The sequence below is a fragment of the Callospermophilus lateralis genome, chromosome 2 (genome assembly GCF_048772815.1).
Source record: "Callospermophilus lateralis isolate mCalLat2 chromosome 2, mCalLat2.hap1, whole genome shotgun sequence".
In the NCBI taxonomy this organism is placed as follows: domain Eukaryota; kingdom Metazoa; phylum Chordata; class Mammalia; order Rodentia; family Sciuridae; genus Callospermophilus; species Callospermophilus lateralis.
In genome coordinates, this window is record NC_135306.1 from 188,724,108 (window position 1) to 188,796,196 (window position 72,089).

Sequence of the window (72,089 nt, forward strand, 5' to 3'; positions counted from 1 at the left end):
TTTTCTACTTATGTTAGCCTTCTTATTCTTTTTTCCTTTCTTTTTCTCTTTTTTTTTTCTTAAATACAACCAAACTTCATTAATCATTACTCTGGGCCAGGCACTAACAAAAAAATAGAGAGTCAGACTAAGGAGTTAGCTCACCATCTAATGAAACCACAAGGATAATAGATCAAAGAGCTAGGAAATCAACATGAGATCCCAAGGCAAACATTATTGGAAGTGTCCATATCTGTTTTTTTTTTAAATTATTTCATTACTTATTTTTTAAAATTTTTTTTAGTTGTCAATGGACCTTTAGTTTTATTTATTTACTTAATTAGTTAGATGTGGTGCTGAGGATCGAACCCAGGGCCTCACACATGCCAGGTAAGTGCTCAACCACAGAACCACAACCCCAGTCCTCATTACTTATTGTATTAATTTGGTTGGATAAATTCAAGAATAGAACATGATGGTTTGATGAGCATATAAAGAAAGACATAGCTACACTAGTCAAGCAAAGTAATGTACCCATCATCCCCCTAACCCTATTAATTAATAATAGTTTCCTATTATTGTGTGTTGGCAAGAACAGCCAAAATCTACTTTTCCAGCAAAAATTCCAAATACAATATTATTAACTATAGTTATAATGTTATACGCTCAATTTCTAGACTTGTTCACCATATATATTTTGTACTTTGTATCCTTTAACCTAGAAATAACCATCAACAGACACATAAATAAAGAAATCATGTTATATACACACAATGGAATATTGTTTGGCCTGGGGGAAAAAAAGAGAATCCGACTTTTTCACAGCACGATGTAAAGTGTGTATCTTTATATTAAGATAAAAAAAGAAAAAAGCCAGACACACAAAAAAAATGCCACGTGGTCTCACTTATATGTGGAAAATGTAAAACAGGGGGCTGGGAGGCTTCCATATCCTAAAGCCAAACTTTCTCCAAGACCTTCCTGATAATTGAAGTATATTTTCAAGTTACCAGAGGGCTCCAGACTGAGAAGGAATCGGTGTTCTTGATATCCACTCCTCACTGCTGGACATTTATTATTTCTTTCCAGAGCAGTCTCTTTATCACAGACTGCCCAACATAGCTACAATGAGATTGGGAGGGTAGAGGCACAAGAAGGGAAGAATGTGGAATGAAAAACTTGGGAACAAGAAAAACATTTATCCCTTCCATTCCAACCCATCAGTGATCCAAGCATTGCTCTTCTGGCCAAGGATTGTCTGCTCTCTGAAACTATATCATGAACGTCCTTCAGTTGCTATAAAGAGTACATTTATCTGATTGGCCCATAGATGCCACTTCTCCCTGGAAGAAGATGGTATCAGAATCCTAGATAACCACTGTTGGCCAACTGCCAGACATCCTTGTTTGAAAAATAGTTGTGTACAGGCCTCTTCCGTCCTCAGATTGTGAGAAAAGAGACCACCAGGATGAAGCTGCTCTCCTTTGGACACAACAGCAGTATCATCATGATTTCTTTCCAATTGAGTCCTTGCTGGCAGTGCAATGTCTGAGGCTGGTTGTCACTGGGCTTCCAAAAGAGGAAACCAAGGTCTTGACACCATGTGGTCACTAATGAGCTCACGGCACTGGTAATCAGCTGAGAGGATTACTTAGTGACCTGATGTCAGAGGGGTATTACTATTCTGTTTGGCCAAGAGATTATTCATGCCATGGCAATAGCATAAATTATGGGTGGTTTTTCACTCCAGACTAGTTCAAAGTGGAAGGCAAAGAAAGTTGAAACACTCGCCAAATGAGAGATGGTGTTAAGAATCACTAGTATGGATTACAGTCTAGATAACAAGAAAGAAAAAAAGTGGATTGGACCAATTGGAATAATTTTAGAAGGGGTCAGTAGAAATACCTGGGTAAGTATATTACTATGTATTGACAAGTTCTTAGAAAATGGTGTCATTTCCTGAAATGAGAAAGTGAATCAAAGAGGTAAGAATCCATAGTCCTGTTTGGACCTTGCCCCACCAATTTAGGTACTTATTAGAATCCAAGTGGAAACATCAGAGCAGTTGCTAGACATATAAATCTGAAATCTGCATACACACTCACACAAAGTATTTGGGCTTTAAGGCTAATCCATATACCGATGGAATTTAGTGGCATAAGTCAGGGGAAAGGTGTCAATAAGGGCGAGAAGAGATTCTGCCATGTTCAGACACCTGGTTGAAAGGGACGAGTCAATAGAATAATCCGAAACGGAGAGGCCACCAGGTGAGAGGACAATCAGATGAATCTTGTATTACAGTCACCTGAAAAAGACAGTATCTGATCAGAGAAGGAGTGACAGTGTGTCAGAGGTTGCTATGAAATCCTGGAAGATGAGGACAGAGGGCATCATCAACTTAGTCAAGGGATGGGTCAGTGGAGACCTTGACAAGAAACATCACCACGGAGTGAACACAGAAGTTCTCTAGAAAGACCTGGGAGACCATGGGGAGGGGAAGAGTGGTGGACATCATTTTTGGATAACTCTTTCAAGAACTTTTTCCATAAAGGGGAGCAGTTCTGAGAGAAATGAGGGGTCAAGAGGACAATTTTTAAACCCAGGCAAGACATGTTTGAATGCCAATGGAAATGGCCCTAGAGAGTGGTAACTTCATGTTGTAAGACAGAATGGAGATCATTGCAGATCCAAAACCCTTAACAATGTCAGAGGAGAGTGAGTCTAAGCACAAATAGAGGGACTGTCCTTGGACCAAAGCAGAGGCATTACTTTTATTTCATTGGGAAGAAAGGCAAAATGTGTGACTATAGATGCAGGAGGATTAATGGGGTTAGTGTTGGGGAGATGAGGTGATTTTTATTTATATCTTTTTTTTTCCTTTACAAAGTCTGAAGTGAAGGTATCAGTGAAGGAGGAGAGAGGGCCAGAGAAGTAAAGACAGAAGTTACAAACTATGCCTACTAACTGGAACAAAAATTTAGGAAAGCACATTAGAATTAATTGGTTGTACTGGATACCCACTTAAGATATGTGGTCATAAATTTAAAGTGAATGCATAAAGCATTATGTGTAATTTTTAAAATCATTTTGCTTGATGCAGAATTTGGGAAGAAATAAAAAAATTACTTTCAGACCCAAGAAGTTTTAACCTCTTTATATTGTCTCTAAATTCTGTTTGAAAATTGAACAGTGTCTACAATTTCTTCTTCAGCTCATCTGGAGCTCCATACACCTTGCAACAGGCAGCAAGGATGAGCCAGCTGATACTTTCCATGTTCTGTGTGGGTATCTACTTACTAAGCCCTCAATCCATTAGATACTAATTAGTCTTCCTTCTCTGTGATAATGGTAACAGTTTGACCAACAGTTCTGCCAATATATGTATCAGTCTCCTTTACTCCAGCTCCAATAGCAACTTCCCACCATTCTCCCAGGCTCCACTTAATCTAACCAAGGACCTCTGGCCCCTGCCACTATGCATTTCCAAAGCCAGAGGTGCGTGTCTTGCACCTTTTGTTATAGCAGCAACCCACTTTTAGGTAACAATTTGTATTTCAATCATCGATTCCCATACAACAAACTATCCCAAAATGTAGTGACTTAAAATGACAACTACCTTACTATATTTCACAAATAATAATTTTTAAAAATCTCAGACAAGGCACAACAGGGCACATTTATCTCTATCTACATGATATATGCCAGAGCTGAATATTCTAGGTGGCCTCTTTACTCACCCATCTAATTCCCCAGCTAAGATGGTTCAAATATCTGGGGATTGGTTGGAATAAATAGCTTGACCAGAATTGTTTACAGTAATTACACCTTATCCATTGTTTTGCTTTGCACTGTTTTAGTTATCTATGGTCAACTAGAGCCCAAAGATATTAAATGGAAATTTCCAGAAATAAAGAATTCACAACTTTAAAATTGTGTGCTATCCTGAGTAACATGATAAAATCTCACATCATTGTGTTCCATCCTGTATGTGACACGAATCATACAAATTTAGCCAGCATATGGGTATATAGGAAAAACAATCTACATGGGATTAAGCACTATCTGCAGTGTCAGGCATCTCTAGGGTCTTGGAATGGATCTTCCAGCGGTGGACAGGGTCATCCAGATTCAAGGGGAGGGGTCTACATAGATGCATGAATGAGAGACATGGTTCACAGTTTACCCTACATAGCCATGATGCTCACAAAGTTATTGGAGCCCATTTCAATTTGTAGCAGCTCTCTTAACTTCAATAATTTCATCTTCTTCAGCAATAAAGAGACCACCTGAATCAAGTAGCTGTACCGTTAGCCTGTTATTGCTGTGACCAAAATACTTGTCATAAGCAACTTAAAGGGGAAAGAGGTATTTTGGCTCACAGTTTCAGAGGTATCAGTCTATGATTGTCAGGATCAACTGCTCTAGGCCTGAAGTGAGGCAGATCTTGATGGCTTAGGGTATGGTGAAGGAAAGCCACTCACCTAGTGGCAACCAGGAAGCAAGGGGTAAGGGGTGGCTGGGGACAGAAATACCCTTCCAGGGGTTGCCCCAGTGACTTAACTTCTTTTTAATTCCTTCAACCAGATCCCACCTCCTACCAGTTGTGAATTCTTTATTTCTGGAAATTTCCATTTAATACCTTTGAACTCTAGTTGACCATAGATAACTAAAACAGTGCAAAGCAAAACCATGGATGAGGGGTGATTACTGTATACAATTCTGGTCAAGCTATTCATTCCAACCAATCCCCAGATATTTGCCCCTCCTCCCAGGAGTTCACTGATGAGGTCAGAGCCTTCAAGATGCCACCACTTCCCAAAACCTCCACTTCTGAATATCGGGGCATTGCAGACCAAGACCTCAACCTATGAGTCTTTGGGAGACACTTCACATCCAAACCATGATACCATGTTGGCTTTGTTTTTCTTTAAATTTCTTCATTATTTGGTTAAGCAACCCTCCTGTACCATTCCTCTGCCTCTCTGCATGATAATGTATGATACTTGTGTGTTTGTCTTATCCCATTAACTAAATGACAAGGTTCTCCAGAATTAAAGTCCCATATTGAACCTCTTAGTCTTCTACTTCTTCTCTCCATAAGTAGCACTGTCTCCATCATGTTCCTAGAACTGGTCTCTAGGGAGCTTGAAGCCTGTAAATACCATAAAGTCTGCTGAAGATAACAAAGATGATGGTCACTAGAGAGTTTCCGCTTTTGAACTTGTTAAACCATCAAACCATCAGCTACTGTTTATGGAATACTCTCCCCTGGCAAAGCACAATGAGTGAACTATTACGAATCCTTGACTAATTCCAAAAATTCTGTAAGATTAAGAGAAAGATATTTCATAGATAAAGAAATTGAGGTTCAGAGAGGTTATATGACTTGTGCTGGTCACAACATTATTAAATGGCTGGTATCTATGTTTGTAAACCAGGCTTGTCCCATGGTAAAGCCCATATTCTTTTTTTTTTTTTTTTAACCTCTCCACTCTTAATACATCTATTCTAAGTTGCCAGACAAAGCAACTCTGCTCAAGGTTCATATAAGGGCCAGTGCCTGGTCCAGTGACTCACTGTCCACTGCTTTGAAATTTTTAATCATCTGTGAACAGAAGGTCCTGCCTTTTTATTTGGATCCCACGAGTTCTGTAGCTAGACCTTCCTCTGCTCATATGTGAAACCTCCTGGAAAGTCACACTTATCCTCTTGTGTGACTAAGTTTTCTGTTTTAAACATGGGAGTTTCATGGAACTGGAACATGGTATGAGTTTTTCTACTTCAAAAATCTATCCCCGCCCCCCAAAAAAATACTTTGCCCCTAAAATACTACTCAAGATGTTCATTACTTTATGTTAATTTAAAAAGAAAAAAATTTTACCAAACAAAAGATTTATCCATCCTAAGATCTCTCATTACGCACCTTGAATACTCTATTTCTCTGGCCCTAGCTGTAGAGTTTCCGATTCCAATTCCATTGTTTTAATTATCCTTAATACTGCTCCAAGGACAACCTTTAGTAAAACCCCTAAATCTATACTAGCAAAGGGGTAAATTATTGGGTGATGACTCACAATGCAGTATTGCTCACCATGGGCTCCTCTCAAAGTCCACCCACAGCTTATAGCCTGCTCTGTGTATGGAATGACAGACATTACCCACTGGAGAGGTCACAGTGCAGGCAACAAACTGGAGGACTGGCGACTTTAAAACTGAAGACAGACAGGGATGAGGCGTAATTCACTGGGGTCACTCGACAGGGGCGAGACTGAGGAATCTGGGGAGGAAAGAATCACTTGGGCTGTATGACTTGCAATGCGATCTTACAGGTGGATCTAGGGCCCGACCGATGGAGAATGCAAAAATTTAAAATAGGTGTAGAAAAAAAGAGTTTGAATATTTAGTGAGATAATTTCGTGATCTGAAGCTTTACTGGCTAAACAAAGGACTCTCCAACCTGAGGAAACTACCTTATGAACAATCAAACCCCATGATTCTCCACCTGACCATCTCCAGTAGTGTGGCCCTGCCCAGTCAGGATGCAGCACCTGCTAGAGGTGGACCGTGGGAGAAGCTACAGACCCTAATGCATTGACTTTGTCTTCCTGGTCCTCTGGGTGGCTCTTGGATTCTGTCCCCGAGTCAAGAGTCATGAGACAACTTGGTCCAGGGTCATTGACTTTGAATGACACGTGAATAGGTATAGTTCTCCCACCAAGGTTGTGACATAGAACATATGGTCAGGGACACTGCACTGGGGACATGATATCATATAGAAGGCAAACTGGGATTCTCCCCTTCCAAGACATTAAAGTAAAACAGAACAGAGTTACTATCTACATAGTATAAATTCTATTAAAAAAAATATCCTTATTTGGCTGTAGGTTTCCTATTGCTCTTAGGATAAAATCCATCCCCCTCACCATGCCCTGTCTCTCCTGGCTCAGCCTCTCCAGCCTCATTCCTTCCTACTCATCCCCTCCACCTACCCACACCACTCTAGCTACATTGATCTTGCCTTTTCTTGAGCAGATCAAGCCTATACCCATTATGTGACATTTGTGCTTTCTGCTCCAGCTAAGGGTCCCTTCATACCGCCAATGTTTGCATGACTATTACCCACGGAGCTTTACAGATATTGTTTACTTATTTTTACATTTGGTTATTGTTTGTCTTTTCCCCTTTAAAATCTAAGATCCAGGAGAAGACAAACTTTATTGTCTTGTTCAATGCTACATCTCCATTTCCAAAGACAGTGCCCTGGCCCATAGGAGCAAGTAATAAATATCTGTTTAAGGAATAAATACCTGAGTATTTATTGTAATCTGTAGTGTAGGTACTAGAAATTGGTGAGCAAAGCAGGGACATGGCATTATTAAAGCCAAGCTGGGATGAAATTGAATGGAACAGAAAGAAAGATGCAGAGAAAGAGAAGTATACTCCTTTCAAGGACAGGATGGGAGAATTCTCAATAACCCAGGGCACCGTAAGGAGAGGTTCATTCCCAGGAGTCTCAGTAGCATTTGGGAGGTAGATACTGTGGAGACCCAGGAAGTAGTCAGAAAAAGCCGACTAGATGTACGAAGCTGATTAGATGGATCTTATGACACAGTACTGGAAAAGGGGATCAGAAACAGGATGACATCTCATAAAATGCATTTATGTAAGTTAATTACAAACATCTTTAAAAAAAAAAAAAACCTTCACAAGACAACATCCATAAGTGCACACATTAAAAACATTAGAAGTGCTGTCTGGGGAAAAGAAACGAAATGGGAGCGGGAAAGGAATAAAGAAAACAAGTTCAATAAAAATGAGAGAAGGCTTGTGCAGACCAATGACAAAGATACTCCATGTGAAATGGTGACAAGCTTTGCTCAACCCTCTGCAATAGAAATACAAAAGGATAAAGGAATGTCACCTGCTGAGCCAGGTCACTTTATGCACAGCACTGGACTTCATGCAGAGGAGTCATTGTCCAAGTACATACGTGTCTCTGAACTTTTCCTAAGGTACTTCATTTTTTTTTCCCAGTCTAAACTTAAAAATATGCTAAACAGTAAATCTACAGACCTGGAGAATGGGATAAAGGGGAACCAAAGGCATTCAGCAGCTGAAAGGGTCACGTCCTCTCCCCACAGAGAATCCGAGGAAGCCACGGGAAAAAGAAAGGAGAAAATAGGGGAGCTGAAAATCAGGGAGGCCACCGGGTGTGGTGGTGCACACCCATAATCCCAGCAGCTTGGGAGGAGGAGACAGGAGGCTCCCAAGTTCAAAGCCTGCCTAAGCAATGGAGAGGTGCCAAGCAACTCAGTGAGACCCTATCTCTAAATAAAATACAGAATAGGGCTGAGGATGTGGCTCAGTAATCAAACGCCTCTGAATTCAATCCCCATACCAAAGGGAAAAAAAAATTTTTTTTTGGTGGGGGGCATCTTCATCATCAAAATAGAGCCATTTCACACATGACTGAAAAATATGGTGAAAGAATAACATTTCTGCAAAACCAGTTTACTTTCAAGGCTCAAGCCTGATATTAGATTTACCATTTTTATTCATTCATTCATTGAACCAATATTTATTTAACACATATTAAGTATCTGACTTTCTTTTCAAGTCGCTGGAGATCCAGAAATGAACAAAATGGGCTGCTTCCTTTTCGTGGTTTATATGAAGGGAGAACAGAAAATATTGCTGCAAAGAATTTAAACTGGGTCATGTGAGACAGAACCCGGATGGCTTTTGATATTTGGGCAGCTAGAGAAGCACAAGATTAATGACTAGTTTCTAGTAACTTGCTCAGAGCATACCCCAGCTCTGTCCCATTCAAGGCCTTGGTTTCCTCATATGTATAATAGGAATGATAATTTAAACCAACTCAGAGAATGCATGTGAAGATAATTGAGTTATTACACATAGGATGCTGAAGAATTTTTCTAGGCACATGGGAAGCACTTAATAAGTGTTAACAACAATGATAACAAAGACAGTAACGGTGGTGACAGTAATGATGGTGACAATGACAGAGGTGGTGATGGTTTCTTAAGCTGAAACCTTTTTGACAAAACTCTGGGGAGGAGCACTCCATGTGGAGAGAACGGCAGGTACAAAGCCCTTGACGATCCGGAAGAAGTCTGGCATGTTGGAGGAAGAAGGAAAAGGCTAAGGTTATTCAGATCAAGATGGGCAAGGGAAGAATGGTGGATGACAATGTCAGAGAGGTAAGCGGGAGCCAGATCTCAGAGAAATACATAGTCCAGGATGAGAAGTTGGGATTTTATTCAAAGGTCAGTGAAAAACCACCAGAGGATTATAAATAAGAAAGTGAAGCTGGACACACGGTGGCACATGCCTGTAATCCCAGCTGTTTGGGAGGCTGAGGCAGGAAGACTGAGTTCTAAGCCAGCCTCAGCAATTTAGTGAGGCCCTAAGCAATTTAGCAAGACCCTTCCTCTAAATAAAATATAAAATAGGGCTGAGAATGAGGCTCAGTGGTTAAGCATCCCTGGGTTCAATTCCCACCCCACCCCCTAATTAAAAGGAAGGAAGGGAGGAAGGGAAAAAATACGGAGTAATCCTGGGGCGGCTGGGGTGTAGCTCAGCAGTAGAGCGCTTGCCTCCCACATGTGAGGCACTGGGTTTGATCCTCAGCACCACATAAAAGTAAATAAACAAAATAAAGATATTGCATCCATATAGAACTAAAGATATTTTTTAAAAAATAGATAAAATAAAATCCTTCCTGGAAAGGCAGCACTGTCTCCATGAGTGAGAAAACAGAGGCTCAGCATGGTTCAGTAAATAACCAATGCCTTATGGGTATTACCTGGTAGAGCCAAAATTCAAACTCAAGTGAATAAAGCTTCAGTCTTCCACCCTGCCAAGAGTTTTATTTTACACCAACAGGATTCCCCACTAGTTCCCTCCCTACTGCAACTAGTTCCCATTATTAGAAACCACACTCTACAAACATTTGGCTAAAATCAGCATGGTGGGCACTTAGCTTTCTGTGCTTTGCTCTCCTTGAGTGTCTACAAAGGAAACCAGACTCAGCAGGCCAGGCGTTCATGCATATGAATTGGATACGACATCAAACTGGCCTTCTCGGAGGATGCCAGGCTCCCAGCAACATTCCATGTTCCTTGATACAACCCGTGCTTACAAATTGCCACCCGGCTCCTGGGGCCTGGCAGTGTTTCCTTCCTAATTGGCATGTTTGATTACTTGGGGAAGAATTCCTCCATTTCTGTTTTCTTCAGCCAGCCTTCAAACAGTGGAAAAGGAGAATAAAAAACAGAGAGGAAGGTAGAAAATATTACCATGGTGATAAAATGAGCCTATTCTTCGTTCCCAGACTACACGGGCCATTCCAAAGAGTACACTCTTCTGTTTGATGTTGTTTTGTTTCATTTGTTTTGTGTTGTGCTGTTTGCTTTGCCCCCGTGAATTACTCCTATCAGAAACGCTAGCACGAAGACTCAGAACTGGTACAGCTCTTGGAGATTTGCAATCTTATTATGCAGCAGTATTTTTTTTTCTTTACCCTTTCCATTCTTCAGTAGATCTGTAAATTCATTTCAACTTTCTAGCAATAAATGACTACAGTTAAATTCATAAAACATTTATCAATAATATAGCGAGCGTTTTGATGTGCCAAGCAAGCTATGAGCTTATTGCATGCATTATTTTACTTGAATCCGTACCCTATAAGGTGCCAGGAAATGGAAAGTGCTGAGGGATGTGGGTGGGGTCCTGAACTTGCTGCCCAGTAGGACTTCAAGACCATGTTCTGAACCACTCATGGCATTGAGAAATTCTGCTTTCCTCTTTGTGCTGGGTACTGTGGGGTGTTCACAAATGAATTTGAGTCTTTCCTTTCCAGGAATCTCAGTCATAGAGTCATGGATATTAAAGCTGAAAGAGATCCAACTCACCTAAGGGAAAACGAAGTGCTATATAGATGGTCAATGTACGTTCCTCCTCTGTACCCGTCTAAGCAGACATGGAATCTCATGCCTATCCTTGGCATGGGTACCCTTCTCAATGCAGCCTCCCAGTCAAGTGTGACCACTGGATTCCTTCCGTATCACATATTTATTGAGAATTTTCTGTGACTTTCCTCACACCCTCACTTGTAGTGCCTGTAGTGCTCCATCTCACATGACAAGTATTTTTTCACCCAGAAACTGTCTCTTTTTGCTCTGGAGTAGTCAATGATTGGGTCCACATTACACAGAGAAGCCATGATCTGATTGGGCATTTTATTGTCATTTATCCAGAAAGTTCAGTTTGGACTGGGAACCTATGGTAGATTAGATCATCATTCCTAATTCTTGACCTCTTCCCAAATTGTAATTATATGTCCACATCCTTTCTCCAGGTCACCCTGAATGTCTCCAAGTGTCTCCGTTTTATGGATGGTCTGATCAGTCACGTGACCTGATTAGGTGAATGGCACTTTAGCAGACATGACACCAGCAGCCACTTTACCTGGTTTTCTTGTTTTGCCTTACTGCTATGATTTGCCATGAGAAAAATCTGCCACAGAGGGTTGCTAGTTCCAGGAGAATGAGGAAATTTGCTGACTGATCTCAGCCCGTGTCCCAGGGTAGCACCAACAGCCATTTTCAAAGTCACAGTTGACCTGCAGACCTGCAAACAAGAAAATAAATGTTTATTATTGCGAGGCACTGTGATTTGGATATTGCTTGTCCAACAGCCAAAACTGAGCAATACCGAATTCTCATTTTCTTACAACTCTTTGCATGCTTTTCATTTCCATCCTATTCCAGAGCTATAGCTTCTTTCTTCCTCACCCAACAATGAAACTGCTTTCCTTTGTCAACGTTTTTAATATAGGTTTAAAAGTGTGAATGCAAGACCATCATCAGGACACAGCAAAGCTCACAAAAGAGGTGGACTGGCCTGTCCATTAAGCACACTTACCAACTGGTAATATACTGTTGGGTTTGTATATGAAGTGTCCCCCAAAGACTTAGATGAAGACTTAGTCCCCCATGCAGCAATGCTCAGAGGTGGACAATTTGGGGATGTTATTGGATCATGAGGGCTCTGACCTCATCAGTGGAATCATCTATTGAGGAATTCATAGCTGAACAGACTATTGAGAGGTGGTGGAAACTGTGAGGAATGGAACCTAATTAAAGGGAGAGGTTGATGGGGTATGGCAACAGGAATAATATCTTGTCCCAGTCTCTTCACATGCACTCTCTCCCCCTCCTGCCCTGGGGTGAGCAGCTTCCTCTGCCACACCTGTCTCCTATGATGTTCTACATCACCTTGGCTCAAAGCAATGGAACTTGCCAGTCATGGACTGAAGCCTCAGAAACTATAAACCAAAATAGATCTTTCCTTTTTAGAGTTGCTTTTCTCAGGTATGGTATCACAGTGATAAACCCTAACACATATGTACACCTTCCAATATGAATAATACAAATCAGAAAATTAAAAAATATTACATTCCATAAACTTTCTGGTCAGGTTGTCAACAGTCAACTTATTTCATTGCTCAGAGTTCAGTTAGGCAAAGCATAACTACTGTTGGTATTTGGAGTAGGAAGAGTGTACTACAGGAAAAGAGAGTCAGACATCACCACTGGTAAGCTGTAGGGGCAAAAGGCAGGAAGACTGTGCTCAGGAAATCTAGAGGCACTGCCATCACAGGCGTTATGGTTTGGATGTGGGGTGTCCCCCAAAAGCTCATGTGTGAGACAATGCAAGGAGGTTTAGAGGAGGAATGATTGGGTTATAAGAGTCTTAACCCAATCAGTGAATTAATCCCCTGATGAGGATTAACTGAGTGGTAAATGAAGGCTGGTAGGGTGTGGCTAGAAGAGGTGATTCATTGGGGGTGTGTCTTTGGGGTATATACCGGGTGAGCTGAGCTCCGGCTCTCTCTGCTTCCTAATCATCATATGAGCTGCTTCCCTCCACCACACTCTTCTGTCATGATGTTGAGCTTCACCTCAAATCCTGAGAATCAAGCCAGCTGTCTATGGACTGAGACCTCTGAAACCAGGAGCCCCCATATAAACTTTTCCTCCTCTACAACTGTGCTGGTGAGGGCTTATAGTCACAGAAGCAAAAAAAAAAAAGCTACCTAAAATAATAGGGAAACCTCTGCCCATAGTCTCCATTACCCACAGCACCTCAAAAGCATGCTCAAAAGTCAAGGGCAAAACATCACCATGGCCACATCCAGTGTTCACACATCTGCTCACAGACATCAACAGGGGAACAGTAGATTCTCCTGTCTTCCACCTTCCCAATTTCACATAGAGGCCTCTCACTGATGGAATCTAGGAGAATCTTTCAGATAACGGAGTCCAGTCTCCAGGTTTACACTCTGTCTTATAGGAAAATTCGGAAGGGCTAAGATAAGCTCCAAATCCCAATACCTTCCTCTAGACTCAGGGATAAACAGAGAGATACAGGCTTTACCTTCACAGAACACACAGCTCAGGAGCAATTTCCCTCAAAAACAGTACAGCCCTGGTGAGCATCAAAGACAATTACAGTCTAATGTGGTTTTTACAGAGCATCAAGAGAACAGAGATGAGCAATTCTTACCCATCCAATGGGAGGAGCCAAGGGGAACTCAGGGAAGATCTCTCAAGAGATATTCATCCACACACTCACCCCTGGAAAACACTCTACGTATGACTAAGGGAATCACCATGTAGCCCTGAGGACAAGGGTGTGGAGAGAAGTTCCAATATTAGGATCTGTTACAACAAAAGCCCTTGTCACTAGAACTAGTTGCCCCAAACCCAAAATTAATTTTGGGAACAACACTATAAGGCATCAATTTATATTTTTCCAAAAAATTGAGATTAATATGGAATACTACAGTAGCCTGGGAAGGAGCCAACATCTGAGCCTCCCATTTAAAGACACCTGCTTTCCAAAATGTATTAATGCAGGTGTCCTGGACCAACCCACTGTGCTGGTACTTTATATTAAGCTTTAGTGTGTGTATGTAGCACGCAGGGTTTCCCCTCATCCTTTTTCATTTTTTTCCCCTTTTCTCGTGAATTACTTTCAAGCCCTGACACCTTCCAGAAGTCCTAGGGTGCTATATGTTAATAAAAGCATTTCCGAATGGGCAGTGGGTGGGTAGGCAGTGAATTAATTGGAAATGGCAGAGTACTATGCTTTAAGAAAACCCCTGCCGTTTCTACTTTTGTGATTTTCCTGCCAGACAGAATTCTTAATGTTCTTTTAAAAAAAAAAAAAAAAAAAGCTGAGATTACTGAGCCCTAAGATTCCAGAGAGTTTGCACACAGGTTCAGTTCTAAAGGCCCACGCCTGCTTCAAATCATTTAACCTGAACTTTCACACAGACAAAGGACAGCAACCTTGAACATCTACCGGGACAAAAATTCAACCCACACTGGTTTAAGCGAGAGAGGAAATTTAAGGCCTCCTGTGACAAAGAAGACAAGGGGTTTCTTGTTTGGGGCATGCATGGATCCAGAACTCACACAGAGCCAGCAGGAATCTGTCTCTCAGCTCTGCTTTATCCTGGGTTAGTTTATCATAAAGCAAGAGCAAGCCAGCAGCTCCAGCCTTTCATTGTACCAGGTTATCAATGCCAGGCAAAGAGAATACCTCCTCCCTGACAGTCCCAGCTAAACTCCCAGGGCTGGTGCTCATTAGGCTAACCTGGGTCATGACTCATCCCTGACCCAACAGTGTCCCAGGGAATGGAGTACCCTGATTGGTCAGACCGAGGTCACCTGTGCCCACCTTAGTTATCTCCATCAGAACTACCTAGATCAAAGGATGTACATATGTACTGCATAAAAAGGATCTGCTACCATTCTTAAATAGAATAGTGGATAACTTGTATTTGTTCACCATATCCCAGGTGCTGTGCTAAGTCCATTTTCTGAGTCTGACAATCACCCTATGAAATTGATAAGATAATTACCCTCATTGAAACATGAAGAAACCAAGACCTTGGCCATTCCCCCCCCAGACATCCCCTTCATTCAAGGTTGTCATTGTCCTCTTCTACATCTAGATCATATCTGTTTGCAGCAAAGATACAGAGAACAGTACCTCCACAGGAAGAACTCATTTTGATAAGCTGGCTCTGTCAAGACAATGTGCACTTTAGCCGCCTCCCAAGCTGGGCCATCAATCCGTTTTCATCTGTCAAAGGAATTCCTAGCACCAGCGGCACAGCTAGGAAAGTGGGAATGGTGAGGTGTTGATCCGGAAATGCTGCAGTGCATGATTTTTGCATCCTTGAAAAGCAATCCCTGTGTTTTAAATTAACAGGATGTTTGTATTGGGTAGAAGAAAACAGAAAAGAAAACAAAAACAGAAAAACAATTATTAAAATGCTGCCTGAAAAATGCATTCTAATTAATCCAACAAACATATGTTTAAGGTATTCAGACTTGCAGCCAGACCTCATTGAAAAAAAACTGACCAAAACATGGGCAGATAAGACTTGATGCAAAAAATATTAGGAGTTGGGGTGCTTACTTTACAAAATGTCTTTGTATGACAGAAATAAACCACCCAGATTTCTGTCCATCATTCTAAAAATTGATTGAAAAGAAGTAATTTAAGCATAGCTGCTCAGACCCTATTATTTAATATACCCATTGTTTTTTTATTATGCAATATTAACAATATTGTCTATTGTTCAATATGGGATAGACACATGAGGTCATTTGGTGGAAATTTGACAGGAGTCTTCAGGTAGATTAAATACCTAATATAAAAACAGATGCATAATAATAAATAAAATTATAGGTGAATATATAAGTCCTGAAAGTTGTAAAAACTGACTTAATGAAGACAAAAAAGAAAAACACTTTCAGAAAAATGATTTCTACATCAAAATTAAAAAATTTCTTTATGATGAATCACAAAATAAAGTTTAAACTGTGAAACTTAACAGCAAAAAAAAATATTGGTAGGTTAATATCTAAGTTATACAAGATTCATATAGATCAGTTATACAGAAAACTATAGGGAAATGGGCAAAAATACAAACGGGAGATTCATAGAATAATTATGGAGGATTAATAAAAATAGAAAAATACATTTAATCTCACTTGCAAGCAGGGACATGCAAAAAATGACAAAATAGATCTCCTTCTTATTAGATTGACCAAAAGTATTGAAATATAATATCAGTTGGTAGTGAAGGATTAGGGAAATAGCACTGTCATACATTGCAGGTGGTATCCTAGATATGTGCAGCCACATTTAACAGTATCAGTTAGCATTTTAAATACTCATAGCTATATCTAAAACAAAAAAAAATGTATAGGAACATTTATTATTATATTTCCAGTTATATAAAATGCTAGAGACAACCTAATTATCCATTCTTAGGAAAATGGTTAATTAAGTTATGCTATATCCAAATTATGGAATCGTGTGCAAGAGTCTTCAAAAGCAATGAATATACATATAAAGTGAAATAGAACCAGCATCAGCATACATGTTGGATGAAAAATGAAAGTTGCTAAACACATGTTCTCTAATACTAGCATTACATGTACATATATTTAGCCATAATGACATTTTTGTAAGAATGCACATATTGTTGTTTATTGTAATGATTCAAAGATACAGATTAAAATGTTATTTGACTGTAGATATAACTGGATGAATCTAGAATGATACATGTCAAACCAGAAGGCTACATGGGAAGAAATCAAGGGCAGTGGACAAAGACAATTCTTGCCTTACCTATTAAGGTATTCACTTTACAAGAAATTCTAGTCATGTCTATGAAATTATAATTAATGAGATATGACATTATTAATATTTAATTTTTCCTAGATGGTCAAAAGTCATATTTAGTATTTAATTCTGCAAATATTGAGTCTTATAAGCATCGTGTTGTATATAGACACACAGTGGAAAAATACAGGGTCACTGGTTCAAGCTTGATCATTATTCAAGGATTTCTTCATTCGTTCCTTAGAAACATCACTGACACCTACTATAAGCCAGGCACTGTCTCTGTGCATTGATAGAGGAATGAGGGTGAGCTCCTTGCAGATTTGGGGGATCTTACATTCTAATGGGAGAGAAGACAATGAGTAATTACATAATATGATAGATGATGATCAACCAGAAGAACACTAAAGGATAGGAGAACAAGAGAGTCCACCCTTTGTACTGAATAGACCTATTCTTTTGTGTGGGCTTTGGAAACAGCTGCCCTTCCTAAGGGGAGAGATAGAAGGAGGTGGTCCGTGAGACAAACTTAAAACAGTGATCTCATCATTACAGTTGATTTTTGAGGCCAGAACCAATATCCACCTTTTTCTCTCCACCACTCTCCATTAAATCCTCTCACCTTCAACTATGACCTCAACAGATCTGGGTGGCTTCCTGAAAGCAGAAGTTCCACTCAGAGAATAAATGATTACATAATTTGGTTAACGATGCTAAATTCCCCTCCAGAGTGCTTACCCCATACTGAATTCCCAGCAGCACTGAATGAAAGAGCCTGTTTTCCCATAGCTCTCCCAAAGAATTTGTAGTCCATGATGGCATCTCTCTGTATAATTTTGATCTTCATTTCTTTTATTATGGGTGAAATTGAGGGTCTTTAATACAGTTAAAAAATCCATTTGCCATTTTTTCCTGTGGTACTTCTGTTTATACCCCTTCTCCATTTTTTAACAGGGATGTTGATACTTTTCCCTATTTTAGAAGCTCTTTTTATTTTAGAGGTATCATCTCCTATCATACAATTGCAAATGCTTTTTCAAAAGTGGTAGATTAGCAGAGACATGAAAAAATTGAATGAATGAGATACACAACTATGGAAAAAGGAGTACTTGTGTATCTGTTAGGGGGGTCAGGGACCAAGGCAGGGTCCTCACATTATGGATCGTGTATAACACTGTAGGCAATTGGGTATTGAGTTTGAAATGCAAGAAAGAGGTTGGAGCTGGAGGCATAAATTTGAAAAACCTGAAGCTTGAGGTTTAAATTTGTGGTGTTTTAAACCACAAACCTGTCATTAGCTACAGAGTAGAAGTAGGTGGTATAGACCTTTCGTAGCAAATATTCTGAATGCAAACATATTTTACATGCTGAGCGACACCTGTGCTGCTTCCATGACCTAAATCTTCAGCTCTGATTCTGACAACCACACCTTTTAGAGTAATGAACATCTCTGCCATGCTGCAGTCATATAACAGAGACACTAAGCTACTGAGGGAGACTCGCTGGGTTTTATCACAATTCTTTTAAAAGAGAAATAAGAAAAACAAGTGTGTTACCAAAAAAAAAAAAAAAAAAATGGGGTCATCTATAGAGCAACATGCCAAACCATGACCAGTGTCTTCTGGGAAATTCAATTTTAAATTCTGGGAATTCAAAAAAAATTTTTTTTAATTCAAAAAAAGGAGAATTAGATCCTTCCCAGAAACCAGAGAATATCTGAAGCACCGTGTGGTACAGGAACCCCTGCATTTTTGGTTCTCAGCCATATCCTCTTTATGTCCAAGTGTCTGGAGCATCTGCTTTTATCACCGAGAGAGGTGGCCAGCAGGCAAGTGTGGCTGGGGGTGGAAGAGATTTGCTAGCACAGACAGCCAGGTTGCTGGAGTCCTGGAACCAGATTCTCCCGACATCTGGAGTTGGTAATTAAACCTCTCCCAAGTGGACGGTTGTTTACATCCGTCTAATGATCAGGTCCATCTCTGGGCAAAACATTGTGCATTTCCAATAAGCACTACAAATATTATCTGGCTATTTGAATATATTATTTCAGGGTAATGCCACTGATTTTCATCTTATCATTAAAATAAGAATGGTGGGAAGATCCAGGACAATTGTCGCACAGAGAAACCCCACTGTGGAAGTCAAGACTCTGATTCTAGTCTCTGTCGTGACTTAGCATGCATGTGGGCAGGTCAAATGGAATGGTTTTTTATAACTGAATTAAACTTAATGTTAGGAGGGAGGGAAGAGACATTTACAAGCTACCTGGTTCTACTTCCTCAATATGCAAGTACAGAAATTAAGGCACAGCTCTGACGGAGTTCTCCTTGGGAAATCAACCTCCTGCCAAGAACATGCATTATAGTCTGTTTTCTGCCATGAGATTAAGAAAAAAAGAAAACCGTCTCCGCACCAGTGTCCTGTAATGACTGGATAAATCTGCTGTATTCTCAAGTGAGGAGTTAGCAAGCTCGGGTGCCTGCAGGTCTGAAACTGCATTCGATCACACAGCTCATCGGAGTTAACTGTGATCATGCATCTGACTTGCTTGGATCCACTTTGGGAGAGAAAAGAAAAAGGCGCTATTAATTCATACCTCCCAGACCCCAACAACCTTCAGTAGTGATAAACCAAATATTCACATCAAAATATGAATATGTAATCCAGAAGAGCTCATATGAACACATCAACACCCACATGCTCATTAGCCATGATGTTCTGGAGTAAATAACCACTTCTGGAGGAAAACGGGCCCTAGAAGAAGGGAATGGAGCCAGATTAATTTTCATGAGTAGCCAAGAAAGAACTGAAATAAGAAATTTAAATGTTGAACTGCAAAGCCAACCCCACTGGGGCACTCGGGAAGTAGAGAATATGCTTCTCCAAAATCATACCAAATCCAATATTTTATCCAAAATATTTTCTTCAATAGTTCACACAACCTTGTTTTTGATCTGGGTGCTCCCTATTCTGCCATTCACTAGCAGTATAAGCACTGGACACATTACTTCCCTTTGCTGAGCTTGGGTTTCCTCACTTGTAATACAGATTTATCTACTATATTTGGTCCCTCTACTAGTACCAGGCACCATATTGATAAAATAGAACAACTCACATTGTGTAGGATTGACCACATTGTTCAAGGTCTCCTATGTGAATGGGTGTGTGTCGAATAAATTTAGTGACTTCACAAAAAACCCTATGTGATAGGTGTGATTATCCCCATTTCACAGATTAAAAACTGAGGAACAGAGATGTTAAGTAATTTGTTTGAAGTCACATAGCTAATTAGAAAGGGAAGCAGGATTTAGACCCAACCATTCTAATTCAAGAAATCTCTTCTACACTACTCCCTAGTATTTCACTACACTTTTAGGACAAAGTCCAATGAGGACATATTCAGAGATGAGGAGAAACCTTGTTCATCCTCAAAAGAATTTTTCCACAGAGCATATTACAGTCTTCAGTAATGAACATATATGCACCAAGAAAAAGATGTGAGACATATACAGGCAGGACCTAAAGCCTCTTGAGCCCAAGGGAAATGTAAGAATTTGTTTGACACTGATAAAGGTGATGTATTTGCTTCCTGTGGCTGCTGTAACAAATGACCCCAAGTTGGGTGGCTTAAAACAGCAGAAATGTATCATCTCAGAGCCTGAAGTTAAGGTATCCCCAGTGTTATATCCTGCTGGTGCTAGGAAACAATCTATCCTTTATCAGCATTCCTTGACCTGTGACAGACTGCCTCTTTCTCTTTTCTTTCTTAGAAGAATGCTTATGATAGAATTTAAGTTCCACCTAGATAATACAAGAGGATCGCATCTCCAAAGGTAATGGCTCTCTGTGCCAGGTGGCCCCTACTTTATGAAGTTCACACATCCACCAAAAGATATTTATAAGATGAAAGCATTCAATGCTGGTATCCTACAAAGGAAAAAAAAATATCCTTTGTGCCATTGGACAGTCCAACTCTCCAAATTCCAAATTTTACAGTTTTCCAGAGACTTCCTAAATCCATGACTCAGATTCCTGATTCATGGGGATGAAAGATTACACACTCAGGATAAACAGCCCACCCCCTCTGCGGGGCTAAGCCCAGACTGTGCCCTTCAGGCAGGGCCATCCTTCAGAATAAGCTGAGGCTTTGAGGCACGAGCTGACTTCCAAGAATACTTAAGGGGACTAAGCATGATGCCAATTTGCAGTTTCCCAAATGTGCTGCTGATCTCTGGTTGCCTTTGAGCAGGAGAAATGGCAGTATTCTGTCAACGTTCAAAAGCTGCTCTATCTCAACCTTTGTTATAATCAAGTCGGCTGTGAACTTTCTAAAAAGAGTGCACTCAGGGTACGGCTCTGACAAAATACAGAAAGCAAATCTCCAGGCTGGTGGCAGCCAATCTGGGCAAGAATCATAAGTAATACACCAGCCCAAAGGCACCCACCAGACAGCAGTTAAGCCCCTTGACAAGCTTGCCTCCAAATAGAAATTGAAAGAGAGACAAGGAAACAGCATCTTCTCTTGAGGGGTAAAGGAACTAAGTACAGTAGCAGATGGAACATGGCCTTACACTAATCCGGGCTCCATAATTAAATTCCAGAGCCATGCCAGCAAAGGAAGACGGTATTCAAAAATAGCAGGTGCCTCCTGGAGAGTTTTTGCCAGAGAGGCTTTTGTAAGGCATCAGGCTGATGGCCTAGGGGATGAAAACATTGGTGAAGCTAAATACCCAGCTAGCTCTCCAAAGGAGACCAGAAAGAGCTGGTGCTGCTTTGATAGCCCTTGGAGAAGTACTGGCTCCCACGTAGGTTCAACTGCCTCGGGGATCCTTCAGCTGTGCATGGACTTTGTTGATGAAGGGGTGGTCACAGGCACAGAGCAGTCCTGGCAGCACATATGGCTACCCACCTGCTTGTATCAATATACCTCCCAGCTACAGTGCATCTCAAAGCTGGACCAGAGACATGACTTCAAAGACAATGCCCATGCATGTGGCCCAGCCAATGCTTCAGCATGTGCAAAGTGGCAGCATGAGGTACCAATGTACAGAGCTGGGCTCCGGAGCCAGATGGACCCCGGTGGTCATCCACAACTACAACTTAGTAGCATGTGATCTGAGGGAAGTGACTAAAACCCTCTAAGCTATGGGATTTGGGTTTTTTTTTTTTTATCTGTGAATAGAGATTATAATATTGCCAACATCAGAGCAGTATTGTAAAGAATAAATGGCTCTCGGACAAAGTAGTCAGCTCACAGCACAGCTCATGGTAAAAGCCTTCAGAAGATGGGAATTGCTATTAAGGTAATGATGATTAAATGGATAGAACAATGGACGTGGCCATCAGGAGGACCCACTGATGGCTATTCATGCATAGAAACTCCTATAAAGGGAAGGGGGGGCCAGCAGAAAACTTGGAGTTTTCTGTTTTGAGGCTTTTATTTTGTTGCCCCAAGTTGGAGGGAGGCTTGTCCCTTTCTCTGGTCTTGGCAAGCAGAAGGGAGAACAAAGGCCACAGAACTAAGCCCAGAGAGAAGCTGGAGCTCTCCGGGAGCCACATGCTCTATTCTCTCAGCATCCCACAGATGTGCTAGCTTCAGGCACAGCGGCAGCCGTCACCAACTTTGCTCCAGGATCCTTCCACTACACTTTTTATAAGGTTTTCAAGGAAGCAGCCTTCCAGATCAAGAAAAGGAGTGTGAGTGTGGGCACCAGCTGCCCAGGAGAGCTGCACGGCACAGAGCTGCGAACTGCAGATGCAGCTCCTGGTCAGCTCCTCTGAAACCAAGGAACAGCCCCTTCCACCCAGGGACAAGGACCAGCTCTCCCCAGCTGCCTCATTTCCACACCACCAGCACACAGTCCTGCTGGTTTCCCATAGTCCTTCCTCAAGGCCACCAAATACAGTCTTCCTAAGCCCCTATTCTGGTCCACTTGGAGATGCAGATCTTCACGAATGGTGAGAAGACTGGTAGCTTTGGAATCTGATCGTCATAGTCTTGAACCACAGCTTCACCACTCCTTAGCAGCATGACCGTGGGTAAGTCCCAAAGCTCTGCGCCTCAGTTTCTACATCTCCCAAAGGAAAACTAAAACAGTACCCATGACCCTAGGATTTTTTTTTTTTTTTTTTTGAGGCTCGAGTGAGACAATGTTCAAGACATGCCTATATGATAGCACAAACGCACTGTGGAGAGACTTCGCTGGGCTCAGAGCTGCACTTCAAAAGTGTTAGACCAGATCTCTTCAACTCAAATTGATACCTAGAGTTCAACAACTCATCCACATAGGGGGGAAAAAGCCCTCATCATCTCCTTCTGGACTACACAGTATTTACAAAAGTATTGCCACATATTTCAAATTAAAGATAAAGGACCCACCTCCACTTTCCCCCTCTGCCTATAAATCGAGTTCAGAATTCACAACTGCAATTACACAGACTGTCCATTGTGCCCTTAGAGTAATTTTTCTGGCCAACATGCCTGATCCCATCTTTTGGAAATACATTCTATATCTCCTTTACCTAGTTCTGGTCTTCTTGTTTTCCCAATACCTCTCACCTAAGCCATTTTGGCAAGTACTATTATTCAGTCATTTATGCTTTCAATCAATACTAACCTATGTAACTCATACTAGTCTAAGCCAGGAGACACAATAATGAACAAGACATCCAGTATCTATGATCCTCAGAAAGTCTAAAGTCAATCAAGGAAAATAGACGTTTAAGTGAGAACATCAGTACATGAGTAGGGGTGATGGTAGCTCAAATCAGGAACAGATAACCTAGGCTTGAGGGAGTGGAAGTGGTTGATGGAGGACGTTTTCCAAGAGGAAGTGACATTTAAATAAGACCAAAAGAATGATTGGGAATTACCCAATTGGAAAGGAGAGAGGAAAGAGCGTTTCCAGAAAGATAATCCAACGGTCTATTTTTTTTTTTTTAAAGAAAGAGTGAGAGAGAGGGAGAGAGAGGGAGAGAGAGAGAATTTTAATATTTATTTTTCCGTATTTGGCGGACACAACATTTTTGTCTGTATGTGGTGCTGAGGATCGAACCCGGGCCGCACGCGTGCCAGGCGAGCGCACTACCGCTTGAGCCACATCCCCAGCCCCAACGGTCCATTTTGACCACCACTTTGGGGCCAGTTCAGGCAGCCCGAGTTATCACGGCCATTAAACCTCCTTATTGACTGGAAAACTTTGAAACTTTAGAGCTAACATTTTGTTGGGCTTGCTGCCCCTCTCAAGTACCAAAACACCTCCATGCACCCTCAATTCCCTCAGGGAAAGAAGGAAGAAGAAAAGGGTTGCATTGAAAACCTCAGAGACGCTCCTTCCGCAAACTGTGGCACGTAACTGTTGATCAGGTTGCCAGAGAAAGCCAACAGAAATGCAAAGGCCCCTTTCTTTCCTCCCTTTCAAGGGACCAACTCATGACTGCCTTCAGGACCAGACAGAAAATGACCCAGTGGACAAGGTCATGCCATTTCTTTTCCTGCCAAAAAAATGGACTTTCTCAGCTTCCACTCTGGATGGAAATGTAATATTTCAGTTTGCAATTTCAATTTCACAGCTGACTGGCATCTGCAGAGACAGAGAATTCTAATAAAATTGCAGAAGCATTTAATACAATGACTGGCAGATGGGGAAAGGGTTTGTAGCAACTCCATTTTTCTGATTATGTTAACAAAACATGGCGTGCACTTTTCTAATGCACCGACACTGTTTCATTTACAATTTAAATCTGATGACTAAAAACAGAGATTAGGACTTGTGGCGGGGGAGGGGGGGAATCATGCTGTTTACCACCTGAATGGTCTAATAATATATAGATCCCTTTCCCCTTTCCAATCAGATCAATTAGCATTCCAGCCTCCGTACTTAATAAAGTTACACAGCGCAATTTCAAAAATTGTCTGAGAGCAACATTGCATCAATAAATTATTTATGCACACTTGATTTGGAAATTAAGCAACAATGAAGTATTCTTTAACTATAATAGAAAGCCCTTTAAAGAAAAAGTAGGCCTAGTGGGACATTATACAACTAAAAGCCATTACTAATAGAACAGAATGAGGCTTGTGAGTACCAATTGCAGGGAAAGTAGCCACTCAGCTGCTTTAAGAGGAAACACTTGGGCACCTTCCCACCAAAGCCCAGTCAGCTGTCAACACCTTCTAAGTGGTCACGTTGAAGGAAAAGCTAATGATAATCATAAAGCCAGATGTGGATGGCATTTGCTCACAGCCTCGCCCTGGGACTTTGGCCAAGTTTCTTGGGCCTAAGTTTCAATCATGATACGTTAAAAAGTGTAGCAGTGGTTTCCAAGTGCTGGCACTTGGACTAGACACCGATTGGCTACATAAGTATCATGATTTCTGATGTTGTTGCTTTCTTATGGTTTGGATGTGAGGTATCCCCCCAAAAACTCACATGTGAGACAATGCAAGAAGGTTTGGAGAAGAAATGATTGGGTTATAGCCTTAGCCCATCATTGGATTAATCCCTGATGGGATTAACTCGGTGGTAACTGGAGGCTAGTGGGGGTGTGGCTGGAGGAAGTGGTTCATTGGAGATGTGGCTGTGGGAATATATTTTGTATCTGGAGAGTGGGGTCTCTCTACCTCTCTGCTAACTGATCGTCATGTGAGCTGCTTCCCTCTGCCACACTCTTCTGCCAAGATGTCCTGCCTCATCTTAAGCCCTGAGGAATGGAGCCAACCTTCTAAGGACTAAAACCTCTGAAACTGTGCGCCCACAAATAAACTTTTCCTCCTTTAAAATTGTTCTGGTCAGATCTTTTAGTCCCACTAGTGGAAACAGCTGACTCAAACATGCTTTTAATGCCGAGTCCCAGGATTCTTAGGCTCCACCACCCTAATTCAGTGGCACTGAGGTAGGACCTCGTAATTGACTTCCACAAAGTTCCCAGGGGGCCAGATTGGGGAGCCACTGGCCTACCTGCCTTCCAAGTCTACACTGTGATCTTCCAAATGTACAAGGAGAAACCCGAGGCACAGACTTGCAATGGACTAATCACGGTAAATACCCCCAAGTACATTTTGAACTGACTGACTTTGTAGCTGTCTGCAGACGTTCTGAAATGAGACATCCTGTCGTTTGAGGCACTGATGTAGGCTTCTTTCCTGGAGCTTGGTAATCCCTCATGTCTTCAGACCCAGTTGTTCAGCTACATGAAAACTGTGTGAGCCACAGGCAAGCCTGGCTGAGCAGAGGGGAGAAACCAAATTAAAAGTCAAGAGCTATTGGAGCAAGAGCGTAAGGACAGAGAGCAGTTCATGTGGAGCAAAGGCTGCTTTTCTTGGAGCCATGACAATAACTGGAAGCTCCCGCCGTCTCTGAAGATAAATGAAACGTACCTGGAGGAAAATGGTGCTTTGTCCTACACCAAAAACACAGACGTCCCCTATGGCTACGGAGGCAACTTGTAACAGGAGGTCCTTAAATGGTGTTCCTCAGCTCCATGCTTCTCAGTCTTTAAGGAGGTTTAATATACAAGTGCTCTCAAGGGTAATGAATATCTTCAGCGACATAACTTATCATCTAAAAATCCTCATGAATCATCTAAATGCTTCATTTTGACAGACTAGAGAGGGGCCCTAAAAGAAAGAGCTTCAGAATGAGGAGAGAGAGGGATAGAGACCAGCTTTGTGAAGGGAGGCGTGGGGGGAAGCGACAGGGAGAGCTGCAAGACAGGCACCGAGTTCCACTTCAAACATTTCTGAGAACAACCTTGCCAATCCATAAGATAAGGAAAATGTCACTTTGTGCCTTCCCCCTTCTCAGAAGGCTTGTGAGGTTACGCTTGATGTGGACTTGACAGAGCCCAGTGATAGGAAGAAATTAGCTGCGTAGGTCCACTAGGGTCGCCCCTCACCTGGAGCAGTCAGAATGCCAAGCTCCACTGACGATGGGCAAGAGAGCATTTAAAGAACGCCATTTCCATCATTTTGTCACCTGACCCACTGACAGTGGACTCGCCCCCGTCTGCTTCCAGTCTCATCAGTTGCCATGGATGCATCCCCTTATCGAAATGACAACATCTGCCCTGCCACCACCCCGGAGAGGAGTGTGAGTCCTCCGAGGAGGATTTGGGAAGCGTCCTAGCCGGTTCCATTATTACTGTTATTACTTCATGATGTAGTTCTCAGCTCATGTGACATCTACCTCTCTTGAGACCCATGAGTAAAGTAAATTGGGTCTTAGAAAAATTTCCAGCTTGGCATCCCCAAAGTAGGAAAATAAACAGAGTGTTAGAACATGGCTAACTCTTCAAAATGAGACTGTGTGTGTCATACAGAGTACCTGTGCATGCCAGGCACTGTGCTACACCCATTTGGGGGCCATTTTTAATCTCTGTACCTTATAAGAGGTTGGATTATCCCTGTCACACAGGCGAGGAGATGAGGGCCAGAATGGTTACAGATCCATGGAAACTATCACCTACACAGCTGTGGATATGGCCCACACCTGGTCTCTGAGCTGTACATCCACCAACTCATTTAATCCTCATAATAATCTAAGACGCAGGCTTAATTAATCCCATATTACACCTAACCGAAAGGTTAGGCAGCTTTCCAGTTCCATACAACTAGTCAGCACCCGAACCAAGAGTCAGACATACTCTGTTTGCCCCCAAGTCTGCGTGTTTGACCTCAGCTCTGTTTTACTTTCAAATGTCATTAGGTCATAATGATAGCAATTACTAATGGCACTCAAAGTAGCGTGCTGAACCCAAAGGTTTTCCCCCCGTTTCACCTAAACACATTTGCTTTCAATACAGACCAGAATCTAAATTACTTGATGGCATAGACCCGATCCAAGTAAATATTCGAACTAAGCACTGAAATCATGGATGCTTACTAGCCAATTGGCAACTGATTTGAGGCTTCATATTACAGTCCTTCCTAAACTACATTAAAGAACATAAACGCTCTATAAAACCTCAGTTCCACAGGCCTCAAATAGGCAGAGTTCATCTTTAGTGCTGAAAGATGAACCAGAGTTAGCCAGCAGGAAACTACCACAAGGCAGAGGAATGGAAGAAAAAGGAAAGAAGGAGGAGAAAATAGTAAAGAGGGAAAGACATTTATGTTCCAGGAATTCTGCTTAGACACCCTACATAGGTTAAGTTCAAAACCTTCACAATAATCATTAAGATATATAATAATACCCCAAAAGTTATAATGCTCATATGTGGAACAAATCAAAACTGAAATTGTGTCTATCTAACCTCAAAGACCAAGTTCTTTTCATTCATTACCCTAAAAGTGCCTTCTCTAAGTTCAGTTCTTCAATTTTAATTCCATTGAGCTATAAAAAAGGGAAAAAATTGATCATACTCTTTTGTGTCCCTTTCCTCAACTATAAAATAGGGATAACAATATTTTTCTCAGTTTTTCTGGAGATTAAATGAGAAAATATTTGCAAAGCACATTGAGCTGTGCTTGGCATGCAATGTCCACCCAGTGATCAGTTCTGTTCAGGGTGATATAGTGACAACGAGAAGGAGGATGTGCCAGGAACCGCACTAAGTGCAGGTGTTAAATTTGCACCTTGGGCCAGTGTAGCCTGCAACACTCTGTGAGCATCTCCACAACCTGCAGGAGGCATCATGGAGCTGAACAGTGCTTCCCAAACTGGAACAACACAAGAATCACCTGGGCATCTTGCTAAAGCGCAGATTCTGATTTGATATATCTGGAAGGGGACCTGAGATTCTGCATTTCTAACAAACTCCCTAACCCAGAGACCACAGTCTGAGTAGCCAAGACCTAAAGAACTGCTTTCCTATTTTCTAGTCTCTAAATTTCCCCCCTCTCAAGTGCCTGAGATAATGAAAACAAGCCAGGGAAAAATAAATCATCTTCAACAACCAAATGTCAAATAAATTAAAGTCTGAAGCACTGAGACTATAAAAGCTATTGAAGGCAGCTTCTCGGGGCTCCTGGGACTGGAAATCCTTTCTGCACATTCTCCTGGCAGTCAGCTAATCACCAAGAAGAGTGAATGCCTTCATTTTCCTGTCCATACTCCTGAATCAAAGAAGTAAGGATAAATCTGGGTGACTCCGGGTCCAATTTGAAGACTTAGCCCTGCAATCTACTGAAATTCCCAAATGCATTCTTAGAAAAGGGCTAGTCCGCTTAACGTTTGTTGGACTATTTGGAGTCTTTCTCCATTTACTGTGTTCCTTCACACTGACCCTCTTAGGTGATTTTCCCCACTAGCAATATTCTAAGGTAATTCACACTATTATGAAGACAGATGTTACAAAGTTCCTTTGTTATTAGGTGACCATGGGAAATGGCACAGATTCTGATAAGCAATTAGAAATAGACCATACAACAGCCTCCAAAGACTCTCCTCATTCACGCATCCTCAAGATCTGAAATAGCATCAATTAAGATAAAAACGTTACTGGGGGTAGGGGGAACTATTCTTTCCAAGAAATACTGGTCTTATGTTGATTTGGGCCTAGAAGTTGAGGAATATTTCATGTCTCTGAAAAAACAAAAAAGACTCTACCAAATATTTTATGAGCTCTAAAATTACAGTGAGTCAACCCCTCATTTCCAGGGCCCTCTTCTCAAGCACAGAACCAAGACCATCCACACCTGAAATACAAAGTGGAAATGGGGGGAGAGTTCCGGGGCCAGGGGCTTGCTGCTCCCTTAGCTCTTTGACACAGCAGTCGGGGATCCCATCTGCTCTGGTATTGCATGGGTTTAATAATCTTTGTCACTGAAGGAACCAGTCTACACTGAAACTAAATGGATGTTACCTGCTTTTCACCAAGAAGAGTGAATGCCTTCATTTTCCTGTCCATATTCCTGAATCAAAGAAGTATGCTTTCTTGCAGAGGGTACCCCTAAATGTTCTCATTCAAAGCACACAGAGAATGCACATTGGTTAAGAACATGGTTCAGTGCTCCAATTTCTTGGGCCCTCAGAGTCACTATCAGTGTGATCTTGGATATATCTTAGCTTTTCTTAGCCTAGTTTTACTTATTCATGAACTAGAGTTAATAAAAACACCAGTTTCTGAGGTTACTATGACAGTGAAATAAGATAACACATTTATAAAGTGCTTAGTACAGTGCCTGGCACATATATATATATAAAAAAAAAATACTATCCTGCCTGGCTGAGCTCCCTAGTGGTGAATAAAAGAGGAAGCCAAATTTGCAAGTTTCTGTCCCCTGTAACCAAATTGCTGGCTCCATTTAGATATTAAGCCACAGGATGATTAATAATATAACTCAACATGCAGAGATCTAGGTTTCTTCACTCTCTGGGCCTCAGCATCCCTATTCATAACATAAGTGATTGTATTAAATTGCTTACATTTTTAGTACAACAGGGGCCAGCTAGCTATTATTAACAATTTTCCAGAGATGCAAGCAAATCACCCAAAGACCCCCTTCATGAGATGGAGACTGAGCCTGGGGGTGGAGCTGCACAAACAGCAACTTTGTCATACTACTTAGCCTGGCAACGTGTGTATCCGTCAACCCTTCCCCTAACAGGAAGCTAATACTATGCACCGGACACTAACTGAGGTGCACAATGGTCGGGATGCTTAGGGGAGAGAGCTGTGGCCCCAGAACCACAAGACTCAGACCAGTAACAGGATCAAGTCAGGTAGCTTCCTAATTAACGAGTGTGAAGATTGGTGGTGTCAGGTAGCATGAATTTGGTTTTGCTCTTAGTGCCATAAAAAATATTGGTAATACTCTTCAGGGTAGCTGCCATAGACCTCAAGTCATAAGTAAAGAATAGCAACTACAGCCACTCTAGAACCAGCTAGAACCAGCTCTATTGTCACAAGTGCTCAGATGTCTACTCTGTACCAAGGGCATACCAACTACACTGAATTCTCCATGGCAATTCCCTAAGTTGGGTGTTGTTGTTCCAAGCAGACTATAACCTCAGTCCTCTTCCTGCTATGGCTTCTTGGAACAGAGTGTCCCACTCACAGCTTGTTTAGCCTGAGATGCTATATTTACCCAGATGAGCCTTTCCTGACCATGGCTATTTAAACCACAAACTAGAACTTGTTCTGGAGAAGTCAATTCATGGACTGGTTGAAAAGGTCAACTTGGCACACTGAATTCTATAAGGTTTCTCACCCAGGTTTCCCATTAGAATCGCCTGGTGATCTTTTTAAACACACAGGTACAAGGCTCCACCACAGATCCATTAAATCAGGCTGAGGGGAGGTGGGCTGGGTCTATGCAATTTGCAAAGCTCACATGTTGACTCTGACACGAAGCCAAGATTGAACAAGGCAGTGTTTGAGAACCAGAAATGGTTCTCAAAGTGTGAGAAGCATCAGCATCTCTTAGGAATTGATTGATACATATTCTCAGGTCTGAGTACACACCTACACAATCAGAAACTCTGTGGAGTGTGCCCAGAAATTTGAAGAAGTTCTCTGCATGGTTCTGACCACCATGACTCAAGATCCCCATTTCTCAAAATGTGTTTCATCAAACTGCAACATTGGAATTATTTTCAAGCTTGCTAGGAGGCACAGAATGTCCTGCCCCAATATGGAGTTAATGAACCAGAATCTAGCCAGGTCTGGTGCACATGCCTGTAATTCCAGCAACTTGGGAGGCTGAAGCAGGAGGATGGCAAGTTTGAGGCCATCCTTAAAAACTTAGCAAGACCCTATCTCAAATTTAAAAAATAAAGGGGGAATAGGGATGTAGCTCAGCAATAAAGCACCCCTGTGTTCAATCCCTAATATGAAAATAAATATTTGAAAAAAGAATCAAAATTAACACTTCAACAAGATCTCCAGGAGACTGGTATGCACAAAAATGTCTGAGAAATACAGGGGAAATACTTCTTAAATATTGGTGGAAGAAGCAAACGTGGGTAAAAATGATTCTCAATTTGATTGAGTTGTGTTCTATCTAAAGAGAATTTATCAGAACAACCTGGAGGGCCCATGCCATCTATTTATGCAGACATCTAGACACTGGAGTAGGCAAGAATCACTGCCACCAATGACAATATGTGTGGTCAAATAGAGAGGATTAGAAGACAGAAATGGAGAGAAGCTGGTAGGAAAGCAGATTGACATGGAAAATGGAGATATAAAAAAAGCAGAGGAAAACAGAATAAAGAGAACCACACAGACAGCAGAGAGAGTCAGACCCGACCAGGGAGAGATCAAGTGAGCTGCCTCCTCACCTTCCTCCCTCCCAACTTGGGTTCCAGGTCAGCCGTGTCCTCACGACAGATTTCTTCAGATGGTTCAAAAGGGTCTCCACTTCTGTAACTCTATGCATTTGTTTTGTGCTGTGACCATTCAAAGGTACTCACTGGGGCTGGGGGGGAAAAAGGAATTCAGCTTTACCAGGAGGCCACGAGTCACAGCCACTGAGGAAGAATCTGCCTGCCCCCACGTTTCCCTCCTGAGATGGACTCCATGCCAGATGATAGGAAATGCTCAAATTTTCCCCTACACAGAAATTTGGGGAAAAGCTATGGCAAGTAGGTTCCCAGGTGCCCACACACCTTCTCTCATTTGTCGACACATCTGCTCTGTTTGCACGTCGTGCTTTGCCAAAATGGTCATGCTTTGCCTAAATGTGACGGGGAGAATTTAGGGCCTTGGGAGAGAGGACACAGAAATGAAAGCCATTTAAATAAGATAAGCCACCTAAGATGGTTTCCTTGCTATCTAAGAACAGGGATTTGCCAAATTGCAGAAAGCAATATACACGCCAAGAAAGCGACCCTCCTTCCCTGCTTCAGTGGAAATAAAGATCCATATGAATAGCTTCATACATTATTTGTACTATTTATTGGAGAACATCTATATTCATAAGTTTTCAATCACTATAATAAAATATCTGAGGCAATAAATTCATAAAGATAAAATGTTCATTTAACTCATGGTTCTGGAGGGTCCAGTTTGAGACTGGACAGGGGTCTCATGCTTCAGGTCTCTGTGAGGGTGCCAGATGGCAATGGTGCATGTCAGAAAAAACTGCTTACATCATGGGTCAGGCAGTAGAACAAGAATGAAAGACTTGGGTTCCACAATCCCTTTAATGGCACATCTCCAGTGACTCAAGGACCTCCCACCAGGCTCCACCTGCAAATAGTCCACTGCAATTCCAGTAGCACCAAACTGGGGACCAAGTATTTAAAACATGGACCTTTGGGGGAATTCAACATCCAAATTATAGCAACACCCCTCAGCAATTGTGCAAGCTACAAAGTAATAATAAGGGATTCACTTATGAACAACACACATATATATTGCAAAGTCTTCAGCATTGGATTAGTATAATCTGTGTACTCAAACGGTAGAATACAAAATCACCAAATGAAGAAGCCTACTTGTATTCACTAGTGTTTCAACACAAGAGTTTGCTACAATGATAGGGGAATACCTGTATTCCCAAGAATGGCTAACACAGCCTGTCTGCTGCCTCAACCCACTCAAAAGGTGATTCAGACCCATAAGGTATGTCTGCGCAATTCCCCGGGGACAAATTAAAACTTTCTCTCTCATCCTAAGAAATCATAATGGAATATCAGCGTGAGAGATGAATAACCTTGAGTAAGCTCCAAATTATTTGTTAAGTAAATCATTGGAACTTTACTAAAAATAACAATTTAACAAGTATTTGTGGAGCACTTGAAATGTAGCAGACACCAAATGCTAAGGGCTAAAGTGAAGCCAGTGAATAGGTTTTCTGTATTTTTCTATTTGGGTTCCAGACAATTATGCAAGCAAATAGAAAAAGGCTGATTACAGATTATTCTATATATATTTATATTTAACGTGACCTCATTTCAGAAAAATGTATAAAACAAAACATTCCTACATTTGCACACATAAAAGATACACATACCAAAAAAAAAAAAAAATGTTCACCACCTAAATCAGTGCTGAGAAAACTTTTGTCAGTGATGGGTTGGAAAGTAAATATCATCAGCATCATGGGTCATACAGTTGCTATTGCAGCTACTTAATTCTGGGATTATACTGTGAAGGCAACTATAGAACATTTAGACATAAGCAAGAGAGAATGCTCGTATTCCAATAAAACTTTATTTATATAAACAGATGGCAGGCCAGATTTGGTCCTCGGGTCATAATTTGCCAACTTCTGCTCTAAATTATTAAAAGTGGGATCCTTTAAAGAAGTAAAACTTGAGAGAGAGAAAGATCATTGACTTAAGAGGAGTTTCTTTTTTACCCCATATACTTCTGTCTTGTTTGAATATTTTGTTTACTACCATCTCCTTGGTCCCCAACACAATGCCTGGCTCATTGTAGACACAAACGAAGACTTGTTCAATAAATCAGTAAGTAGAGAAGTTCAATCACTCATCATACTTAAAAAAAATTACACCTTTTCATAAAAATAAAATTTTAACTTGTAAAACAAGCATTAAGTATAATAAACATAATGAGAAGGGAAGTACAAGAAATTGTGGGGGTTCATAAAGGGACCCCAACTCCCAGAGTAAGAGTATCAATGATAGATTCCCCAGGCTCAAGGACCCGAGTTCACTAAGGTCTGCCATAGCGATATCAAAGAGAAGTTAAAACTTTCAGTGCATAATCAACACAAAATTCGTGCCACTGCTCACCTAGTATTCCAGCAGATAATCAGTTCAAGTCGGAGGCTCAGAAATGTCTGGGTTCAAGCTTTGTGCCAGCAAGGCACACCCTGAGCTCTGCAAACTACCCTCCCTGAACACAAGCTAGTCCATGCTAGGACAAAGGGCAGGGCAAGAGTCTGACTCCCCCTACTGAGCGTAATAGCATCCAAACTCATTCATAAATGGCAAAAGGGAGAGACCCTCACACCTCCTGCTGAAGGAGAATTTTGAGAACAGTGAGAAATTACAGGTTTGAGCTCTTCCCTAAAATGCCATCTATGTACAATTACTGGTCTGAAGCAAACCATCCATCCATCACTTGTTTCAAGAGCGCAACCTGCAAACCAAGAGAACATAAAACCCCTTCTCTTTCTTGGAAGCCCACAGGACACACTACTCCTAAACAGCTGTCACTCAAAAGGTCCCCTAAGGAGGGCCATTAAATCCTACCCCTGTAACTTTCACCTGCCTTCAAAGGAAATTACAAATGAAGCCCAGATCTGTCATTGAAGTTGTTTTTTAAAGCCAAAATGAATAGGTTAATTGATTAAATAAAAATAGGACACAGGAAAATAGAAGGCAGGTCAGTGGCATAGAGGAAGGGACAGTCAGAGGGAGAAGGCAGGGAAAGAGCAAGAACTGGGGACCAAGTGGAGAAAATCATATTCCATGCATGTGTGGTTATGTCAGAATGAAGCCCAATATATGTACAACTAAAATGCAATAATAAGATTTTTTTAAAAAATAGATCACAATGTTTCCAGAATAGCATAGCATCTTCTTTGTATTAAATACAGTTAACCAGAACCTGCATTTTCACATGCAAAAATCCTCTTTGACCCTTAGTTCTCATTATCCATCCTAGCTCGGGAAGGGAAAGAAATTCTCACTTTCCTTCAGGAACTTGTGTGTGGATCTTTAGCTCCACTAGCTGGTAGTAATCTGAATATAAATGCAAGCGAAGAGGTAATGGAGAGAAATGTGGCTAAGGATAGAGGGGTGTCCCAAAGCCTGTGGCCCTAAGATTGGATCCACGTGGTTAGGAGAGACTTCACTGGAGCACAATCGAGGCACTCGGTGATTGATGCTGTCATTAGCTTCAACCTCACTTGGAATTTATATGCCTCCTTCCTAATCCCTCGTGAGTCCCATGAAGGGCCCAACACCCTCCAGTGCTGGGGAGATGGGTCCTTCCCACCCGCAGAATGTCTCAGTCTGTCTGTCCATGACCTTCACTTTCTTTCCTGCCCTTTCTCAACAGTTCCCCGGGGAGTCTTAGGGGCTTCCAAGTCTTTGACAGCCTTGAGTCCTTCTGCATACAACAGCAGACTCGTCTCTTGGCATCACTCCTAGAGTACAACTCCTGGCAGTCAGCTTCATTCTGAGCCCCCTAGTGACAGCTAGACAGATCCTAGCTAGTCCCCTTAAGGACTTTTGGGATCTTATAGAGATAGATCCTGGAAGGAAGACTGAAATATCTGTGTCAAGTTCCGACCTGTCCTCCTTGACCTTCAGACTTGCCAGGGATGGAGATGATGGTGGCACAGTAGCAGGGAGGGAGGAAAAGAGGAGATGAGCATGGGCACTGCTCTCATCTCCCTGAGGGCACCACTCTGAGGAAAGAATAGAACCAACATCCCTTTGACTCCATTGGGTCTTTGGTCTAGGTCCTAAATAGATCAAATTTTGCCTTCACGGATGCAGGGTAATTGATACAGAGTACAGATACACTGCCCCCAGTGTTTTTCCCACATAGGCATGGGTTATTGTCAAGTAGTTTGGAGTGCTCTACAGAACCACAATAGTGGATCTTCTCCTTGGAGGCTGCCAAGGTTTAACACCTATACTTGCTTTGAAGACAGAAACCATGCCACTAATCTGACTTTCTCCCAGCTATTACCATAGGACCCAGAACACAGTAAGCATGCTTTGAAAGTTTGATGGGTGGATGGATGGATGGATGGATATGTGAAATTTGCAATAAGTGAAAGACTACTTTAATGTCCTTATGAAGGGGAGAATTTGGAGACGAATACACATACAGAGACAATGTCATGTGGACACAGATGACTGTCTATAGCCAAGAAGAGAACACATCCTTCCCTATGGCCTTCAGAAGGAGAACCGACCCTACCAACATGTTGATTTTGGACTTACAGCCTCCAGAACCATGAGACAATAATGTGCTTTTGTTTCAGATACCCAGGAAGTGGCGCTCTATTATGGCAGCACTAAAAAAGTAATAGATGCCCCCAACTCTCTTTGGACCATGTCTACAGGAGTCATGGATGCACTGAACTTTATTATTATTATTATCATTATTATTATTATTATTATTATTGGTTCTTTTTGGGGGGAGAGTGTACTGGGGATTGAACTCACGGGCACTGAACCACATCACTAGCCTATTTTGTATCTTATTTAGAGACAGGGTCTCACTGAGTTGCTTAGCTCCTTGCTTTTGCTGAGGCTGGCTTTGAACTCAACAATCCTCCTGCCTCAGCCTCCAAAGCCACTGGGATTACAGGTGTGCACCACTGCAGCTGGCTTTTTTGATTGTTTTTTTTTTTTTTTTTTTGGTGACACATGACAATAGAATTCATTTTTACTTAATTATAAAAGCATGGAATATAATTTGTTCTAATTCAGTGCCTGGCATTTCTTAACCAGGAGGTAATGCAGTATCCCAGGGCAGGGCTAAGAATCAAACCCCCTGGAGTCCAAGCCTGCCTCCACCATTTGCTAAGTAAGTGATCTAGATTAAATTTCTTACTCTCTGTGTGCCTCAGTTTTTGCATTTATAAATGGAGACTCCCAGAGTAATAGCTCTCTGAATCCACAGGTTCTGCATCTTGAAGGGTCAACCAACTACAAATGAAAAATATTTCAAAATAATAAGTTGCTTCTGTGTTGAACACAGAGACTTTTTTCTCACCATTATTCCCTAAACTACCCAGCATACTAACTACTTACAAAGCATGTACATTGTCCTAGGTATCGTAAGTAACTTAGAAATGATTCAAAGTAAAAGGGAGAATGACACAGGTTATATGACAATGCCTTTCCCCCTTACATAAAGAACTTGAGCATCTGCTGATTGGGGTAAGTGGGAGGGAGGGCTGCAGATACCAGGGGACAGATGTACCTCAAAGCCTATTTGTAAGGATTACACGAGATAATTCAGCATAGCATCTGGCAAACACTAAGAGTTCAGTCAATGTTAATTGTTGCTTTTGATGGTTGTGGCCATCAATGGTGACGGTAATTATTGGATAGGCATCATGATATATACTAAAAGGAGAACAGGCAGACCCAGATTCAAACTCCAGTTCCATTTCTTACAAGCTTTGTGACTTTGGGCAGTTCGCTTTACCTCTCCAGAAAACTGGAGATCGTCTATAAATTAAAGATAATCATATACCTGTCACAGATTATCTGGGTAGGTTAAAGGCAGAAAAGAATTGAAAGCAGTTAACAGTGTCCCTGGCTCAGAGTGGGGTCTTAATAAATGACCTTTTTTTAAATAGAGATGATCCGATTCCTCACCTCACTCCCACTTGGTCTTTTCATCAGCATCTTTTCTCCAAACCTCAGAAAGACATCCATTCCAAGGCAAAAGACTGGGTGGTATAGCAATCGCGATTCTTTATCAATTAACCCTACTGTGGGCAGTTCCTCTCAAATGCATTAGTGCTCCCTACTAGAAAGCAGACTCAGCCCAAGAGGGCACTTCATTTCCAAGCACATATGTTCTCCAGCCAAAACGAGCCGAAGGTTTCTCACAGGCACTTTGAACAGCATTTCAAGGTCACTTCTTGGGATAGGAAATTGTCCCTCAGCACTCACACAGCTGACTTTTCCTTTTAATGCAAGGCCCCTTAAGTCTTCTGAGCGAGATCATTTTGCCTTCAAAGAGTGTGCCACAGGTAGAAGCCACAGACTGCGGAGTGCCTGGGGCTGGGGGAAGAACTCACTCTCCTCCAAATGATTCATGAAGCACCCTGTTTTTTAAACACATACATGAAGGAATTAAAGAGGCTTTATAAAGAATATAAAACCACATTCTGCCTTTCAGGCCATTTGAAAAACTTGATGATCACAAGTATCTCAAGCAGGATGATGCAGACCTGCACGACTCTTTCACATCAGTGAAAATGCTAGCTCTCAAGCAAGTCTGGGAAAAAGTACAAGGAAAGACAGTTCACTATTATTTTCATAATAATAGTTACCCTTAGAGCTGGGCACAGTGGCACACTCCTGTAATCCCAGCAGTTCATGAGGCTGAGGCAGGAGGATCGTGAGTTCAAAGCCAGTCTCAGCAAAAGCAAGGTGCTAAGCAACTCAATGAGACCCTGTCTCTAAATAAAATACAAAAATAGGGCTGGGGATAGGGCTCAGGGGTCAAGTGTCCCTGAGTTCAATCCCCTGTACTCCTCCCCCCCAAAAAAATAATGATAATAATTACCCTTATGTCTAAAAATCATGTTTCAAGTAGTAATCAACGATTCCTATAAATTATCCTTAAAAACTACCATTAGAAATGTTCACTCCAGAATTTAGGAAGAGTGATTCTCTTTTTCCCCGATGGGTCAGGGCACTGAAGTTCAATGCCCACTTTACCAGATGCTCTATACACAGCGTTCCCGCTGCCGTTCTGTTCTTCCCACCAAGCTCCTAAGCACTTGATTATCACCCTTGGGACTCCTAGGTTTTTAAGCATTTGATTTACAAGGAGTATTGGGAGAGACACTCCACCAGCAAAACATTTCCCTCAGGAACCCATACCTGGATAGATAATAGGGGGAACAAACAAGGTTATTTCTTAATGTCACAATGACAGAAAGTAGGCTTGGGGCTGGGAACAAGTTCTAGCCGGAAGTAGGCTATCAGAACCCGAATGCCAGCCAGAGGTCTGGTTATCTGGGAGAGAGCATGGCATGCTCTGTACCATGCTAATTAGCCTCCAAATCCCTTAACTCTTCACAGAAATTGAATAGCAGGAATTCCATCCTATGGAAGCTATCTAGTGAAATTCAAAAGTTATCCTAAAAGAAATGAACCTCCAGCTTCCCTGGACCATTAATATGCTCGGCAGCAGTGAAATCTGAAAACCCCAGAAATACACTAGAGTGCAGAGTGGGGAGAGAAGACTCTTTCATCAAGTGGAATATTACCGCTCTCTTATTCCAAATATATCCCACTGGAGATCTCTTGAGGTCCCATATTCTTTCTTTCTGTCCTGACCAAGAATTTTATATTTAATCAGACCTCCAAGGTGGCTAAAGAGGAATGATGGCCTTCATATTTAATAAAAGTGGGAAAGTGAGGGGCGGGTAGACTAAGGAGCGAGTCTTCTAAAATCAGCCTTTCATGTTTCCAAGCCAATAGCTTCAATTATTTTCTTTGTCAACTCATAGCCCTTCCAGTCTTGGTTTTCGTTGTTGTTGTTATTGTTGTGGTTGTTTCTATGATTTATTTTTCTAAAATGTGACCCAAGATAAGCCTCAAATAAAATGTGTCTATCACTTGGAATTCCCATCCCCCTTTCCCTTCTTACCCACCCAAATCAGATTTCCTACTCCGAGGCTCTGCCCAAGGAGCTGTCACATCTGCATCACAACATTCATTCATTCACTCAGAAAATCATTCCTGGCACAGAAGAGCACCGAAGATGCAAAAAGGAAAAGACATTTTCCCTGTGTGGAGGAAGTTGACAGCTTAGCTGGATTCTACATTGCAGAGAATGCATTGGAAGGAAAACAGAGATACCCGAATCTGCCTAAGGGAACACAGCATTTTTCCTACAGTAAAGATACAGGGATCCTGGGGTATGTGGTTCATGCATCGCCAAAATATTATAGTGCACCGATTCTGTGCTGGGACTATTCTTAAATGTATGACAGACCATGGCTCTTTTCTCATGGGGTTCACAGTGTGGCATAATAAAAGAGATTTTTAAGAAATTAATTTTTTACGATGCCAGGTAACAGCAGGTGCTATGTTGAAAACACAGAGGATGATGTGATTGATAAGTGTTAAGAGAATTTTCTCCATCACCCAACCTATGAAAAGGTGGCATTAAGCTCTGACTTGGAAGACAAGGTGGAGGGGCAAGGCAGCCAAGGTCCAGAGACAGAGATGTCCAAGCAGAAGGCACAGCTAGTGCAGTGCTCCAAGCGGGGACAAACTTGGCCTGTTCTTGACCAACAAGAAGGCTCATGGAGCTAATGCTGGAGGAGTGAAAGGGGTTAGAGAAGGGGTGGTGACACAGCATGCAGAGACTTGGACAGAGGCCAAGGGAAGGGGTCTGGATTTTCTTTTAAATGTCAGTTGGTCTTGTTGGATGGTACTTGACGGCAACACTACCTGCTATCTGGGGAACAGGTTGCAGAAAGGAAAGAGCCTAGCCCCTCCCTCCGTGGCTCCCAAGAGGGCTCCACATGGCATCCCCTGGTGCTTTTCTTCCTTAACAGCCACACTTCTGATGGCACTCCGATTCTCCCATGTTCCCTCTGCATCTGACTGAGACTTGAGTCAAGAAGCAAATAAAATTAAAAAAAAGAAAAAGAAAACTCAACTTATTCTACTTCCTTGATTTTTACCAAACACCCATTTCTCATATGTGGTCCATGACAAAGGGATTTTTTTTAAATTTATGGTCCCTTGACCAGTTCTCTCAAAATCTTCCTTCTGCCATTTCTCCAGAAGCCTCCCTTTATCCCCACATGCACCTAGCATCACTGATCCTTCTAGAAAACACCAGCTCACAAATGCATTGCCAACCCCATATTCTCTGCATAAATCTCAAAGCATCGGAAACGTCACTCCATTTCATGATGCTTGGCCAGATTGGGGGCTACGTAGAGAATATTCTCTTGCTTCCCCCATCCCCCATCCAAGACTTAAGGAATTACCCCTAGTGTCCCATTTGTTGGCCTTTCATTGACTAATTTTAGCCACAGTGACAATAGAAATGAGGTATTCCAAATTTCCCATTCAATCAATCCTTCAAAGAAAAAAAAAAGCCAATAATCAAAATGCCTCTGACCATCAAATCATTGAGACCTAGAGTCTGCCTTCAAGAGCCGTGAGGGAGGGTGAGGACTGCAAAGAACTCATGACATACACTACAGCCCTTGTGAAAGTTGCTCTCAATGAAGGGAATAGTCTTCATTCAGAACAATGTTTGAGAATTCTCTTTATCTTAGTATACAGATAAGCTTGTAAAATGTGACCTACAAGTGCATCAATAAGTGCCTGTCTATAACACTTTTTTTCATGCTGCGAAGGATATACATGCTTATTAAGAAAGACTTTTTAAATATTTCTGATCTATAAGAATGAAATAAAAATATCCCAGTTTCCAATACCTCAAAATAACCACTGGAAACACCTTAAAAATATAATTTAACAGAAGGTAGAGATAAATAGATGTGAGAGAGAGAGAGAGAGAGAGAGAGAGAGAGAGACAGACACTTGGACAGAGGCCAACCTGTATGAGGTTAATTTGTTAACAAAAATAGAACCACACTCCTATGTTATCTTGTAACCTTATAAATATTTTCTCATGCCAATAAATATTTTGCTTCCAAATGTTCTATTATTACATTTGCTATTTCTGCATGTACTGCATCTGTTGTTCTGAGCTCATTTTCTACACTTTTCAAGCCACCCATACTCTTGGACCCTAGATGGGCACTTTCTAAAAGATACTTTCCTCTTACTGTTTCTGAATCACTGAGGACTGTGCAGAGATGCAGCCTCACCTCTATAGAGCTGTGCATAATTGAGCAAAGTCCTTTCCTTCTCTGGGTCTCAGGTTGCATTCTAGAGCTATGTGTAATTGACGTTGAGAGTCTTGACATCACTGTTTCTTCCTAATGCTGTAGATCAATGAGACTAGGACTGCATCATCCAATCCTAAAGGGCAGCTGTTCTGTTCCATGTGGTCTAATAAGCATGCATACTTACTAATTGACAGATACTCATTAATTAGAAAACTCTGGACTAAAACAGTATAAGCCGAACTGCTCCTGAAAATGATTCCGATGATTTCCAGATGTAAGAGGGAGAGTAGGAAGGAAGGCATGGAGCCCACTCCTGTGACTGCGGATGATCAGCAGTCAGCCCTATCTTCAACTTCAGGGCTGAGTGAAATATGGAGAAGAACAAGCCAGGAGAATGGGAGTCACAGTAGGGCTGTCACTGAAATCCCTGAAGACACATCTGGGCAGAGGACCCCATCAGGATTTCACCCAGAGCAGAATAGAAGATGATGCCCTGAGTGTTAAACTCAAACACGTTAAGAGTGCCCTTTACCATCTGCTTGGCATTATCGTCTGAGACCAGAGGGTTCAGGGAAGGAATGGGACAGGACTTCCCGACATCAGAGAATATTTCAGGACGTTTTACAAAACAGCCAATAGGGGAGAAGAAGACAATCCAAATGAAAGAATAATAAGGGACCCTTTAAATAAATGGTTACCTTTATACAATGGGCTACCAAGCCAACTTCAAAATGATGTTTTTGCTGTATGTTTATAAATTTCATAAGTTGTTCAGAATCCAAGATTGATGTGAAAATAATAAACAATAAATCAGCATGTAGAGTGTTATTGCATTTTTTTAAAGAAAAAATACATATGTATACAAAGCTACATGGCAAGATTAATGTCTCGATAGTGGGATATGAAGAGGTGTTATTATATATAGTTCCAATTTTTTAACTTATGTGTCAAATAAATGATTGAAATTTTTAAAATGCTGCTATGTTCTGAGGGATTCCCTTCTTCCAGCAGCCTGCGCCTAAGGATTTTTCTTTTCTTCCTGTTCACCTGAGGCAGGTACAGCTTCCCAGCCTGCCTTATTTCTATTCTATGCCTTCCAAGTGTGCCTTGTATCACTACTACTGTTAACTTCTTTTTCATTTTTCTCTGCACATCTTGGCTTAACAATACTGCAAAGAATAAAGAAAACACTTTGACCATGCCCTTTTTCTTTGGCATGGTCACCTCTTGGCACACAGATCTTTAATTAACATTTGAGGTGAAATGTGTTGTACAAACACGGGTGTCACACACACAAAACAAATTCAGAATCTCTTCTTTGCAGCACAGGGCAATTTTCATCCCTGAATTTCTACCCGAGTCTCGTGTCTTTCTCCAAGCCTCCAAGTTGGAAGAGATTTTGGATTTCACATATTTTGATCTCTAATTCTGCTAAGAAACAGAAAATCTTAAGTCAACTGTCTAAACCAGGGGTCAGCAAACTGCCACCCAGGGGTCACATTCTGTCCACTGCCTGTTTTTATAGATAAAGTTTTATTGCAACATAGCTACACTCATCTGCATACATGTTATCTGTGGCTGTTGTCACACTTGAGTATCAGTGTTACCCTCAAAGCCTGATTTACAACGTGGACCCTTTAGAGAAAAATTTGTTGACCCCCCCACCAAAAATGTTAGTTCACAAAGCCAGAAACCCATTGATGAGCAGCCTGCATTATTTGATTCGGAAGCGCAATGTCATCATTAAGGGCTGATTCTTACCAAACATGCACTGTGCCATCAGCTTCATGTCCATGCTAGCACCCCTCATTGTTGTAAGACAGCTATTGTGGCTCCTGACATCCTGTTCACACCAAGGCAATATCTAAGAGTAGAAGAGACCATCCTTCCTGACATGCCTCTTCTCAAAACTGCAGACCTTTCCCCTCGGGAGAAAAGCCCATTTCCTCTCACAGTGCACTGGTCCTGATTCCATCAGCTGCCATCCCATCACATGCTCATGCCCAGACCAGTCACCCTCAGTGGAGGGCTATTTCTTATTGCTTACCCTAGTCTAGTTTGTGAAAAAGCTAGGGCTCTGGTAAATGGAATATCACTTAGGACATTGGATTGCATTTTGTGTAATCTAGTACCCAAATAATAGTCACCTACATGCAAAGAGGTGACTTTTTAATGTTACAATGTATCCAGAAGAGATTCGGGACCAACTCAAAAGCTCAAAGATGCAACAGTCAAGAGAAGTATCTGCAATTGTCTTGGCCTTTTCCTGATCCTCTGTTATGGAATGTTTTCTGTCATTCCAGCCACTGTGTCATGCAGGAGTAAGAAAAAAGGGGGAAAAAGTGTGCAAGTTTAAAACCCTGCTATCCTTTTAAAAGCGTTTCTAGAATTCCACAGCACAATTTACTCTTTTACCTTATTGTCCAGAATCCTATCACATAATCATGGCATACTTTTAAGCGAACCTAAGAAATAAAGGTTTAACTGGGTACTAACTGGGTATTTTCACATCTCACAATCAAATTACACTTTTGCAACTAAAATTCTCTGACGGGTAGGCATCACAGAATATCTCTGTCACAGGTCGTCAATGAGTGTTAAGTGGGTGACCCCCAATATTTACAATAAATCCAATGAAGAAAAACCTCTGTGGCAACCCTGATAATATTACTTTTGTCTCACATTGTCCGGTTTAAAACAAACAAAGCTGTTGATTCCTTTTTTTTTTTTTTTTTGGTAGCGAATCTCTCAACTGTGCAACTGTCCTCTTGTCCTTTGTATAGCTTGGCTTAATGATACTGCAAAGAGAAAAAACAAAAAACAAAAAAACTTGACCATGCTCTTTTCCTTTGAAATCCTCCTTGGATCCACCTCCTGGGTGCAGTGTTCCTTAATTAACATTTGGGATGAAAGGTGATGCAGAAATACCAGTGTCACAAAAACAAACTCAGAATATTTTCTTTACAGCAACCAGGCAATTTTCATCCCTGAATTTCTAACCAAGCCATTGGAAAGAATGTTAAAAAAAAAAAAAAACACTTCAATTTCAATCATTCCATCTGACAAGTTAGTGTTGAGATGGTTCTTTAAATATTTAATAATTGCTTGAGACATTTCCCTTTATTATTATTCTATGGTCAGAATCCCCTGGCTCTTTCATCAATCCCAGGGCCTGGAACAAACACAGGCAGTTAATTTCCGGGCAAACGTTGAGTCATGTGATCTCTATTCCAATTTCCTGAAGGTCAAATGAAGTACTCCACTGAAGAGGGTGTGTCACTCCTCTCCTTCCCCTTTATCAGTCATTCTTCTTTTGCTGCCCATCTGTCCCCCTCTTCCTCCCATCCACACCCTCCCAATCAAATTAAGCCAGGTTTCTCTTAATCATCATCAAGGAGACAAAAGGTACAGCTTTGGAGCATCAAGCCACAATTTCACAGTCCATTTGCACAAGAACTCAGAAGGCCGCTAATGCGCTGTTTGCTTTTTAGCAAGCATCTCTGCAGTCATCACAGAAATGTGTTTTGGCGTGCCTCCCAGGGCACGCCAGCTATTTATGAGAGCTTGTCTTAAAGTGCCTACACACAACATTAGGGTGTTCGCTACCATCTGCAAACTGGACCTGGCTCAGGGACATTTGGGTTGGACCAACAGAACTTTCAAAGGTGATAATGGTGAAAGTAGATGTCACTTTTTATCTGTGTCAGCCCTATTGCCCCCTGCACTACCATCCAACTAGTCCCGTTTGCCAGGCATTTGGAGGATCCACCCTTCTTCAACCCTCTTCTAGACCACCTGGTAGTATAAAATCACCTGCTTTAACCTGTGGTTAGAGTCACAGCCATTTCTGCTTTGTACATACAAGTCATCGATTGAAAATGAAAACTGTGGGGGCTGGGGATGTGGCTCAAGCGGTAGCGCGCTCGCCTGGCATGTGTGCGGCCCGGGTTCGATCCTCAGCACCACATACAAACAAAGATGTTGTGTCCGCCGAAAATTCTCTCTCTCTCTCAAAATAAATTAATTAATTAATTAAATAAAATAAAAATTGTGCCTGGCTTTCTCTCTTCTCTGCTACCCAGCACCTCCAGATCAGGAAGCAGCAACCCCTGACCTGCACCCAGTGAAGAATGCAAAGTATGGAGAGAAGCTGAGGCCACTGATGGCCTTTGTCACACCACCCATACCCATCATCACCATATGCCAATGCTTCCGGCACCACATGCCTCCTGGGCTAGTAGATCTTGCTGTTTCCAAGTCGGCAAGAAGTAACACATAAGCAAGTTCACTTTCATCCAACCTCTAATTATTAATCCAAACTAGGTTCCCGGGACCAAGAACAAGAGAGAATTCCTTCTCTGGCGGAGTTTACCAGGATCACTGGCACAAACAAGAAGAGAGATACAGGAATGCAGACAAGGGACAGAGAAAGTGGAGGCTGCTTCCTGGGCAGAAGACACACAGTAAACAGAGTCTCAAAGGGTATGTAGGCGTCAGGGAATCAGGCAAAGGGAATCCTAGGGGCAAAGGTGCAGAGCAGGAGACCTGAGAGAGAGGGAAACAGGCCTTTCTGTACAACAGGTCTGAACACAGGAGGCTGGGAGGGAAATGAAACGGAGAAGAGACGAGCAGGACCCGTCATGTTCCCTGTGCTCTATGTCAAGGAACATCGATTTTATTTCACGCAGGGGAGCCATTGGAAGGGGCTTCGGCAGGGGAGCAATGTGATGAGATTTATGCTTCGTGTAGGTCACTATGGTACCTGAGCAGAGGATGAATTTCAGAGGGAAAAGACAGAAGCAGGTGGCGGCAGGAGGCTTTGGCAGCCGAGCAGAAAGGAGGTTATGAGGGCCATCATCATGCAGAGGGAGGGGATGGAGTACCTGGGAGGAAACTCAGGCAGGATTGGGCGATTATCTGGATCCCCAGAGTGAAAAAGAGGTAGGAGATGAGGACAGTGACAGGGACTGGATGCAAATCAGAGAAGGAGCAGGGTGGGAGGAGAGGAGAACCTGCACCTGCTGCTTCCTGCCCACGGAACACCAGAAGATGCTCGGGGCTGGGTCCAGAGATGAGGGAACACTGGAATGTGGACCAAGGGGCAAGGTCAGGGCAGGAGACAGAAGGGTGTGTTATCAGCCCGTGGGGATTATTAAAGCCATGAGACCATATGGGGCTCTCTTGATCAAAATGGGGAGCATAAGAATAGTAGTGGAAGGAGCGAGGGAGGGCTGGGGACCACCGCTGGTGAAGGAAGCAAAGCAAAGGGGCAGTCAGAGCCAGGGTGGGTGATAAAATCCAGGCTGGTGAGAGCTTTAGGAAGAAGAGAACCGCGTAAAAACAAAGCAAGTTGAGCACAGATAGTAACCACATTCCCCCACAGAAACCAAAAAAAAAAAAAAAAAAAAAAGACCATAAGCTATAGATGCATAAAAAATAGAATGGGAGACACAGGGATACTGGATATGTTGACAATGATTTTTTTGGAAATTGTTAAGGAGACAGGCAAGTGTCTGACTTAGCAGACCAGTGGAAACTAAAACATGCATTTGCAAGGGCTTAGGATGGGGAGTGGAAGAACACAGAAAAGTATCCTATTTCTATATAAGTTCTGAGGAACTGAGGACAAACTACATTTGAAGCACTGAGTTATGTTTGGTCCAAAAATGGAAAAGATAGTTTGACAACTTGTGTAAAGAAGTTTGAAGACAACAAATGCCCCCAAGCTGGTGACTGTCCTGCCCCACCCAGCTAAGGATAGGATCCTTAACCTCCAGAGAAGCTGAACAAGAGAGGCTCTGATCTAGAGAAAACAGGGCTGGTCAAGTGTAAGAGCAAGTAATCTCACGGCAAAGAGGACAAGTCAGGAAAAGTTTGGTGCTGAGCAGTGAGACTCCTATCTTCCCCTCCTGTCTGGCTTCCAGAATGCTAGAAGCCCTCCTGATTTCCATGCCCACAAACACACAGACACCCATCTCAAGCTGGAAATGGAAAATGATTCCTCTCTGGAGACACTGACCTGCACAAAAGGAAAGAATTACACAGGCTGAAAAATGGAGGATGCATCAAGAAAATGCCAACTGGCTCCACTGAAACTGCCGTCCATGAGGGTTACAGTCACTTCCAGATACCGTCACTTCCATAGTCGAAATGTGCAGTGATGATCAGCACACTTTTCAAGGACAGCACCTACCATGGATAACAGCGCTTAAATGAACATGCTTTAAAGGAAGATCTTAAAAAAAAAAACCAGAGTCAATGCAGAAAAGCTTCTAAAAGACACAATGAATATATTCAAAAGATATTGGAAGATACTGCACCCAAGAGCAAGAACAATGTATATTTCAAAAGAAGAAAAATAATAATAAAAAAGGAAATGGTAATTGAAAATTATATGCATGATCTCAGAATTTGAAAAGTATCCACTAAAGGATATTATTAAAGATAAAGGAAAAAGTCCCCCAGAGAGAAAAAAAAAATGCAAAGGCATTTCAGAAATAAGGAAGCACAAGAGAGATTACCAAGAAAAGAGTTCAAGAAAATTTTCAGAAGTATGGAGTTTCCAGAATAAGAAGATCCAAAAAGTATGTAGCACATAAGATAGAGAATAACCACAATAAGTTACATCCCTGTGAAACTTCAGCATATCACAAGAGATCTCAAAACTTTCAAAGAGATAAAAACGCATCACCAATTTATTCATTTATTCAATCATTATTTATTGAGGGTCTGTAGATACAATCACAAGGTGGCTTAACACTATAGATCCAAAGGAAATTTGGGAGATTTATGGATATTAGCCAACAAGCATAGTACATGCAAAGGCCCTGAAGTGCAAGCATTCTTGGCACATGTGATTCACAAAAGCCAATGAGTAAGGAAAATAGGAAGTCAAAAAACTAAGTAACGACAGATCCAGTAGCAATTTAGGACATCAAATTCTAATAAGATCAGGTAGTTTTAGAGGGCTTTGTTTTGTTTTGTTTTGTTTTTGGGTTTGGGTTTTTTTTTTTTTTTTTTTTTGGTAAATCTACTCTTGCTACAGTATTTAGAATAGACCACAGTGGAAGCAAGGATCAAAGCGGAGACCTACCAGGAGACCACTGAAGGGAGCCCAAGTGAAAATTCACAGTATTATACACCCAGGTGTGGCAGTAGAGACAGCGAAAAGTGGTGAAATTCTAGACATACCTTGAGAGGAAACCTGCTAGTATTTGTGTACATTCAGAGTGCAAGAGAAAATGAGAATTTAAGAATGATCCTAAGCTTTTGACCTGAATGACTAGTAGAACAGAATTGCCTTTTATGATGGTGTGAAAGATCACGTAGGAAGAGCAGGTTCTGAATAACATTTTGAGAAATGTTACTTTAGATAAATCTACAGTGGATCCTTAGGAAACCTCCGGAAGGGATCGGTATTGCAAGACTGGATTTCAAAGGGGAGCACTGGACTGGAGATGGCATTTGGACAGTAGTATTATTTCGAGTCATGGTAACCGTTAGAAGAGATCAACCCAAAACCCTGGGGACTTAACAACAGAACTTTATTTCTCACTCGTGAAATTCAAACCCATGTGTAAAACTATTTGTTTGATGGTCTTCCTCGTGGTTATTCAAGGGCCACGAAGGCCCATCCAAACGTGGCTGGCTGTCTCAGGGTCCACTGAATTCAGTCAGAAAGGGAGAGGAAAGGATGCTTACTCTTATGCAAGAATTGTGATGGGTCAGGGTAGGAAAAAGCACAGATCGCTTCTGTTTACGTGGCCACAGAGGGTGGCAAGGAAGCAGCTAGTCTTGCCGTGTGCCACACGAAGAGAGCACAGGGACTCAGGGAGCACATGCTGGTCTCTCCACAGGCTTCCCTGCCAGTGACCCATCACACACCTCCTCTGCCTCAAAGGATGCACCCTTCGAGTCACACCCAGCCCCTGCAAACATCTCACGTTGAGAAGCCCCAAGTATGAGCGGCTGTTACTCTTGGATCTGGCTCCTCATAATTCATCCACCTCTGAACCAAAACAAAATGAGTCAGATGCCTTTCCCCACATCACAGTCATTTCATAAGGAGGAAAAAAAAAAAACAGGGACAAGATAAAAACCAGAGTTATATCTCCTACTCAAAAAGGAGAAGAATCTAAGAAACAGTCACGGAAATCCTGCTGGGTGGGCGGAATGGAGGCCTCGTCCCTGGAAGTAAGCAGATGGTCTGAGTATTTTGATTACAATCTGGAAGGAACTCGCCTGTCCATCATGCTCCGTGGCATCATCTGAAGGGAATGCTGGGGGCTACTCTTCCTTGTGGCCGCTCCACTTTCTCAGCCCACTTACTCCTGGTTCAGTGTTTTTGTTGTTAGGGGTGTTTTTGTTGGTTGGTTGGTTGGTTGGTGCTGGGGATCAAACCCAGAGGCAAGCACTCTGCCAACTGAGCTATATCCTCAGCCCATTCTGGTGCAGTTTTGAAGCTCCAAAGACTATGTTAAGTCTTGAATAAGCACAGGATTTTTAGTCTGGACTTAAAACTCCTTGGCAGTACAAATTTCCTTACCTCTTAGTAGGCTGCAAATCTGTTTGCTCCCTGTCAGTATCCCTCTCAGTGACTACATCAAAGTCTCTTCCTGAAAATAATGCTCCAACTGATGCCAATCTATCCCTTGCCTTCCTTTTCCCTCTTAAGTAAAAAAAAAAAAAAACCAACAACCTGAAACTAGTTTGATGAGCTGGTTTGATAGTTACAATAGCCTTGGGGAGAAAAGGAATATTCATAATCTGGTCTTTGCTACAGAGATCAATCATATGGGTCTATTTCCCTCAAAGACTTGATTAATCTTCTCTCTTACCATTTGGGATGAAGAAAGAGTTTTCTGTTCCATTGGAATTTCTGGATTCTCTACTTTTCATTCTGCTTATAAACCAGCGGATTCTCATCTCTTCCTGAAATTTTCTTTTAGGACACCCGCCTGCCAAATGACACCTTTACTTTCTAATTCTTTTCCGAGAAATACGAGTTCATTAGCAACAAATCTGCCTTCCAAAATATCATAGAAAATGCTTTAACCAGTTGTTTTCCACTTTATTACATAGGAAGCATCAGGTCTGCTTCTAACATTAGTGCCCTTGCTGCTTGACACCACTAAACCACTAAAAAGATGAATATATTTTAGATTTCTTTGATGGCAATACCCACTCCATATCCCAACATCTCAGTGGCTTTACACAAAGGCCAAACTAATGTCTTGATTGATGAGCAGCCATTCACCTGATTATTCAAGGATCCATCCTCCTCCCATTTGTGAGTCTTTCCTTGGAGTCCTCTACAACCAGCCAAAAGGTGGGAGAAAGGGTTGAAGAGTAAGGGAAGACGACATTTATGAGCTAGGCCTGGAAATTGTACATGTCAGTTTTCATATGACTTTGCCTAAAATTCAATCAAATGGATATATCTAAATGCAAAGGCAGCTAGGAAATGCAGTCTGGTTATGACCCCTGGATGAAAAGAAACTGGTCCCCTAAGCAACTCTCCAGTCTCTAACACAAGAATGACAGCATATAAATGGATATTTAGAACCAAAGACCTGATAAGGTCAGGAAGGAATGAATTCACATAAAGAAAGCATCCGAGAACTGGGTGTTGGGCCGCTCCAAAATTTAAAGTTGGGGAAGGTAAGGAGGAATCCTCAAATTAGACCAGAAAGAGGCAAAGGTGAATTAGGAGGAAAACCATGCAAGGATGGATTCTCAGCAAAAGGATAAAATGTGTTTCAAGGAAAGACTAACACTTGCCAGTGCTTTTGACAGTTCATGAGACATGAACATGAACATGAACATGACCATGAACATGGTGGAAAACATCAGTGCTCTTAACAATAGCATTTTCTAGGTTGTGTGGAAGACAAAAGCCTGGAAGACGGGGAAAAATTGGAGACAATAATCACTGATGAGTCTTAAGGAGAAGTTCATGATAACGGACACACATAAATGGGTGGTAGCTTGATTAGCATTTTTGATCAAAAGAGGACATGGGTTTTTATTGTTGCTTATTTGGTTTTTTGGCTGTTGTTGTTGCTACTTTTGTCATTTAAAAATAGGAAATTTTACTGCATTTTTAATGTTGATGGGAATGACAGATATAAAAGGGGAAACATCATGGTATAGATAAAACAATTGAGTGATATCCAGAGATGGTTTAAAGTGTGTAAAAAATGTGTTAAAAAAAAAAGCTTTCTTTGATAGGAACCTACAGTTCATAGAGGTAGAGAGGAAGATGGAATGTGTAATGTGTGATACAAATGCAGGGACGTCCAGGTTCCAGTCCAGTACGCAAGGAATATGGTAGTTGTCACTCCTATCCTCACAACAAGAAAAACACTGAACAAATTAGAAATCGACAACTCTTCTTAGATTCCTCAGAGAGTTGACGTCACAGATCAAAGTGCTATCCCAAGAAGTGAAGAGACAGACAGGCAAACTCAGAGAATGACAGTGTATGGAGCAGGAACCCAGTCACAGGATAAGAAAACTCAAACTGTAACTGATGAACTACTGGAGGCTTAGATGGGCAAGATTCAAAGTTGAAAGCTCCAAAGGGGCCTGATGGTAAGGGGCCCACTTTTTCATGTGGTTTACCTCTAGGAACCCAACCAGGTTCTCAGAATGAAATCAAAGGAAAAAGCTCCTGAAGTTTCTGGGTAGTGAGAAGGTGAGAGTCACCATTTTGAAATACGCTAAGAACATTCTCTTCTCCTGAGCAAGGCTTTCCCTCAAGGGGAACTATTTTACCAGATGATCTGAGAGGAGATAAATGCTCATGTTAGTCAACTTTTTTCATTGATAAATACCTAAGAAAGGAGGAAAGACTTTTTTTGGATGATGGTTTCAGAGGTTTCGTTCCATGATCAGCTGCCTCCATTGCTTTGAGCCTGTATTAAGGCAAAGCATCACAGCAGAGAAAGTTTCAGTGGGCAAAGCTGCTCACCTCACGGTGGCTGAGAAGCAGGGGAGGGGCGGGAGGCAAGACATAGTACCCACGGTCCCACCGCCCGGACCTACTCCCTTCAACTAGTTACTACCTCGGGCAGTTTCCACCACCTCCCAAAGACCCTTCAAATTATGAGTTCATTGATGTGTTAATCCGCCAATGAGGTCAGAGTCCTCATGACCCAATCCTTTCCTAAAAGCCCCATCTCTGAACTTGGGAGCAATGGAAACTGAACCTTCAACACTGGAGCCTTTGGAGAACACCCCAGATTCAGGCCAAGGGAGAGGGAGTACACTGTGTGTGTGTGTGTGTGTGTGTGTGTGTGTGTGTGTGTGTTCAGAGTTGTCTTACAGACCAGAGTTGTCTTGGAGAATATATGTCACAAATAATCTGAGATCAGAATGGTATGAGCATTCACAAAAGAAATACTGGAAGCTTCAGAATTCTTTGAAGAAATTATTCACAACCTGGAATAATTCAGCAACAAATCACTCATCCATTATGAAGGAATCAAATACCTACTACATACTCCTTCTTAGGAAGTCTAGAAGATGTGCTTCAACCAAATGAGGGAGGGTCTCAGCGCCAGTGAATAGTGTAGCAATAAATTTGGGCAAGCAGATATCTCCGAAACACTGATGTCTTTTCCTTTTAATACATACCCAGATGTATCTTAAGCTTTTAAGATATATCTTAAGCTTTCTGAGTAACTTTTATATTGTCTCCACTAATCTACATCCCCACCAATAGGCTTTATGAGTTCTCTTTTTCTCCACATCCTCAGCAGCACTGGTCTTTTTTTGTTTTGATGTTAACCATTCTATCTGGGGTGAAATGATACCTCATTGGAGTTTTGATCTACATTTCCCTGATGGCTAATTACGTTGAGCATTTTTTTTCCGTGAGTGTGTTGGCCATTGGAATTGCATCTTTGGAGACTTGTTTATTCATATCACTTCCCTATTTTCAATTGGATTATTTAGATTTTTGTTATTGAGATGTTTAGTTCCTTATAGATTCCAGATATTAATCCTTGGCCAGATGAAGAGTTTGCAGATTTCTTTGCATCCCATAAGTTGTTTCTCCACTCTGTTCATGGTTTCCTTTGCAATGCAGAAGTTTCTTAGCTTCATATAAAACCATTTGTCTCTGGGATTTTTTTTTTTTTTTTGGCTGTGCTTTGGGGGTCTTGTCCAAAAAAGCATTGTTCACACCAATGCTCTGAAGTATTTTCCCTGTGTTTTCTTTCAGTATATTCAGTTTCAGATCTCTGCTTTAGGTCTTTGATCCATCTTGAGTTTTTACACAGAATGAAAGATAGTTACCAAGTGTCAATCTTCTGCAGGTGAGTATCCATGTTCCCCAGTACCTTTTATTGAAGACGTTATCCTTTCTCCAATATATGCTCTTGGCATCTCTGTCAAGAAGCAGGTAGCTGTATATCATGGGGTTGTGTCTGGGCACTCCTTTCTTTCCACTCATCTGTATATCTGTTTTTAGGTCAATAGCATGCTATTTTGATTACTTTAGCTTTGCATCATATTTTAATTTAGGTAGTAGGATGTCTCCAGCACTGTACTTTTTGCACAGTTAAGATGAGGAATCGGCCTAGATATCCCTCAATTTCAAGAAATGAACAAAACATCAAATAAAATTTTTGATATAAAGATATTGGGGAGGTAGGAAAACATAAGTACTGTTAGATGAAGTGGGAAATCAGAGACTAAATGTCCATAATTACTATAATAATATCTAGTAATATTTAAAACAGCAAAACCCAGAAATGTTGGAATAAGATTTTTGTTTTAAAAATATACATGTAAAAACTAATGCAATAGCAAAAAAAAAGTGTTAATTTCATTGAATAGAACATTGCCAATAAAGAGAAATAATTTATGAACAGGTCATTCTTATTCCAGGTTCTGAAGCATTTGGTCTTAACCTATGGGTAAGCATAATTTTAATATAAACAGATGATAGATAAATAGGTGACTAGATACGAAATAAGTGTTTGATTTATTAAATGTGGCCAAGAGGGCAAATAAAATAAAGAGATCAAGATATTTCCAATGAATTTGGTCACAGGAACTTATTTAGTAGCAATAATGAGACCAATTTTAAAAGCATGGTAGAGCTGGACATGGTGGCACATGCCTATAATCCCAGCAGCTCAGGAGGCTGAGGCAAGAGGAACACAAGTTCAAAGCCAGCCTCAGCAACTTAGTGAAGCCCTAAGCAACTCAATGAGACCCTGTCTCAAAATAAAATAAAATAGTAAAAAAGGGCTATGGATGTGGCTCAGTGGCTAAGCACCCCTGGGTTCAATCCCTGGTACCAAACTCCCCACCCCCCCCCCAAAAAAAAACATGATAGAGGAAGTTAGAAATTAAAATTGAAAAGAAGTAAAGAAAGAAAAGAAAATGAAAAAATGGTGTCTAAGTCTATTTTCTGTTGCTGTAACTGAATTCCTGAGACTAGGTAATTTATAAAGATCAGAAGTTTATTCGACTCTGTTCTGGAGGCTGGAAAGTTGAAGACCATGAAACTGACTCAGCATCTGGCAAGGGCCTCCTTGCTGCATCATGACACAGTGGAGGGCACCATAGTGAGAGGCTAGAGAGAGTTCATTGTATAACAGAGCCTCTGATCATGGACTAACTCCTGTGACAGTGACACTAATCCACTCTTGAGCGCAGAACACTCATTAATCCATTAACTCAGTCATGAGGGCAGAGGGATTAAGTCTCCAACACATCAACATTTGAGGAACCTATTCAAACCTCAGTAGGTGAAAGCAGAAAGCATCTTAAGTTTATTTTAAGGAACAGGAAATACAGTTGTGACGAGCAGGAGAGCGAAGCGCAAAAGTCACAGGGCAACACAGGATTGATGAAGCCCTTCAACAGATCAAGAAGGAAAAGCCAGAGAACAAAACTGTCAGGGACGGTGGGTGGGGGTCGTGGGGCGAGTGGCTGGACCAGTCCTCAGAGGAGACTGGGGATCTGGAGCTTAGATGAAAACTCAAGTCTTAGCCATAAGTAGGAGGAGATTATAGTTCATTCTCTGAGACTGGAGAAAATCAGGGCGAGTATCAGCATAGATGGATTAAATGAGTGAGGGTGTGCTCTGGGCTGAATCGTGTCCATGCCAAATTCATGTGTTGAAGCCCTCATCCCCAGAACCTCACAAGACCTTAGTTAGAGATAAATCTCCTTTAAAGAGGGGAGTAAGTTAAGGTGAGGTCATTAGGGTGGGCTCTAGACCAATATGACTGGGGTCCATAGAAAGAAGGGGAAATGTGGCCACATGTTAGACAAGGAAGGCCATATGTGCACAAAGGAATGACCATGTGTCAAGGCAGTAAGGGGGCAGCCATCTGCAAGCTGAGGAGAGAGGCTCCAGAGGAGACCAATGCTCCTGGTCTACCAACTTGGAATCCCTGCCTCCAGAATTGTAAGAAAATTAATTTCTATTGTTTAGACTACCCAGTCTCCATTGTCTTTTATTACAATGGTTCTAACAAACTACCACAGGCTGGGTAGGCCACGGTTTCTTGGTGACTTAGAAAATAAGCAACTTGAGAGTTAGAAATCAATGGCAGATGGCTGAACTCAAGGAGAACTGAAGAGTTGGAAAGAGTTACTCTTTGTTATGTCATTTAAGGTTTGTCCCCTCTGGAACATATCAAGGACAAATGATTAGTGAACATTAAAATTTATATTTTAGATCAATGTTCCTCAACCCATGAAAATTCTGACATCCCAGGGAGCATTTGGAAACATCTGGAGGCATTTTGAGTTGTTACACCTGGGGGAGAGATGATGCTACTGGTATCTTAGGAGTTGACACTGGCAGTGTGGCTAATCATCTTGCAAAGCACAGAACATCCCCTCCAACAAAGAATTATTCAACCAAGAATATCAAGAGTGTTGAGGTTTTAAACCCCTGATCTCATTGGATAAGAAGGATTCCTCTGAAACATGAGTCTACAAATTAGATAGGTCAATATATGTAGAGATAGGGAGTCATCAAGACAAACTCAGACACTCACATGAGAGATTCATGGTCATCACAATGCCAGATTCAGCCAGGCTACCCTTCTAAAATAGCAGTATGGTAAAAAGACTTCAAAGTCAAATAAAATTAATTCTAACTCTACTACTTTATAGCTCCATGGCCTATTTGACATCTGTGAGCTTCAGAAAATTAAATGGAAACTCCTAGAGCATATGTGTGGATAAAATAAGATACCACATGTAAAACAACTGCCACCAAGTAATAATCTATCTTTTGTTAAAATTCTAACTATATGCCAGCCATTTTTCTAAGTACTCTGTGAGAATTAGTTCATTTAATGCTCAGAACAGCCTTATGTGGTGAACATGGCCATTTTTACAGAAGAGCACAGAACTGAGTCGTCCCCTGGAACCAACCTCACCATCCTCATCTAGTATGTGAAATATGTTTTAAGCTTCCATTGCCTATTGAGACTTGCCTGGCCCTGGACACAGTTCAGTTTTTGTCTTCTCAGTCTATAAAAAGTCACATGGAATATTTACCAACTTTCAAAATTAAAGCAAAAGTCTAAATTAAAAAAAAAAAAAGTTTCTTCACAGTTGCACCTAAAGGTAAAACCTCTTCTTGCACCTTTTTTATAAAAGATCTCTCTGAGCTTCGTTGATCTGATTGCTGAATTAATAATGGGCTTCAAGAAGAAAGGCAGTTCTAAAAATGTGTTTCTTTGACTTCCCGCTTCAAAGCTTTGGATTTAAGTTGACTTCTGCTTACCAAAATCCTTCTATACCAAGGTTCTTTAGAAGAAAGGAGACCAAGGAAGCCATGTCTCCATCTTGGAGTCACTCATAATCCCAAGGGAAAACAGACAGTGCAGCAAATTACTAAGCTCAGGCAAGGGCGGGAAGCAAAATTATAGAATAATTATATAATTATATAGCACAACACAGGGACAGTGGAATGGAGGGAAGATTCTGAGCACAGGCGGTCAAAGGCGAAGACAAGAGACAGGGGGCAAAAGAAATTTTAAAAGGTCAGTAGGATAAGAATGTGGGGACAAAGTTAATAAAAACTCCACTCTTGACAACTGAAACGATCAAAAGCCAACACGTCAAAACTGATATCAAGCCTGGGAGAAAAAAATGATTCTTAGAAATTAATTCATATCAATGATCATGGTCCGACTGCTATACAGAGACTAAGGATCGAAGATAGTTCTTTTGTCCTGAAGAAGGTTGCAGATCCATGGGGGAAACAGATGAAGATGTCATTATACAAGACATATCATATAACATAGAAAGCAGAGCCCAGTGCAGAGGATGCTACGGAGCCCTTGGTGGGGAGGCACACCTAACTCAGTCTTGGGAGGTGGCAGGGCTGGGGGGGGCGGGGCGGGGCATGTGTTCTGGAGCCCTTCTGGAGAGAATGGAAGCTTCTACTGCATCCTGAAGGATATGTAAGACTTAGCCCTTCATGAGGCCTGGGATAAATAGAAGGATGTTGCACCCAGATGAAACAATAGTGCAGAGGTTCTCGGAGAAGAGAAAATGCATGGCCAGTTTGAGGACTTGTACAGCGCTGAGTACAACTTTAAAGGGAATCGGAAAATGATGAGGGGCAGGCTGAAGAGGAAAACATGGGTCAAATTTTAAAGAGCCTGGGAAGTCAAGCAAAAGAGATTAGACTTCATCCTGAGAACACTGAAGTGTTTCAGCCAGAGGCGGCTCCTGATTAGATTTGTGTTTTAGAAAACTCACTCTGGACATAGCGTGAAGAATGAACCAGAGGCCTCACATGGTGGGGACAGGAGCAGCTGGGAAACTGTTTCAGGAACTCAGATTCTGAATGGAGATAATGAGGAGGAGATGTAGCAGACAGCTTTGAATGGGTTAAACTTTAAATCTCTATCTGAATAAAAATAATGAGTACACTGTTTCCTGAGTGGTTGCTAAAGGTATCAATGGGTTTGTCATTTGCAAAAGCTATGTGGGAAGCAGGTAAGGAAACTGAGGTGTCTGCTGAGTGAAAACACTAGAACTCAGTCAGGGGCATCCTGCACATAACCACTGTCCCTCCTCATCACACTGTGAACTAGAGGTGTGTCTGAAATGCAAAGGGGAACGTCGGATCCGTTTTCCAGTGCTGCTGCCAAGACCTTGTGCCCAAGGATGCTAGCAAGTTAGCAAGTCAGTTAGCAAGCCCTGCCCTATTTCTCCTGGGTCAGATTAACTATGACACACAGAATCAAGATGACTGCACAAAGGAAAAATAAGTTTACACTAAGAGAAAGAAGACCAATCATGATGCCAGGTACCAGAGGTCAAAGGTGTGGTCATACAGAGAGAGATCCCACTAGAATGGGATCCCACTCCAAACCTGATATAGGAGAAAAGTTAGCCACATGGGAAAACAGTCTCAACATGCTCCAAGTAAACATTTAGAGTTGACAAGGCAGAAGATGAGCATGGTCCCACTTTGGTAAGATATAATAGATACACAATAGATGTATCTAGATACATCTATGAACTGCAAATACATTTTTAAATTGTTTTTCTTCCTTTTGTTTGTCCTTTTGTAATGGCAAATGTATTATTTTGTTAGGGGGGAAAATGAGCTAAAGACTGGCCAAAGGTGTTGGAAGGAAAACTGAGGCAACCTCTGAGGTCACAGGGAAGGAAGCAGAGTGTCCCGGGTGAACAGCTGATATCCACAGGGTGAGGAGAGGCGGCTAAACAGCATGACGTTCAAGAGGAAGGACGGGGTGACAGCCAGAATCACACTATGAACAAGGAGCGTACCAACTCAGCCAGGTGCAGCAGGATAATGAAGGACAGGGATTTCCACCTAAGATTTCAGTGTGTGAGGGAGAAATTTGTCTTCTCATCATGGAAAAAGGGGTGTGGGGGGGTAATTCTAGGACCAAATTTCTAATGTAAAAAAACACACAAAACAACAACAAAAAAAAAACCCTAGTTCTCAAGGAAGTGGTGCTTCCTGAAACACTGGAGAAGGTGAGACGTCTTAGGACAGGAGGCAAGACCTGGCTTCAGATAAAAACACGCCAAATTGACACACCTACCTCTCTGTCCTTGGAATAATGAAATTTATATTTGAGACCAACATGGTAAATTTATTATCTCTACCAAAAAAAAAAAAGGCATTTCTTTATCTCCTTCTAAAGGTCACAACTTCCCAAGGACTAATTAGTCCTAACAACGAATTAGCCCCCAAACCTGGGCATCTTTTTACTCCTTTCTCGATTTTCAATGCTTGCTGTAGATATGAACATCCCATCTCCAGCAGTCTCTGCAGTAGTGCTTTGAGACAATTTATGGAGCTAATGATGAAGGTTTATTCCCATCTTAAAAACTGCCTTAAAATGGAAAATATAAGTATAAACTGAGGAGGGACTTCATAATTTGAAACCTGTTTAAGTATTCTATTTTTTCTTAACTTAAAGATAATGCTAAAAAACCATATTTGACTCAGAACTTAGTCCCTACCACTAAGTCCAAAGGCCCATGAGTGCACTTTAGTTAGTGCATTCCTTTTGCCTTCAAGAATACGGTAGCTCTTCAATCTCATGCAACAAATGAACAAAACTATATAAAGCAGGTAATCAACAGTTCGGGAGGTGGGTGGAGCTCATGGTTACATCCTTGCCTCGATAATCAAGCACACACATTGAGCACTCTCACTAGATGGTACTCATCATCACCATCATCCTCACTAACACACAGCACTCACCATGTGTCAGAGACTATTGATATTAGCTCATTTAATCTTCAAAACAACCTGATAAGATTTATACTATTATTCTCTATTACAGATGTGACAATTAATGTGCAGAAATGAATTTACTCACCCAAGATCACATTGCTGGTGTTAGTACCTGGATTGATTCCGTGTCCTTGCTATAACCATCACACTATGAGAACAAGTATAAATCACTTCTACTAGCTGGGTGCAGTGGGGCATGCCTATAATCCCAGCAGCCTGGAAAGCTGAGGCAGGAGAATTGTGAGTTCAAAGCCAGCTTCAGAAACTCAGTGAGGCTTTAAGTTAGCAAGAACCTGTCTCTAAATAAAATATAAAAAGGACTAGGGATGTGGCTCAGTGGTTAAGGACCTTTGAGTTCTATTCCAGGTACCAAAAATAAACCTATTCTACTCACCTACAGGACATAAATCCCATCTCTATGTTCTGATATTCTTTCTGTTCTTATATTCAGAGTCCTGTATCAAATTGGCAATTCAAAGGAAAGGATAGCATTAACCTCACTACCTCTAGTTAAACCAGTTAACCTCAAAAGGAAATAGTGCATCTCCTACTCCAACCAGGCAGGAGTGATTCTCCATTTTATAAAACTTGGAGGAGGGGGACAGACAATGCAAGGAACACAATGGTGAGCTACGGAACAGTTATTAGTATAAGCAGACTTCAAAGCACTTTGGACAAACCATAACTTATGCTTAAAATGACAATAAAAGACTTTTAAAAGAATTTATAGCCCTCATGCATTAATAACAATTGCACAGATATTTATTTTAGTTCATTTCTCCGGCTCTCTTATTATAGAAGACCCGGGGCCAGTGAGAAAGCTGTTTACTTCCCTCTGATGTTCTTTCTGCATATGCAGAAGAATGATGTCCAATGCCTACATGTGCTCAAAAGAAAGAAGAAAGCAAAGAATTCTGTAATGAGTTGTAAGGAGCTGACTCCTTCCACCAGCCCAAGTTTATCTAGATTCTTTTCCTGGTTGCTAATTTCTTCAAGGATAGAAAGTTTACTTGTGTCTCAGTAATTCTACAATTCAACGTATTTTGTATGATGCCTTATTAAAATCATCTTATTGTAATCTATACCATGAACCAGGCTCAATTTACAGTAACCCAAAAAGCAGTTTCTACCTAAGCCACATTCAGAAGCTCATTTTTTGTCACATTATTGTCCACTCTGAATTATAACCAATGTTTTAGATAATTACTAAGACGTATGTGAATTCACCTCTGTCCCACACTTGAGCAAATGATGTGCATATTCTACAGCTGTTGAGCAGAAATTCAAATTTTCTGTAAGGATTATATTTTTGAGATGTATATTGATAGAATATTACTAGGCTCTCAAATGAAAGAAATCCAATTTTACCACTAGCACCATCTTCGCCAGACCACAGCAAAGCTTTCTTGAAGTTTCCAAGAAACTTAGTTTTCAGTGACTGAGTTGCTTGGCGTAATTGGTAAACTGTACAAAGTAGACCAACAGGGGAGAAAGGGACCCAGGAGTAAGTGCTATGGAGGAAACACTATAGAAGTAACTATGACATCTTTTTGTGCCTTCAATTAACAGCAGGCCAACTCTAGAGGAGATGTAATAGCCCCAAGTTGAGAACAGGAGATGAACAGGTCAAATGATACACCAGCACCATTCTTAAATGTCAAAAAGATCCCAACAAGAAAAATACACAAATAACAAATTTCTTCCTTAAAGCATGTAATTTTCTCTACTCAAAATACAAGCATAACCCTATTAATCCAAATCAAACCAACAACTTGTGACATTTTTTTTCTCATTTGAAAGATTAATATTCAAGCAAGCAACTTAATGTTTTAACCCTGAGTTCAAACATCTGTGAATTCACCCTGGCAGAATTCAGCAACCCTGGGTCTTTCGATACAGGAAATGCAAGGCAGGATGGTTTGGGATATATGAGTCACCTCACTATGTGGTGAATTCTTCAAGGATGGCTGGTTAAATCTGATTTCTTTTCCCAGATTCACTCCTAGAAACAAAGGTCAATTTAGGAGCTGTCCCACATGCAAGTGCTGATCCAGTTCTCTATCTCTCATTTGTCGTCTTCTATGTAATTTCTTATTCACGTAAACACTTAGTTCCTACCATGTGTTAGGTGCTAGATGATTTGGGAGATATCAGAATAAATGCTGTGTTTGTTCAGTCACAAATTCTCACCAGGTCTTCCCGATATGCACTTGAGATCATGAAGACAAAGTTTATAAGCTCACTTAAGTCTCAATCCTCTAATGCTGAATTCAATTACTGATCGCCTTAACTAAAGAAAATAACTAGTCATAGGCCATCCTAACCATACCATCACTGGCAACACAATATCCATAAAAATCAAGAAAATGATACACAGTTAACTTTTAATTATCCACACTAATGAAGGGGAACAGCAGCATGGTTAATCCAAAATAGTTTACAATCCAATAGTAATTTCTATTAGGATTTAGAATTCATTATGACTTTCTTCCCAGGAGATTTACCTTCTGATTATGTGTTCCATGACAAATATTCAAGCAAGAAACTGAATTTCTAATTCATAGAGTTTTACATTTTATAAACTCCAGCCACCATCCCAGGCTTGTAGAACTAAAAATGCAATGCCTTTCACTAAAGTTTATGATAACTTTGTATAATTTCCTCCTGAACTTCCTAGGACTGATGAGGCCCTCATGTCACACTTTCCCCAAAAGAAATGCATAGGAATCCGAGCATGGTGGCATCCCTGTAATCTCTGCGGCTCAGGAGGCTGAGGCAGGAGGATCTCAAGTTCAAAGCCAGACTTAGCAACTTAGTGAGCTCTGAGCAACTTAGTGAGACCCTGTCTCTAAATAAAATATTTTATAAAAGGGTGCAAGGATATGGCTCAAGGGTTAACAGCTCCTGGGTTCAATCCCAGTACCAAAACAAATAAATAAACAAATGCATAGGAATTCAGCTCACAATTTCTGAGCTTTCTTCTCTTGTCCTCCCAATGCATCCTATTTGACTTTGCATTTCTCACCTATGCATTGGTTCAAATACTTGAATACCTGTATTAGCTGTTCCTATAATAATACTAAGTAATAAACTACCTCATATTCATTTCTCCACTTACAGATCTTCAGGTTGACTGAACTCAGGTTAAGCCTTTGACTGTTTCAATTCCCCAGTTGCTTCTAGTGACTCCCAGAGAGCATATGACAAGCCATCTGTGCATACTTCAGCTTAAGGCTACTGCTTACATTGTGTCCATCCACATTCCAGTCACTAGGGAAGTCACACTGCCACACTCAAAGTCAGCAGAGCCCAACAAGTATACTCCACTATAAGGAGAAAAGAAAGAAAGAAGATAAGTTTCCACAGAAAAACAATTCAATCTGTCATCTAATATGCATTAGACTTTCCAGGAGGTTCTGGAAAAACTAGAATGAAGTTAGTCTTAATTGATTGCTGTCCTTAATGAGTTCAGATTTCAGAGAAAAAAAAAGTATTAAATATAACATTAAAACTGCTAAGTAAGGAAATATCCAAAATACTATGTGAGAGGGGAAATGGGAAATCTAATACTTCTTACGTTTAAAGAATCAGCAAGAGCTTTATATTTGAGTTTCTGAGGTGGATCTTGAGAATAAATGAGTTTCTAGCGGGGGGAAATAGATGCATAAGTACGGTAGTAAGTGATTTCTTCAATAAACGACAAGTCATACGTATGGCTACAGCCTAGTAAATGTGTGTGGCTGAGAACAAAATCAGCTGCATAAGCTGTGTTCAGGCTAGGAAATGCTTTATGGACTATACTAGCAAGTTCAGAACTTTACAAATGGCAGTGAGGAGACTAGTAGCTTTCAAACAGGGAGAAGTAAGAGACCCCACCAGCACCACTCAAACTTGATTCAGAAAAGACAAGCAGGGACAAGGTCAAAGGGAGACAGATTGGATAAGAAGATGGTGCAGGCAGGAAGGTCAGTTCAGGGACAACGGCCCCTGTGTCGTCCAGGGAGTACAATCAGGCCCCGATCCAGGACAGTACCAGAAGAAAAGAAGGAAAGAAAAAAAATCAATCCAAGAAACCTTTTCGATGTAGAATCAGAAGTTGGTTGAAAGAGAGAGATAATCGGGAGGGGCTAGAGTTTGCATTCCCGGCTCACACACCTGGTTGAAAGGTGAAGCTGCTGCTCCATTCTGCTCCCTCCCAAGCTCTACGCTCCTCCTTTCCTATCTCCCTAAGAGACTGTGAATTCTGCCTCTTTGCCTAATTGAAAGCCTGAGGGCAGCAAAACAGAAGAGTGGTCCAGGCAAAAGACGACTCGTTTGATGAGGAAAGATAGATATATCCTTTTCCATAATCAGTGGAACACAGGTGAATGGATTGAGCAGGTTCTTTATCGAGTGCCTTTAATCACCTAACTCAGATCGATACTCCTTTAGAGGAACATAAATTAATTCCCCAAACACATAGCCAATGCCTGAGGAGAGATGCCTGCAGTGTTTACACACTCTAGCTCCTCTGTGAATTGGGGAAGGGAGAGCAGCAGAGGGGGCTGAGAGAGGAGATGAAAGAAATAGAACTATGAACTCAGAGGCAGCAACTGCACTTTGAAACATTGGGTCAGGAAGCCCAAGCTCCTAGCTGCACTGACACTCCACCTATTATTTCAACAGCATCCCGACTGGTGCCAGTGCACAGTCACCCATGATACTGTGCCCACTCAGGTGCCGGGGAGGATGGCTGTGGGGCTTCTCCTTGCTGAGCCCTTACCATCTTTCTACATCCACCAGAAGTTTCCCAAGGTCTCAGGCTAGATCCCAGAACTTCAAGCTACCAACAGAACCTCATGGAAAAGACCAGAACTGGAACTGTGTCTCAAGCCTAGTTTGCTCACCTAACCATGAAACCCTGGGCAAGTCACTTCTCCATCTGAGTCCCCATTTCTGCCTCTGTGCAAATGCGAATGGATGGCCCCCTGCCCTGCTTTTGCAACCTCAGGCATTCTTTAAAATGTTAGACTCTTTCCTCATCCAATCCATTATCTTGCTGGACTAGGACTGACTTGCTTAAGGGACTGTCAAATAAAATCGCTTACAAAATATCACCCCAGTAGAAAGCCTGCAGAAGCAATATGTGGTTTGTGTATTAGGAGATGGCATGACGCTCCCTTCCCATCTTCAGTCTTTCTCCAGCTAGTTCCTCTGACAAGAAGAGACAGACCAAAATTCTAAAAATCAACCATCCATGCTGAGAATGAGGCCAAGGGTTAACACAGGCCTTTTTAAATGACCCTGGTTGTTGTTCTAAATAATGATAGCCATTAACAGTATTATTAATAAGGCTCTTCCACCAAACTGGTGTGTGTGCCCTACTTAAGTGTGGGGAGATGGGGGTCAAAGCATGAAGGATGAGGTTGGGTATCTTTTATCAGAAGGACCTCAGGGTGATTTCTTAGAGATTTGGTCAGCAATGGAAACCAGCACACAGCTTCCTCCCGTTTCTAGACCCTTCTTCCAGCACGGACTTCATTTCTGCTGTCTGTCAGCCTGAGGCGTACTATGCAAATCCCCTAACTGAACGGCCAAGAACTGCACAGGTCTCATTTGGAGTGGTAAATGATTTCCTAGATCTCTGCCTTCCTCGGTAGGGGGTCTGAGAACTTCGACTTCAGGATTGTCATAGAAACCATTAGTGTCACTAAATTAACCAGCCCTTGGAATTAGCCAAGAGAAAGTGTATATTGATCTGACTCAGTGATGTGAGAACAGAAACGCTTTCTTTTATGATTAACCTTTTCAGAATCCTCTTAGGCTACTCATACTCTCAGCAGATGGAAAGATGACTGCAGAATAATTAAAATGTCCCCAGAACCACAGTCTTTGTACCATTATTTCCACTGAAACAAGAAAATGACTCGGATGCCGAAACAGACTGCAAGCCTCTTTTAAGGGCACTGAGAGCAAAATGCATACATGTATCACAGAATGATGGTCCCTATTCTTTAGGAAATCAATATTTAATAGATGAAAATTATTATTATTTCTATATCATGCTAAAGTTGATAAGATACTTTTCATATAGCTTATTTTATTAAAATACAACTGTGAATGGTGGATGCCCAATTTATGTCCAATTTTTTAAAAAGACACCAAGATAAAGATTTGTTAAAAAAAAAAAAAAGTACACACACACACACACAAAAAAAAAAAAAAAAAAAAAACAGTTTATGGCACCTTTAATGTCTGATAAACCCAGGTTCAAATTCCTTATGGTTTACTGTGTGCTGCTGGGCAAATCAGATAAGTTCACAGAACCTCAGTATTTTCATCCAAGAATGGGAACAATAAGACCTTCCTTCAATGAAATAAGCTCCTGTCCACCAGCATAATGTTGGAGCCTGTCATGAGAACACACCCAATAAATGGCTGGTGAAACACTCGAATGATATTATTCACCTGAAAAGGGGCCCTAATAGAAATGGTGCAATTTTTCTTTCCAATGAGGTTATTGATTCCCTTTAAGGAGTCTCTCAGCAAGATAAATGACCCTTCATTATTTCCCTGGCAGACTCCTGCCATTTGGGAGGGTCTAAACAAATCTGACTTACCACATCTGTGAGTCCCCAAGGTCGATAGACATAGCTTCATAATGGCAGAAAATTATCACGTCGATAAAAATTGACCATTGTTCAGATACTGAATTCCGCCCAAGAACACTCCTTGGGGCATTCTGGAATGGAGAAGGCAGGGCTGATTAGGACCTACCATCTTTTTCCAACAGGCCCTAAAGGCGTCAAGCCAGGTACATCAAAGAATAAACCAAAGTAGAAGAAAAGCAATGATTTTTTTGCCTCTAGTCATCAATTCTCCCCATCAATTCTAGAGGGAAACCTTAAAATCTATACTTAATTATGTCACTTTCCCTTAAGACATTTCAGTAGCTCCTAATTCCCCTAAGCTAAAATGTATCTCTTACTTATCACCCCACCACCCTATATCTTTGGCTTCATCTTTTGCCATTCTACCCCTAACATCCACAATCTCTACTCCAGTCCTGACAAACTCACTGTTGACTCCTTTGTACCCCTCTTGGACTCAAGATATTGTTGAGTCCACCATGTTACCATCTGTCATTCTGCTAACGGCACCTTGACAGATTCTGCCCTTTTCTTCCCATTCCCATATTTCTTTCCATACCATGATTATACTTCTTGCTCACCTCCTAACCATGCCAAATCAACAACCCAACCAGAGAAAGATATCTTTGTGGCCAATTTTTCCATGTAGGTCCTAACCAATTTCCCAACAATTTTGATATCTGTGAGTCTTGTGATGTAACTTTACTAGAACATCATTCCTCATTGCAATATACCCTCAGCATTTGAGATCACTCATTCAAATCATCCTTCTTCTCCGGCTCACTTTGAAAACAGCAGAACAATCAAGAGCAGCTAAGTATAAACTGAGAATCTAATCAAGATGTAAAGAATGATGCACTTGGTTCCTTTTGGCAGGGTAAGGAGCAAACCCTCTGGCTATAAAGAGCCCATGTTGTATCCATTTCTTGGCACATCACAAAGACAACCTGAGACGATGTTAACACTGTGAGCTCAGAATATAAACTACACCTGGGTGTGAGTCATGGCTGTGGTACTTACAAGGTGTGTGACCTGGGGTGCATAATGCCATTTAGTTTCGTCCTTTGTAAAACAGGGATAATAGTGTTCAATCCATAAGGCTGGTGAGGAGCTTATATACAGTCAATAATTATAAATACACCACACACAGAGAACATGACCTGGTACACAATAGATACTATATAAATATTTGTTGAATAAAATAAATGCAATACTGCACGATTATATTGCTGGTGATAGCAAACGGCCCACTATTAGCTGTCAAAAGCTGCAACTTCATAGGTTTGTTTTTTAGGGTAATGAAGTAGGTGCCATCTACTGATTTTTTTTTAAAATCCAATTTATTCTTTGTACTAGAAACAAGAACACCACCATTAGCCTTCATCAAACATTACTGACAAAGGTCAGAAATATTTTTCTCAGGTAGAAAAAATTGCACCAAAGCTGATGATTTTGAAGTGTCAAAACACTGGCATCAAAATATCCTGCTCTATCCAGTTGTACCCTGTTCCCCCAAGAACAAGTCTGAACCACATGAAAGCCACCATGGAGCCCCTTTAATAACCAGGATTAAATTGTCCCTTTCATCCTAAATGGTCTCTTATTTTTTATGGGATTTACTAACCACCACTGTCAGTAGAAAAGTACACAGCAGAAACTGCAGAGAGTATCATAGAAAGGATTGGAAAAGAACTATACGTGAGTATAAGAGAAAAGAGGCAAACAGTCGGCTACGTCATAAGCTCACAACATGCAAGAAGCAAAGAGCTCTGGCCTTCTGCCCAGCTTGCTGGGCACCGGCCAAGAAGCAACTGACCATTTATCTGGAAAGATACAGAAGAGGAGCAAGCACAGATTTCCTGGCTTGAAACTCCTCGTTCTCATGCCTGTTGTCTGAGAGAGCTTGGATAACACAGTCGTCATATTTGGGTCTCGGTTTTCCCAACGGTAAAACGGAATTACTGCCTTTCTGAGCTGGATTTCTTGACATGTAACCACACAGTTTTATACAATGTCTCACACATAAAAGACATAATTTTCTACTCCCTATTTTCTACACAAGTAATCAATCTCCCAAATCTGTGGAGGGAAAATAAATTAGTTATGTGATCCTTATCATCTACTGAAAATTTTATATATTTTTCAATGTCCTTCTTATACACCATGCATCGTCAAGTTTTTTCCAACACATACTAGTAAAACAGGTGAATGGAAGAAAACTAATTATTAAGGACTTAAGAAAGGAAATTTCTTGGAAGGGTTTCAGGAATTCACAAAATATATCTACTAGCAGCTCTAAGGTCCGAGCCTGAAAACCTAGTTGGAATCAGGAATGCTGCAAAGCCTGACTGCAGGTCCCCAAACACATGTCACATCACAGGCACAAGCTGGCACACACAGCACACCTGCCACCAGGCTGGGTGTGAACTCCAGATCTGCCTCCTCCATGGGTCCCTGCCTTGGGGCTCCATGACCCTGGATTTAATAGCACTTAGAGCACATGCCTGTCCCTGATTGTTCCAGGACATGCACAGAAGAAGAATCTGACCTCCTCTGCTTCTGAAGAGAGGGGACAGGAGGAGGCAATCTCAGAAATAACCCTTAGCCAAAGCAGTGGAGAATCCCCCCAGAGAGAAAAGGAGGCACTCAAGAAAGGGCTGGATGAGCCCAGGAAGGAGGAGCAGCTGACTAGTCACCTGGACACAGAATAAACAAAAAAGTAACAAATCACACATATTGAAAAGAAAGGAAGATAAATGATCAGCATAGTTATTCCAGTTTTGAAACCGATTCCAATACACTTTCAACCACTCATTCAACAAATACGTATTGACTATCTATAATTTGCATTCATTGAGGATACAATAGTGAAAGGTCTATGGATGATCTCTGCCTTTGAATAGATGAATAAAAATGAGTGGTTGGGTGCAGTGGTGCACACGTGTAACCCCAGTAACTTGGGAGGCTGAGGAAAGAGGATCACAAGTTGAAGGCCAGCCTCAGCAATTTATCGAGACTCTTTCAAAATAAAAATAAACAAATGAATAAAAGGACTAGGTATGTTTCATCAGTGGTAGAGCATCCCTGCATTCAATTCCTAGGACAAAAAGAAATCCCGGTAATTGTCATACATTTTGCTTGCAAATAAGCACATGCAAAGAGTATTTATTCCAGTCTTTGAGAAAGGATAGACAAAAATCTTAAAACTAATAAAACACAAAGTAAAAAAAAAATATATAAAAATGTGCCCTTTTACCCAATGTCAGTATTTCTGTGCCCCACTTTTTCTACCTATACACAGATGGAATCAGGTCTGTTTTTTGAGCTTTGTCTAATTTAGCTCGGGGTAGCCCTGCCTCTCTCCTACGCAGGTCAACAGGATTTGAACTAATGGGCTTTGCCTCTATTTAAGAGGAGACCCAGGTCCATGCCCAAGGTAAGTTCTGAAGCAAGATATCTGTGACTCATTTCCACTTCTCTCTCTGCTGCATCCTCTCACCTCCTGACAGCCCATCTGCTAGATGCTGTAAAATTCCAAACCCTCACTGTCCTCGCATCCACACTGACGTCTAAAATGCCCATCATCAGCATTTATAAATGAGAACTTAAAAGGAAACAAAAAATGGCTTATGACACATATAGTATAAAATTAACCCTTCATGGAGGTGGCTGTGACCCCTTGGAGCATCCTCCTCAACAGAAATTTGTAAATAGGTAACTGAAACATTTTCCAAATTCAGGCACAAAAGTATAGCTCTCTGCTCGACTTCTTCCATTCACCCCTCCTAATTTGCTCTCCATTTTTATCCACTCTCCCTTATTCCCCTCAAGGTCAACCCTGAATGAACAATGAACAGCAAGCTTACCTAACTCTTAGTAAATCAACTGACAGATTAGAGGGGCAGAGGAACACTATGGGCAAGATATTCATTACCCTGAACTTTTCCTGAACATTTCCTCTGCCAGATTTGCCATCTTCTTACTGAAGGTTCCAGCTTTCGCCAAGCAGCCCTCTCCAGGTTCTGGAAATGGCTCCCTCCACTTGTCCCTTCAGGACCTATCAATCATAAGAGATTGACAGTGGCTAGCTTCAGTGAACTGCAATATCCTTTGTCAATTTCTCTAAATCGAAGATCTGTCAACTCCAGCACTATTGATATTCTGGATAGATAATTGCTTTGGGAATCTGTCCAGTAAATTATAGAATATTTAGCAACATTGCTGGTCTCTACCCACTAGATGCCAGTAGCAAACCTCCTCCCCCACTTGTGACAATCAAATATGTCTCCAGACATTTCCAAATGTCCCCTAGAGAATAGAATCACTTCCAGTCGAGAAAGATTTCTGAACATTTCTACACTTTCATAAATAGTCCCTTTGTCAAAATTTTCTCAATATAATTTAATTAAAGCCAACCAAAGATTAACTTGACTGACACAAGAAAAACCGGGAAAAACTGGGCTAAATTACCACATTCACCAATGACTTTCTCATTAATACTCCTAAAGCTCAGGAAATAATGCCAAGAGTTAAAAAA